The sequence below is a fragment of the Populus nigra genome, chromosome 8, assembly GCF_951802175.1.
Source record: "Populus nigra chromosome 8, ddPopNigr1.1, whole genome shotgun sequence".
NCBI lineage: Eukaryota > Viridiplantae > Streptophyta > Magnoliopsida > Malpighiales > Salicaceae > Populus > Populus nigra.
In genome coordinates this window covers 13,864,771-13,935,537 of record NC_084859.1, presented here as the reverse complement: position 1 = coordinate 13,935,537, position 70,767 = coordinate 13,864,771, and the positions used below count along the sequence as shown (strand labels likewise).

Sequence of the window (70,767 nt, the reverse complement as noted above, 5' to 3'; positions counted from 1 at the left end):
TTTTTTAATATAATTTTATCTTTTAATATTAAGTTAATTGAAAATAAATTTATTTTATTTGTTTTCTATTAGGTTATTATGACCTCATGATCTGAGAATAATGCTTAACAAGTTAACTTGAGTCGGCTCAAGTTGTTTTTTGTGTTTTTATAATTGAATTTTTTTTCATTTTTATCATTCAATATTAGGTTGGTTAGGAATTGAATTTTATAATCTGTTTTGATTTGTTTTTTATGATGTTATCTCGTTTTTATGACCAGAGTCGCAAATTTGATGAATTAAATCAGGTCATTTCTTTACTTTCTTGATCTCATGACGAGTTATGGGTTTGGCGGATTGACTTTGGTTATTTTTATGTTCTTTTTTAATTTATTTTTTTTAATCTTAACCTTCAACATTAAAATGATTAGGAATTAAATTTTATAATTTGTTTTTATTTATTTTCTATAAGGTTATCTGGGTTACCAAGGTCGCGGGCTTGATAAGTTACTCAATTCACTTTTTTAGGTTCTTTTTTTAATTGATTTTTATTTTTAATTTTATTTTTTAATATTTGATTATTTGAAAATTAGATATTATAATTTCATAATTCGGATCATAAATTTAACAAGTTAACTCAGTTCATCTAATTTAATCTAATATTTTATTATTTTTATATTAAAAAAATATCATTTAATTTTTTTTAAAAAATTAAACTATGTTTTTATTAGTATTAATTAATTTGTGCATACGTGAGTTGCGCGGGCTATGAAAATAGAGTTAGGTCCCACATCTTACACAGTCTGTCCTTGCTTTATTTCCCAAGAGACTCCATCGGTCGAAAAAACGGGTTTGGTTGGAATAACTTTATTATATGCCCAATATAATCTTTCTTTTCACATGTGATAATGCAGAAGAAGACAAACAATTCATGCTTCCACCGGTGGACCCTAGACCTCGATGTTTGTTTTATATATATATATATATATATATATATATATATATATATATATAAATGGATCATTTTATTTCAAAATCTTTTTTTATTTATAGTATAGTTTTTAAACTCTATCCTCCATACTGATTTCACATAGAAAATACATCCTCAATATTTTGACATAGAACAAGTTTAAAATTAAATTAAAAAATATGTTGATATGATAAAATTTTATTATCTTAATTGAATTTTTAATAATTTATTTGACCGGATAAAACCTGATTCAAACTTAGTTAAATTAACATTAAAGAATTTCTTTTAAAAAAAAAACAAAACATCATTTTAATAAAATGACTCATTAATGATCCTCTAATGCAATTTAAAAATTCATCCATGTATTGAAACAAAATTATAATCCTTAAATGTATTGGTAAAGTACATAATGATCAATTAAAAAAAAATTCAACATGCACACAAAGGTTATAATCTATATGTAATTCTTCGCAGATCTTACCAAAAATTGTTTGTGTAGATGATCGTTGCATGTGAAGACAGAGGAGAAGATGATGAGAACTTAATAAATCCTGATGTTTGGGATGTTAACGGATCTTGGAAGATGAAGAGATTTTGTTTTTTTAATTGTTTATAGGGTTCGGGTACTTTTCTTACATGGAGTAAGGTGAGGTTTGACAAATAATATATATATTAGATACAAGAAATGAGAAATCTACTTGAGGTGGTCAAATGACTCAAATCTGGAGGAAGAAAGATGAGAAGATGATTGAAGCAAAACGATGACAGGTGGAATGACCAAACGCTAGTAAAGGTGGAGAGGATAGGAAAGATGACAGGGTATTTTGGGAAGTCTGGAAAACAACAGCTCTTTTGTGCGGGCAGTTGTCAGTGGAGAGAAAATCTATGTTTGCAACTCAGAAAAAAACAGTTTGATGTTATTTTTTTTTGTTAATCTTGTGGTTGAAATACAAATTATAATAGTCCAACAAATAAAAAATTTTAGTTTAAAATGTAACCAAGCAACAAGTGTGTATGGTTTGAAGATGTGAGTGGTTTTATTTTAAAAGATATAATATTTTTTAAGTATAAATTACAACTTTAAAAACTAAAAATACATGTTTTTTATCTAAAAAAACACAAGTTACCTCCCATCCAAACACACAGACCGGTATGCTCAAAAGCAGAACCAGCTACAAAAATAAACATGCTCAGTGTTTGGAAGTGTGGTTGTGGTTGTTTTTCAAAGTGTTTTCCACTCGTAAATGCATCAAAATAATGTTTTTATTATTTTTAAAAAATTATTTTTGACATCAACACATTAAAATGATTTAAAAACACCAAAAAAATTAATTTAAAACAAAAAAACAAATTATTTTTATTCAAAAATATTTTTTAAATATAAAAACAAACAATTTCTAGGAAACAAGTCCTCAGGAGGATTTAATTCATCCATGATTTATATTTTATCTTTTGTTTCCTTTTCATTTGTTTCAAGAAATATAACAATCAATTCTGGTTTTTTCTTTATCTATTGATTCCTTTCCAATCAAGATGTACGGCTCCATGACTCTATATGTCTTATATGTCTATATAGATATAGATATAAATCATGTTCATGGATTGATAAAAATGTACAAAAACTCTATTTTCCTATGTCATTTTATAATTATTATTTTTGTCACTCTTTTTAGAACTGATTTGTGATTTGTTGTTAAGATTTAATTAAAAAAATATTTTATATCAAATATCAAAGTTCTAATTTGATCATCACTTATCTTTAATTTATTTTATTTTTCAAAATTCTAATTTCCAACTTTATTTTTACCATTAACATAACTATAGAGAAGAAATGAAGAGTTTTTGTTGTAATTAGTTGTAATAGCCATTAATCAATTTGCTGAAAAGTATTTGTTGTGATGAGCTATAACTTTCCACCTGGCAATTTGTCATTCTTCCATTTATTTGTATGAAAATAGGGACTTGTATTTCCCACTCACAAATTAGATTACAGATTACAGTGAAGTGAAAGGGTTTTGTGTGTCAATCATCAATAGCATTGAAATAAATGTTATCGTTTATCTTTTGACCCAATTAAATTATAGGATAATATAGCATTCAGATAAATACATTTAGATGAATATATTGAATCTGTAAAGAAAAAAAATATATATATATTAAATTGGGTTTTGTCCATGGAAAGTCCTGGAATTTTGTTCATGTGATTTTATTAAATTGGGTATTATATTTGCAACTAATTATAATATGTATAGAAACAAAAAATAAATATTTTGGTCGAGGAAGATGGTAGAATTTTTTAAAAAATATTATTGCTCTCATTTATATAGATAATGCAAATTTGGTTACATTGTCATGCTTTATAAAGAAATGAATAAGAGAATGATATATTCTTATTGTAGTACAAAGTAAGCAAAGGTTACAATTTATACTAATGGCTTAATACAAAGAGCCTACATTATAGCCTACGATCAGACCTAATTATCTATGAATAAGGAAACAAATAAGTAAAGATTCAATTACAGTATTTGCCTAAACTTGATTTCCTATTCTGTGGTTGATTTCCTATGATGTGCTTGGTTTCCTTTAACACTCCCCCTTAAGTTGGAGTGTATGTTAATTACGCCCAACTTGCTAAGTAAAGTCTCAAACTGTGTAGAGCTTAATGGCTTAGTAAACAAGTCAGCCGGTTGGTGTGTAGTTCGAATGTAGGCTGTCTGAATCATTCCTGCTTGAATTTTCTCACGTATCAAATTACAGTCTATTTCTATGTGCTTGGTTCTCTCATGAAAGATGGGATTCGATGCTATGTGCATTGCTGCTTGATTATCGCAGCACAAGGTTACTGGCTGTGTGTGATTTATCTGCAAGTCCTTCAAAATGTTTTTCAACCATGTAATTTCGCAACATGTAGTAGCCATGGAGCGATATTCTGCCTCTGCACTTGAACATGATATTGTTGTCTATTTCTTGGTCCTCCATGAAACTGGTGCTTCTCCAAGCAAAATGCAGTAACCAGTAACTGATCTTCTCGTGTCCTTACAACGAGCCCAATCAGCATCACAAAATGCTCGTAACTGAAGTGCACCTGTGGACGACAACAAGATGCCTTGCCCAGGTGTTTGTTTGATATATTTGAGCACTTTATAAGCTGCATCCAAATGTGGTTGGCGGAGCTTGTCCATGAACTGACTTAGGATGTGCACAACATAAGTCAAGTCTGGTCTAGTTATTGTAAGGTAGAGTAACCTGCCAACTAACCTCTTGTATGTTGATCCATCTTTCAAAAGCTTTCCATCGGATTGTGTTAGGGACACATTTTGCTCCAAAGGAAACCAAGATGGCTTGACACCCAAAAACCCCGCATCATCCAAAATGTCGAGTGCATATTTTCTCTGTGACAAACTAATGCCATGTCGTGATCTGGCAACCTCGATGCCAAGGAAGTATTTAAGTTACCCCAAGTCCTTAAGTTTGAATTGTTTGGACAAGAAGAGTTTGGTGTTCTTTATGTCCTGCAAATTATTCCCAGCTAATATCACATCATCAACATATATCAGTAATGCTAGAAAGTTACCATGATGGCTTCGGACGAACAAGGAATAATCAGATAGGGATTGATGGAATCCAGCAGCCTTGAGTGCACCGAACAGCTTGATAAACCACTGTCTAGAGGCTTGTTTTAAGCCATACAGGGATTTATGAAGTTTGTAAACGCGTGTCTCCCCCTTTCGCCCGAAGCCAGGAGGCAAAGTCATGTATACGTCCTCATCCAAGTCACCATGCAAGAATGCATTGTTGACATCAAGTTGATGTAAATGCCAACCACGCAAAGCTGCCACACTAAGTAAGAGGCGGACAGTGACCATCTTGGCTACGGGAGCAAAGGTTTCCTGATAACCAACGCCTTCAACTTGGCTGTAGCCCTTAGCCATCAGTCGTGCTTTATAGCGTTCCACTATCCCATCGGCCTTCAACTTGATTTTGTATACCTATTTGCAGCCGATCGACCGTTTGTGGGATGGTAAATGTACCAAACTCCAAATCCCAGTGGCCTGTAAAGCAGCTATCTCATGGTGTATGGCCTCACGCCACTAAGGATGTTGAACAGCCTGTGAAAAACTAGTGGGTTCTTTGAGGAGAGTGAGTTGAGCAGTATAAACTTATGGGGAGAAAGGTGAGTATAAGATAAATAGGCAGAGAGGGGATAAACAGTACCTGAAGTGTGAACCATGTTCGTGGATGATGTCGGGTCAGGCCTTGAAGGGAGAGTCATGGCAAGATGAAAATCATGCAAGTAAGAAGGAGTGGTGATAGAACGACTGCCATGACGAAGGGTAGGAATGGGCACAGGTGAGGAGGTGTTCTGTATGGGAGATAAATCAAGTAGTGGACTTTCGGTAGGACTGGCTGGAGATGGGGACTCTGTGAGGGGAGCTAGAGGAGTAGATGAGTTGGTGGAAGGATGGGTGTGGGAATTGGGTGAGCTAGGAAGTGGAGGACAGGGAAGCAGAGGAGGGGGTTCAAAATGTATGTCGAAAGGTAAGGATGGAGTGGGAGTGGGGGTGAGAGGCGAAAATGATAGGGGATTAGTATGTGATGCAGATGTAAGAAAGGAAAATATGGATTCAAAGAAAACGACATCCCTGGAGATTATTATTCGTTATGTAGCTAGATCAAAAACTTTATACCTCTTTTTCCCATAAAGATAGCCAAGAAAAATACACCGAGATGCTCGAGGATCAAATTTGGAGCGACTTTGGGCATGGGTGGAAACAAAACATAAGCAACCAAATACTCGTAAGTGCAAGTAATTGGGAACTATGTTGAAGAGTTTTTCATATGGTGTTTTTCCATGGAGAATGGGGGTTGGTGTTCGATTTATGAGATAAGCGGAAGCAAGAATAGCGTCACCCCAAAATTGGTGAGGAAGACCGACTTGAAGAAGTAAAGCAGGTGTCATATTTAACAAATGCCTATGTTTGCGTTCGGCAACGCCATTTTGTTGTGGAGTATTAATGCAACTGGTTTGATGAATAATACCTTTGTGAGCGTAAAAGCTTTCAAGTTTGAATTCAAGACCATTATCACTACGAATCATTTTGACTTTGGAATCAAATTGGTTTTCAGCCATGTTGATGAAATTGACTAGAAGATCCCTAGTGTCGGATTTGTGTTTCATAAGATAAATCCATGTGCATCTAGTATGATCATCAACGATAGTAAGAAAATATTTGGCACCTGAAATAGAAGGAATTTTATAACCACCCCAAATGTCAACATGGATTAAATCAAATGAAGATGTAGTAGTAATGGAACTTGAAGAAAATGAAAGTCTGGTTTGTTTTGCTAACGGACAAATCAAACACTTGTCGTTAGAGCAACAATTAACTTTAGAAAATAATGGAGAGACTTTGGTTGAGGGATGCCCAAGACGTTGATGCCAAAGGTTCGGGTTAGAAGTTTTGGCATGGTTGCAGGTTCCTTTCTTGGCTTGGTCGAGAAAGTAGAGACCCTCCCGTTCAATTCCCGTCCCAATCATCTTTCCCGAACGTAGGTCCTGAGAGCTCATCATGAGTTGGACAGTTACTAACATGGTTGGCAGAGGATGTTTTAGTTTTTAACATGTTGAGTATCTGTTTGCACTCGTCAGGTGTGAAAGGAAAGTTCATCTCCTTCCTTTTATTCTCATGGGATGCAACTTGATTTCCCTTGGAAATTGCCATATTAAACTCAGCTTCAGTTACTGCTTTCTTCTTGCGACAATATTCAGCCGTATGTCCCTTCCAGCGGCAGAAAGTGCATCTGAGATGTGCGCGACAATCCTTGGTGTTGTGATTTGTTCTGTTGCATCTGGAGCATCTCTGTTCAGTTTCAGTCTCATAGCTTGAATTCTTTACGGCAAAGGCAACAGCCTCTGGTTGAGCAAGACTTTTCCTAGTTGTCACTTCTGATTGTTTTTCATGACGAAGAACCAGTGAATATGCCTTGTTTATTGTTGGTAATGGATCCTGCAACAGAGTGTTGCTACGAACACCCACATACGAATCACTAAGACCCATGAGAAATTTCATGGTTTTCTGTGTGTCCAGGTATGCAGCCACTTCCTTGACTAATCCACAAGTGCATGTTGGAAAGGTGCAGAGTGCATCACGCTCATCCCATAAACCTTTCAGTTTTGTGAAGTAGGATCCCACAGACATGTTGCCTTGCACACAGTTGTGAATTTCATTCTCAATATTAAATAATTGAACCACATTCATATGTGAGAATCTTTCTTGTAAATCAAGGCACATTTGTCTGGCATCCTTGCAGTTGATAACGCTGGCTGCAATATCTTTGGACATAGATCCCAGCAGCCAAGTTTTAACCAAACTATTACACCGATTCCATTGTTGATGCTCATCTGGTTTCTTCTCATCAGGCTCCTTCATTGAGCCATCTATAAATCCAATCTTGTTTTTAACTGTCAGAGCCATAGTCATGGATTGGCTCCATGTGCTATAGTTGTCTTCAACCAAAGGTTGTGGCACAAGAACAACGCCAGGTTGATCTGAATGGTGAAGGTAAAGCTGGTGATTAGGATGATCCCATCTTGCTCCTGAAGACATGCTTCCTTGGTTTTCGTCTCCCATGGAAGTTGGCTAAAGGGTTTGTGTTTTATTTTGATACTTAGATTAATTGCTATGATACCATGAAGAGAATGATATATTCTTATTGTATTACAGAGTAAGCAAATGTTACAATTTATACTAATGGCTTAATACAAAGAGTTTATATTATAGCCTACGATCAGACCTAATTATCTATGAATAAGAAAACAAATAAGTAAAGATTCAATTACAATATTTGCCTAAACTTGATTTTCTATTCTGTGGTTGATTTCCTATGCTGTGCTTGGTTTCCTTTAACATTATAAAGAAATGAATTCTAAAAGAAACGATATAAGTTTATTTTTTTCAATAAACTATACAAGCCTCAAGTAGAGAGGTGAACGGACTGAGTAACCAGCCTGGTAGGCATAACTCATTTCTTACCATTAAAAAATATCGTGCTCCTACTGGACCCATAACTATCATCCTAAGCCCAGACCCATATCCATACGTCCATACATGATACCTAGCCCATGAAGATAAAAATAACTTTTCATAAATGTTCATGAAAGTTTTTTAATTCTTGTATTTGCTATAAAAACATTTTAGTCCACATAAGTGTTAGGATTTATTTTATTTTATAAAAAAAATACAAAGCGTTAATTGGAATTTATAAACACGATACATAATATTGCTGTTTTGTAATATATGAAGGGACCTAGGTACAACAATATTAAATGTTTTAACATGATTTAATTCCTATGTGATTTATATCATTCAAAATTATTCTATAAATAATTTATTTTAAAATTATATTATTTGATAAAATTAAGTAGAAGATAAGCTTCATTTTCAACCTGTGTAAATTTACACCTTTGCTAACAATCAATTAACCAAAATTTAGTATAATTACATTATTCTCTAAGAATAATTTCACTTCCGATTAAAAACTTCAATTATTGATTAAGAAACTAAAAATATTTAATGTAGAAACCCATTCAATTAATTGTTGATGAATGATGATATCACATGATAACCCATAGCACGGATTCAATTCCCTCTAATTCTGCAGCTCAATCACCCACAATTCAAATACTACAAAAACTCCAGCAAATTACGATACTGCAAACACTAGAAGACATCACCAAGCACCATTCATGAAAATGACCAAAGACATATCATCAATAAGATTTGAGGGTGAGCTGTACAATTTTAATGCCAGGAGAAAACAGAGGAAGCATCTGACTATGAGAACAGAGTCGGATGATTGCAGTCAGCTTCGACGACCGGAGAATAGACAACGGCAGGAAACAAACGATGCCAAACCCCAAAAGATACAAGAGGAGCCAGCAGCTGCCTATGTAACACCAAATTTAGCATCATTCTTTAAAATGTCTGCCACGCAAATTTCTTAACAAAATTATTGAAAATTTCTTTAAGAAATATTTTATTAATCGAAAAATATTTTTAGAAAATTATATTCACTGCATTATCAAACATACACAGCATATTAGCCCTATTTTGACCCGTCGTCTACTTTGTCGAGCATTGGTCAAGGATGAAAACGTTGTGAATCGAAGCGCAGTTTTCGTTAAAGGTGTTTTTAGTTTCTGCCATTGTTTATTTCTGTTGCTCACTGTCACTCTTAAAAATTATTTGTTTTTACGGTGATAAATTTTTTTTAAAATAATTGTGTTTTTGGATTTGTTTGTATGGTGATACAGTTTTTTTAAAATAATAATAGTTTTTTTAAAAAATTATGTTTTTAAATTGTTTTAATATATAATGTCAAATATTAATTTTTAAAAATAAAAAATAAAAATTATTTATATATATTTCTAAATAAAGAATGCTTCGAAGAATAATTACTATTAAAATATTAAATACTACTTTAATTATGTTGGAGTGTCTTTTATAAAATAGGATGCAGAACTGCTAGTGAGTATGAGTATGAAGTTTTATTTTTTATGACAAGTTGAAGGTTTTGTAAGCCCATTTAAAATTAATGAGTTGGATCGTGATCATAATAAATAAAGATTGAGAATTTGATCTGTCAATAATAGTGTTAACCCAACTCAAGGTAAGTTAAGAGATTGGATTGGATTTTAAATTAAATCAGATAGGATTTGACTGGTGTAATCCAACTTATTTAATCAATTAAAACTCAGTTTAATTTAAAAAAGATTCACATCATTTTAATTTGTTTTTTGAAAAAACTCTTAAAAGTCTCATCACTTTGTATTGATTTATGTTAACCCACTGCTTGAATTATAATTCAAGTTGGGTTTAATAACTTAGATATTATTATTTTCGTTCGAGAGTAAAGGTATAAAAATTGATGAGGTGCAAGTTAGAGAGGGGAATTAGTGTGACGCTGGTGAACTTCATAAATTTATTTAACCTCTAAGGCGTGTGATTTCTTTTTTATACCGAGTGGAAAACAACGACGTGATGAGTTTTCCCCAGCACTGAAACAGCTGTCTCTGCGGCTAGGTACACATATATATGGTGACTTCTCTCTTCATGTATTTTTCAGTCCGAAAAGAAAAACTGATCCTTATAGGTCTGGTGATAACCATTCTAATTGCTTGCGGCAGGAGGGAGGCATCTTGCCTCTAATATTCAAATAAACAAACCTCTTTGCTTGGTATGCGCTGACAATCTAATATTTAAAAATTATGATAAAAAAGTTAGGTTGGGTTAAAAAATAAAAAGTTATGTTGGGTTCAATCAGATACAAGTTGAATTAAATTTTTTTTAATTATAAATGTTTGGGCTAGTTTACATATATCTTAATTAATTTTTTAAAATTCTGAAATTAATGATTATATAAGTCTTAAATCCTGATATTTATAGCATTTAAATAGTATTTTTTTAAAAAAAATTTAATTTTAAATTAGTAAATAAACCTCGTTAAACCTAATATTCAAATAAACAAACCTCTTTGCTTGGTACGCGCTAACAATCTAATATTTAACAATTATGACATAAAGACCTCGCAAGTAGACTTGGCATTACCTTGGCAGATGGTATAATAGCATTCCGCTGTCATTTACACCTTTTCTTCTTTCTCTTCCAATGATTCTAATCTTTCAAATTCAAAGAAGTCAGGCTTCGTGAATCAATCATTTCTTTATGCAGTGAAGGCAGAGCTTGGTTGCTGCTTGCATCACAAAAGTGAAGGCTAACCATAGACAGTTGCATACTTCAACGTGAGGCAAATCCTTTGGACTATCTCTCATGCCCCATCATCAGCACAGCAGGAGAGAATGGGGGTGCTGTCTTCCTCGGTGAAAACTAATGGTGATAGTGTTTCTGTTTCCCAAACTAGGATTGAAGGAGGTGCCAAAGCATTCCAGCGAGTTCGAGTCATTTATGCTCGAAATTCGGTTTATTTTTGGTTGGATGTGGATTCTCAAGGATTGATCATCCTGAGCTTGTCTGTACCATAATGAGACTAGTGATATCAGGTTCCAAGCAACTGATAGTAGCCATTGAAGCTGCAAATGGACTAAACTATAAGCAGAAAGGATGAGGGTACACACCAAGAGTCTTAATGACACCATCATCCGCTAATCACCAGCCATATGTATCTTCAGAAATATATATATATATATATCGTGCTCGACTTTTGCCACCACATGCCTGTGAAGTACAAAAATAAAAGATTATTTTTCAGTCAAAACAAATAAAGTTGGAAAGAATGAATTTTGCTAGATTTAATTAAGAGAGAGAGATTGTCACAGAACTTGCAGGGTCAAAAGAATCATCAAGGGGAGGAGGCGAGGATGCAGAGATGTTTGAATCCTACTAAATGCACACAGCATGGCTGTTAGACGATTGTAGGGGTATTGTGTCACAAAACACACCGTTTAAATTACCACCTAGACACATCGTTTAAATGTTGGTGTTTCTTTTATTTAGCTGAGAATCTTGCCACGTGTTGGCTATTGCTTGATAATTGGAAGTTGTTCTTTTATCCGCTCTTTCAGTTAGCATTTGTAACAGAATGCCAGCGTGAAAATAGAAGAATGAAAAATGTTGGCTTAACCAATTTATGTCCCTCTTTGAGGACTTTGAGGAGTTTGGTAGGCAACGGCAGAGAGCCACGATATTTTTCTATCCTCGGCTATTAAATAAATAAATAATTTGTCCAGACTGAAGTTTCCAAAGTGCTCTGTACATGCAATGAAGCTTTAGGTCTTACTTCATCATATTGAGAGCATGCTTTGGGCCATCTCCTCCTTTTCTTTTCTTTTCTTTTCTTTTTTTAATTTCGTTGAAATTTTTAAATGAATCATGCCAATGGCTTCTACTTTCTATTTTATTTTTAACACAATTTAGAACATTTTAGTATTTTCTGCATGACTCAATTAAATATTTTGTTCCCAACTCATTGACACTAGTAACTCTCTCTCTCTCTCTCGTACACATGTGTGCTCATATGTGCCCACGCACACCTTACAAGGAACTGAACTGATTAATTAGTGTATTATTCAGAATATTATGTTGGGAAAAATAGTCTTGCTAAGTTACCCAGAGATTAACTTGTGACTGTTTCATTCTTCTCATGTATCCCACATTTAGTGATGATGCTTACTCTCTATCTTTTCAGCTTACGAACATAATATGGGGTGAGGCTGAAGATAGTGATGACCATATCGTGCCATATCCAGAGGCAAGTGAAGATTATTGCAAGAAAAGGGAATCGAGTGAAGAAGCTAGCACCATTAAATCTAGTGAGCAGAAGGCACCTGGGGCTAAAGTTGATACTGATGGCAGAGAGCTGGAGAGCATTTCGAATGTTGACACAAGTGAAGGAACTTCTTCCTTAGGACTTGACATGGACCGATGGCCTAACTTGTCCTCACCTAATGCTGCCAAAACTGAGCAGGATTCCTTGGAAACTTCAATCTCTAACAATCTAACTGAGATTACCAAACTCGATTCATCAGCAGGTGATGAGATTTCAATTACAAGGAAAAAATGTAGATTGGGTGATGAGTTGCATGATGTTTTCATAGCATAGTATCTTCCATGCTACTGTCATTCTAATTCTTTTTTTTTTTAAACGCGGAGACAGATCATCTTGATAAGGACACTGAGATTTTTCAAAATCCTCATGAAGGTAAAGAGCAAGGTGATTTTGTTGATTATGGCTGGGCTAGCATTGGAAGCTTTGATGATCTTGATCAAGTTTTTAGGTAAAGCACAGTTACCATTTCTTACTTTCTGCACCTAAATGAAAGATGGTCAGCAGCACCCTGATATGGAAGCTTGTATATCTCATTATTCTGATAATTTGAACACATTCTTATTACTGAATGTGAAGTGAAAGTTTCGCGAACAAAATAATTATGCTCGCTGTCTATTTTCATTTCAGAAGAAAAAAATCATGTAGTACAAGAGTGTTGTTGTGAAGGAAAAACAACCAGACTCTTTTAATAATTGTAGTTTCTTCTGTTTTGGATCTATATCCTTTTCCAAATAAGTGCTGTCTGCTGAAAGCAACACTAACAAAAAATGACTAGTTGTTTGAAAATTTATGGTTTTTGATCCTTGGCTTCATTTTGTTAATTGGGAAAAGAACCTGAAGGATGCCAGTTTTTAGCAGCACAATATCCTCAATTACAAGTATAAATGGCAGAAAGAATGTAACATAGCAGCACTGGATTTGTAAGGAATTGGTGAGCTTGTTCAATTGTGGAAGGGCTTTCCTGCATTTCTGTTCTTCACTAATGTTCTTATATTTTATCTTGATTTTGTTGGAGAACAGTAATAACCTTCTGACTCAATATCCTCACAAGTGGTGATTTTGCAGCAATGATGACCCAATATTTGGCAATGTAAATCTTGGTAATGCTGATGAGCTATGGTCTTCTTCAAAACATACAACTAACAGCCCGGTAAAGCCCTTTCCAATATCTGTGGCTTCGAGAGAAGAGGACCAGCTGTTTGCCCTTGGCTATGGAAAAATGAACGACCCTGCATCTCATGGTCTGCAGAATACTCAGGCAAGCCTTGATCATGTAGAATATGATGAAGGTAAAAACAAGCCTATACTGAAGGAGCAGGTATAGCGACTCAATTTTCAGTAATGAGTTCACTTATTAATGCCCCATGCTCAAGTGCAAGAGCTGAGAGAAGCTTAGCATTTTATTTTATTTTTTTTTGTGCTTTTGCAGACAGATTTGGCTGTTGTGGGAAAGAACACGGCGGCTAACTCTCAACTGACAGAGGAAAATGGTGCTTTTCCAAATGAATTAGCAAACAAGGTACCTTTTTTTTTTCTTCCTTTTGATATTTTCAAAATCTTGATACTGAACCAGACATGTTACTGATTTTTACCCTTTTCATCCAGGATAACTTTTAGACTCAATAAGCACCAAATACAATCTTTGTTTTTTAGAATCCTGCTATGATCTTTTGATGTTCTAAGTTCTTCTGTCCAGGATTCAAGAAAAGTTATATCAGTGAATTGAAGTTGGAAAATCTTGATATTGTGATCCTTTCACTAATACAGTGTGGTTTCCTCATGTTAGATCTTAAATTAGATTGGAGGGACAGCGAAACCTAATTATAGCTGGGAAGGGTAAAAGTTACCTTACACTTGAACTTATTAAGACTTCCTGAGAACTTCTCTGGAATGGAAAATGGCGACAGAAAAGAGAAATTATATTATTTAAATTCCTCTTCGTCTCTTCGCTATAACAGCTTCTTAGAGAGCTAAATTAAAAAAAAAAAAATCAGGTTTAAAATTACAGGAATTTTTGGAGAGACTCTCATCAACCAACTCCATGTTTACAGGGAACCATCTTTTCTGATTTCTGGTACGCATTCGTCTCCAATCAAAGGACAAAGTGCAATATCGGCAGTATTCACAGGAGCTGCGCTGTTAAGGTCTCCTTGGTCAAATGATAGAGCAATTTCTGTGTTATACAGAAACATGGCCGTTAAGAACCAGCATTGCTTACGTTCAGCTCTTGAATCACTTCCTTCATGGTCGGCCTATGGTCAGGGAGCTCGTCAGTGCAAGCCAGTGCTATTTTTGCCAGCTTAGCTGCCTCAGATTCAGAGAAGTTTCCTTGGAGACTTGTGTCAACGAAGTCATCGTACATGCAACATGCAGCTGCCAATCGCATTGATTTGGAGTACAGGATCTGTTTACCGGACAGGATTTGGAGGATGATGACTCCAAATGCATATATATCACTCTTTTCCGTAAAAAGCCCTGTGGTTACATATTCTGGAGCTAGGTATCCCATGGCAGCACTGATTTTTATAGTTGAGAAGACAACGTCATCTGCTAGAAGCTTGGCGAGGCCAGAGTCTGCGATTAATGGGTTGAACTGCTGGTCAAGGAGGACTTTCTCAACAGATATTCTTCGATGAATCATGACAGGTTTGTTCTCTTCACTGCTGTGCAAATATCTAATACCTGATTGACAATAAAGGACAGAATAAGTGTCTAGAAACTCAAAGTTAGAAGGAATTTTAATCTTATATTCCATGTGGCATTTCATTTGAATCTGCTGAACAAAATTCAAGATTTGATTTAATATTTTAAGGCAAACCTTTAATGGGAAGATGCAGAAACCTAAGTTTTCACAATTGAACAAGGCTACATAAATTAGAAATGGAAACATGAATGTCAATATTTTCCATTGCACTTTTTCATCTACTAAGCATTTCTTCTATCCACCTAAATTTCTGACTTACTGCAGCTTTTGAGGCAGAATACTGTATTAATCAAATTGAATAACGAGTAGCAGCAGAAAATGAGAATAAAACTGACCTTTTGCTATGCCATTGATAATATAAACTCTTGTAGACCAGTCAAGAACTTGATTACTTCCATCTTCTAAATCAAGATATCTTGACAGATCTCCCCTGGGAGCAAAATCATAGATAAGAAAACATTCACCCCTGCCCCTAGAGCAGCAAAAACCTCGCAGCCGAGTGAGGTTATTATGTCTCAAGGATGTCAGCAAGTCTAAACCTTTCACAAACTCAGCTTCTTCAGGTTTACAGCTGGTTAAATTGATTCTCCTAATAGCTACAAGAGAACCATCTTTGAGAATTCCTTTGTAGACAGTTGAGAAGCTGCTCTTTCCCAGTACATTCACCTCAGAAAAGCACTGGGTAGCAGACTCGATCTCCTCCAGGTTGAATCTAAAGTTATTTAGATGCTCTCCAGAGATTTCAATGCCATTTCGACTGTCACCTAATGGGTCCCACCCATTAGAATACTCAAGACTTACAAGTGGAGAGGCACCAGCCCTGTGGAACTCCTTAGCCTGGTGAGTGCTTAGCCGCCCTTCAGAAAAATCGGATGTATTCCCAATCTTTTGTTTCTTCCGGCGATAGAGGAAAATGATCAGAAATCCAGCACCCATCAACGTGACAGTGACTGTAATGACCCCAGCAACAATGGCAGCCTGTGGAAGTTTTGATGAATTTGAACAGTGGGTTAGGTTGCAATGTGCCTGAAGAATTTCAGACTGGGGGATAACTTTTTGAGCAGTATTATTTGCAATAGGTCCCAAGGGGCCAACTTGGTTGATATCAAAAACAGCATTGCAAGCTCTCAATAGAGGAAATCCAGTTCCACATAAACCTGGGTTGTTCTCGAACTGAAATCCTCCATTTAATCTCTTCAAAGCTTCATTTTCAATTATCGAAAAAACAAAATCAGTCTAGCTCAATATGCATAACAAAAGAGTACGAGGAGCGAAAACGCATACAGAATGCCATTGGTTATTACTTGGAAGATGAGACACACGAGAAACAAAAAAATTCCAGAAGTAAAGTTCTGAAAGCATATCTACTCAAAGGTTAGACAAATATGCTTACCAGAAGGGACGATTCCAGAAAGAGAATTGTTTCGGACATCCAGCACTTCCATCTGTGGAATGTTAGCTATTCCTTGAGGAATTGACCCTGACAAGTGATTAAAACTCATATAAAGCATTTTCAACATTCCCAAGGTCCCTAAGCTGGCAGGAATTTGATCAGTTAGTCTATTATACTGCAATGCTAGGACGCTTAGCCTCTTCAAGGACCCCATCTCTGGTGGTATGTTCCCTGCCAGCTGGTTACAACACAGCTCTAAAACTACAAAACATAGAAATACCCAATTAATCAAAACTGAAACAAATGAGATGAGCAGGGCCATCTTAAAACATGAGCAGCAATTAAGATTGTTCTAAGCCATTGATTTTGACTGCTAGGTACACAATATTGACAGCCAAATCTAGTGGTATGCTTGTTTTATGATAAAATGTGAGAAAAAGGAAAGTTAAAGTATGGCTTTTCGATTGATCACTTTGGTGAACTGGAAGACGATCATCTAAGAAATCCCACTCAGTTGTGTCAAATGCAATATCTTAATAATTTCTATTAGCAAGCTTTCAAATTATCTATTCTTAGAACAGTTCTTTTTCCATAAATGTCTAATTGCCACAAGAGTACAAACAGGGTGCGTGTTTAATAAAAGATGAGCCAGGTGAGCTAACTTTTAACTATCTTCCCCATAAAACTATGCTGCCAAAACACAATAATTTCTGCTTAATTGTAGCATTGCTTTTTTCAGTTTCTTTTTTTGACATACCAATCAACCGAAGAAATGAGTGCTTACTTTCTTTCATGGTCAAAGACATGGAGTCACACTAATTCAGATTATGGAGCCCAGAAATTTGCAAGCTAAACTAAATTCTCTCTCTTCTGCATCTCACGTGTGAGATACCATTTACTCGATTTTTATAAGGTAAAGAGTGTGTGTGTGTGTGTAAAAAGCACATTAACACACACACAAAAAAAAAGGACAGAAATATAGAGACCCGCTAATACTTCGACTAATCAAGCTGAAATTTTTTCAACAAATTAAATATTATTCACATTGAAACCAACCTTGTAGAGAAGCCATGTTACCCATCTCAGGAGGAATACTCCCAGAAATATTATTCACATTGAGATAAAGATCTGACAGCTCAGTCAAATCAGCAATCTCCTTTGGTATCTCTCCAGACAATGAATTATAATGCAAGTACAGACCAGACAAGCTTTTCAGTTCTGCCACTGCAGGAGATAATGTACCAGACAGTCCCTTTCCCTGCAATGAAATGTTAGCCACATTACCATGCTCATTGCACGCCACACCCTCAAATAAGCCACTGCATGGATCCCCATCACTAGTCCATGACTTTAAATACTTATTTGTTGGGTCTAAAGCAGACTTTAGCTCCATTAAAGCTTGAAGCTCTGTATTGTTTCCAGAAACTTGTCGTAGAGTTAACAGTGCAAGAGATAGAATGAAAGAAGAGAGAGAACAAAAAGAACCCATCTTTGTTTCTGTCTCAAATCTCTTCATGGCTCTTGTTCTCTCACTGGGAAATTGTAAATAACGGTAAAAAAAATCCCATTTGTACGTATAGACTAGATTAATTCTCTCTAGCTCCTTGGAGGTTTTGCACAAGACTGTATATTTCTCTTTTCTTTTATGCTCTCAAATGACAAATCCTCTCTCTCAAATTTGAGATTGCAAGCTAAAAAGTGAGAGAACTGTACATGTGATTGACTCGAAGTAGTCAGTTCCTCTCTCTCTCTCTTGGATTCTTGGTGATTTCTTGACTTCTTGATCTCTCTCCTGGTATCTCTAGAATTCTTCTATACTTGTCTCGGAGCACCAAGAGAAAGAGAGACACAATTCTCTTTCTTTTGAGTGAGAAAATGCGAGGGGGGGAAGGAACTGTTTGAAATGAAACAAGGAGCGCAATTAATAACGACTTTTCTGAAAGACTTTCACATTTGGAATTAATGTCTGTCAGCTGGCTAAAGAGGGTGAATTGAAGATAGGGTGACAATGGACAATGATAGCTCCGACCACTTGATTATTTTCTACAATGGATTTCAAAGGAACAGTGCGATGTGATCCATCATGGTCAGTTCATACTCATGCATTAAAATTCAATGCGACAAAGATGAGCAAAAGAAATATGCTGATGACGTACAATAAATGATACATCTGGTACACATTCAAATTTCAAGATTCATCCCTAGGGTTCCTGGCCTCTTCTTCTTCTTCTTCTTCTTTATTTTTATGAACTATAGGGTTTCCTTAGGGACAATTTTTGGGTATTTTCAATTGGATAGCTATATAGAAAACCAAAAAATAATAACTACTAAAATAGTTTTTTTTCTATTGATTTTGGGTCTCCAAGAAAATAGCTACATATATGGGATGCTAAAACCCCTTTTGTCAAAATAAAAAAGGCATTCCTATATGTTTTTTTTAAAGAAAACCGTAAAATAAAGAGAAGATTTTAACTACCTTTTATCTTTCAACTTTCCCTCTCTCTTCACTCATTCTATAAAAAAATACAAAATAATTTATTAAATTTGTATGTTTGATAATATGGTGTGAAATACTTTTTTAAAATATTTTTTTTACTTGAAAATATGTTAAAATAATTTTTTGTTTTTTATATCAGTATATCAAAATTATCAAAAAAATATTAAAAAATCAATTTAATAACTTTTTAAGTGAAAGGCACCCAAAAGAAAAAAAAATTAATGTACTTTAAAACACTTACAAAATACCTTCTTAAATTGGAGAACCGATTGAAGAAAAAAGCTGACCACATTATTCAAAATAATAAATTGATAATTTGACTCTTTCAAATGGCTTTTGTCATTGAAAATGCTCATAGAATCTGTTTGTTTATGTGGTTACATTTATCGTTGCAGCAAACCATGAAAACTTGATGTTTGGTAACATGCAAAGCATCTATTAATATGCATGGACCCTACCAATAATAGTGTTTAAAACGCAGGATTGTTAAAAGCAGCTCAATGCTGCTTTTAACTAGGGGAGTAAAGAGTGACTCCAATGTTCCAGTCGGACTCGGTCCGTTCAGAGTTAATGCATTAAACCGGATTTGATTCGGTAAAATAACAAAATTTATTTTTTATTTTTAATTGTATTTCATTCAAAAAATTAGTGTTTAACATTATTCAATGACACTATATAAATTAGATGGAGATCGCTTAATGACGTAGTATTTGCAGAATTTGATCACAATCCCAATTTTATTCATGATAATATTTAACATGATGTTGTTGCATGCTTAAAAAACTCAATTTTATTCCTGATAATATTCAACCTGATGTTGTTGCACGCTTAAAAAACTAAGAAAAATATAGTCCTTGTCGGATGATATTTCATGATGTAATAGCAGTAGTTAAATTTACAATATTTAAGTTAAAAACCATCAATATAAATATATATTTTTTAAAATTATTTTATAATCTCAATTTAAAAGGTATTATTAATCAAACACATCAAACTACTTTTTTTTCAATCATAGTTTTAACCAAATATATATAAATATCAAACCAATCTCAATTAAAAATATATTTTATAAAACAATTTTTTTCAAATCACAACAGCTCCTACAATACTAAAAAAAAAAAAAACTCATAGTTTTTAAAATAGAAAGGGAGAGAGAACAGGGGGGAACATTTAAATGAATTATGAAGTTTACCGCTGAAGATAAGTTGCTGATGATGTAATGGACAAAATCCAATCTGAATGATATATGGATTTGTCATTCAAACACCCTATGAAAAAAAATGATTAAAGGCATCGAGGCTAATGTTGGACTCCTAATATTATATATAAAAAAAGCTTTGCGCTATTATGGACTAAGCAGAGCAATTACTATAGATTGTGACATTTTTTTTTCCTTCCCAAACTTTTTTATTATTTTGCCTTTATTGTACCAATTGATGGCCATGAATTTGTTAAGAAAAGGCAAGATTCAATGCCAAAGACCAAAGTGAAAAAAAGAAGAAGAAGGGAAATGGATGGCAGTTTCTAAAGTGGTGCAGGAAGTTCACTCTGGATTTTCTATTTTCTACTTAATAAAATTTTGGTACCTTCAATCTTTGAAAAAACAATTTAGGTATAAAACTTTTTTTTTATTTTCAGTTTCAGAATAAAAGAAGAAGAGAAAGTCACTAGTTTCTAGTTGAAAAAAAAAAGTCTTAATTAACACCAATTTTAATCATGAAATATATTGATTTTTGATCAATAAATTTCATTCGATAAGAAAAGTTTTGATAGGATATTCTTTGACCTTTTTATCACTTGAGATTTAAGCTCGACAAGTTTTTTTTTAATTTAGGTTGTTTTTGAACTAATTTAAAAGTTATTTAAGACTGTAAACAAGTTTATCATGGTTTTTAGTATGTTTTAGGTCAAAACATTGGTTGAAAAGGAAGTTTTTATGTATAAAATACTTGTCCTAATTTTTTGGCGACTCTTCTATTGTCGGATTATGAGATTCCAGACTATGTTATTGTTTTTCATGGTTTAGTTTAATGCATTTGGTAAATAAAGTTGGAGAAGATACCACTTTGGATTCCATTGTAGAGTTAAACTTCTGATAGAAAAAAAGTTACTGTTTGACTGGTTTCATACTAATTAAGCTTTTACGTTGTTGAAGAATCTCTTTAGGACAAATTCTAATTGATAAAAAAAACAGCTCTTAATAAAACAAAAGCCAATAATAGAGACCATTACACTTTGAAACTCTGGTTAGATTTGAGAGCTAGGTGGGGCAAGGCTATTGAACATAAAGAAGATCTGCATTAAAAAGAAAGTTCTCGGATTAGATCCTTAATTGCAGTAAAAACAACTTGGTTGCTAACTTTATAATTTTATTTTTTTATTGAAAATTAAGTTTTGTAATTTATTTTCTATTGAATTATTATTATTTTATGATGTGGCATGCGGATTAACTGGTTAATCTGAGTTAACATTAATCGATTTAATATTTTATTATTTTAATATTTATAAAAAAATATCATCTTAAATATTTATTTTAAGTTAAACTATATTTTTATTGATTGTCAAAATTATCTTTTGACATTTCAAGTCAACTATGACTGCCTAAGTAATTTAATTTGTAATAATAAAATTATTAATAATAACTAGATATTTTTTTATATTATTTGTTTTATATTACATGCAATACAACTCAGACTACACAGACTAACGATCTAGTGATTGTCTATGGTGATAAAGAAAAGGATGCCACTGAAATGATAGATGATGCTTTTTCAAAAAATATATATCTCTACCATTCTCCACTAGAGTGTGTTGGCAAGAAAAGGGATAAGTGTGATAAGAAAATCAGCTCAAATTTTCAAATGTGGTGAAGCAATATATATATATTAATGGCTAATGGGACAATATGTACACGTACGTGAAAAGGTTGGTGGTCGTTCTTGATTGAATTAATTCACGAGGAAATCACTTGAATATGGTTCTCTGGATTTCAATTTATTTCTGCAAATATTGATTTGTTATTCAACTTTACATCTATCTCCCACTCTTGTTTTGAAATTGATCGTTTTGTTTGACCTATTGAACTATAAAATATTGCATGCACATTCTTTGGTTTTGATCTCTTGTTTTTCCTCTATTTTGGCTTGGATTTTTACCTTTATCTCTCACATTTTTAGATATGAGTGAAAGGTCTCATCCTCTTTCAAAAAGGAAGCAACTTTTCTAGTTGAGATCTCCTCCTAGTAAGGTATATGATGATGAAAAGTGATGCATGGCCTTCAAATTTGGCTTTTGCTATGCCGAATAGGAGGTGGAGGTGGGAGTCTTGGTTTGCTTTTACTAAAGGGTAGTCAAAGCCGTCTTGCAGGTTAATACATGGTGTTATTGTTGACAGTAAAGTGTTAGAATCTTCATAGAAAAATCCTCAAGAAAGCATCACAAGGTCAGTGCTGTCATGGAGAGTGCAAGAATCCACTAGCAAGGTCTCTGCCATGGGCTCTCACATGGAAGCTAATCACTTAGCATTTGAGGCTGCTTAGCACACGCAAGCAAGCTGAGCCCAAGACAGATCCAGGTTGTTTTTTGGTTATCTACTATTTCTTTCTTGCTAGGACTCTTGCGTTGTGGGCTCATTCTGAACCATCCTGCACCCTTTGATCATTTGCTTGAAAATAAATTTGCCTAGCCACACATAACAAGCCGCGTTGTCCTTCTTTCACCGTGCTAAATTTGTGAATGCCAAATCATGGGGGGAGTTTTTCCTTTCTTTTGTTTGTAAAGTAAGGGATCAGAGCCCAAAAGAAAAGCCCAGAGGGCTTCAACTAAGCTAGTTACAAAGCCTAACTCCTCCTGTGGCACAAAAATCTTATGAGTCTATGACAAGTTGGGATGGTCTCTATTGCTTACGGGTCCGGTTTTTTACTCTCCAGACCCAACAAGGTATGGATTTTTAATACTCGATCCATAACTCGAATCCAACTCAGCCAAATCCGAATGCTATAATTTTACAATTATTTAGTGCTGTGTTTAGTCAACAGTCAAATATTTTTTCAATTGAAAAAAATAAATACACAAACTTTTCCAATATATTTTTTTGATATAAAAATTTCACAGTCACAAAAATAAATTTTTATATATATATATATAAATAAATTGATATTTGATAAAGAAATAATCAAAATTAAAATATTTAATCTTGAAATATGAGTCATATACTCAATAATGTCTAGCAATTCTGATAATTTTTAGTTCAATCAAAAAATTATTTATGCTAATAAAAAAAAGTCATCAATGAAATAAAATTAAATAAAACTACAAAGCTTAACTATTAAATAACTCAATATTAAATAATAAAATAAAAATAAAATTATATAGCTGGATCGAAATTAAACTTGCCTACCAAATTTTGAAAAATTACAAATTATATTCTTAGTAAACATAAATTTTTAAATATTACAAAATAATCAAATTACCTTAATATATATTAAATTAAAAAATCAAACAACACACCTATATTCTCTATCTACAAGTGATGATTTCTTTCTCTTCCACGCACATCATTTACCGGGGTTTGAAAATCAAAGGCATGCTGTGAATAGAAAAAAAAAACCCACCAAATCAATTTTCTTCATTTGCATCTGCAAAATCAATTAGAATACTTAGCAATTTTGGACTTAGAAAAACCCAGTCCTGTTTGTTGAAGCCTACGAAGAACCCTAGCATCCAAAAACATCGAACCCAGAATGATTATCACAATTCTCGTTAATTCCTGTAGAGGATGAGATGGTATTCTCTTTCATAACGTGTTGTGACAACAATCTTGTTTCCTTGCATGCATTACATGGTATAAAGGCTAGGATTAGTTAGTTTTAAGAGGAAAAATAGGAAAAACCACTGTGGATCATCTTCCATGCATTATAGATTTACCTATAATAGGCTATGAAATATAACCACTGGTAATTTTAAGATTCCTGGATATGCATATATAGCATGTTCATCGATTTAGGAAGAATAGACACCCAAATTTAGATACTAAAACTATAAATATAAATATAAATAATAAAAACTAAGATAATTTGGATGTTTAATATTTTTTTTATTCTTGAAAAACAACTCTAAAAAACAATTCTCAACTATTAAAAAAACTATCATCCTCAATCTATAAACTATTAAATATAAAAATAAAATGAGTATATAATATACAAGTTGGATTGAGTTGACTAAGTTTTAAATATTTTAACTTGCCACTTGATTTATGTTATTTATTTCTTTAAATAAATATTTCTCTTTAAATATGTCATGAAAAAATAATTTTAGGCCCGTAATATTTATATTGATTTGGTTAAATTTTGATTTTCTAGAGTCATTATACACTCTTTCTTTTTAGTATTTGAAATGAATTTATTAGGGTTTTTAATAATGTTTTTAAGTAAAAATAAGTTAAAAATTAACTTTTTAGAATTTCAGAACTTGAATATCAACTTTCTAACTATTAAAGGTGGGTAGAAAGTTAACTAAAAATAATATGTCATGTTATTTAAGTAATATCAAATTGGATAGATACTGTATTATATATCTATATGTAAAAAAACAACTTGACACTTGGGCTGAAATATTAAACCCATGCATAACTGAGCTTTTTTTAGATATCCCTTTAGTTTTTCTTTTCTGTTTTTAAACTCTTAACAAAAAATATATTTAAATTCATTGATTAAAATAACATTTAAGCAATTATTTAATTATAGCATTGCTACTAAGAAGATTATGGTTTTTATGGTGATATTATTGATTATTTTATGAATAATTATGAGTTAGTCTAATATGTATATTTATTAAAAATAATTTTTTATTAGCATTTAATAAGAATAAAATATATATTTTTAAAATTTCTTATTAATTTTTAACAATTTTATCATTCTTAGAATTTTCTCACACACACACACATATATATATATATATATATAAAGTAATCAATTCATGATTTTTTAATTAAAATTTAGAAAAAAATACTTATTATAATTGTTTTTTATAAAACATAAATAATTAAAAAGATTAGTTTTTTTTTTTATAAAAAAAATATACGTTTTCCCTTTTATTGTGGACCCCCACCATTCCAATGTCCAACACAGACAACACGATTATTTTAAATGCAGTCCCACGTCTGACCCCACACTCTAATTTCTTTCTCCAAAACGCTGTCGCTGATAACCCAACTTTAAACACTATTCTCGAAACGACATCGTCTAGCACTAAAAAAAACGCATTCCCTCATTTTATTACAAGATAATAAAAAACAGCAACCCCCCCAGTAACGTTTAAGACTTTTAAGAGGGCGTGAGACAGCATTTCATCCAAAGAGAAAAACAAAACGACCCGACCCGAATCAGAAAAACATGGGCAAGGATTTGAGCGACGATCAGGTGTCATCAATGAAAGAAGCGTTCACGCTCTTCGACACAGACGGTGACGGAAAGATAGCCCCATCGGAATTGGGGATCCTTATGAGATCTCTCGGTGGAAACCCGACCCAAGCTCAATTAAAATCCATAATCGCCGAGGAGAACTTGACGGCACCGTTTGATTTCCCTAGATTCCTTGATTTAATGGCAAAGCACATGAAAGCTGAGCCGTTTGATCGGCAGTTACGTGATGCATTCAAAGTGCTTGATAAGGATAACACAGGGTTTGTTTCTGTTGCGGATCTGCGTCATATTTTGACCAGTATTGGAGAGAAATTGGAGGTGGCGGAGTTCGATGAGTGGATCCGAGAAGTTGATGTCGGGTCCGATGGGAGGATCCGTTACGATGATTTTATTGCTAGAATGGTTGCTAAGTGAAAGTGAATGATTTGGATTTTAAAGATTTGTAAGTGTTTGTGAGTTTGTTTTGGAAGCAAATTGTCGTTAGTTTTTTTTTTTTTTTGGGGGGGGGGGGGGGGGGCAGTAGTGTTTGCTTTGGGTTTTGTTTGTAATGGATGGTGTTGGTGTTTTTATTTATTTTAATAATTGAATTGTTGAATTAATTTTAATTTTCTTTTTGTAGTTAGCGTGTGGATGCTATTGTTGAATCTGTGATTTTTTACAGATTTTTGGGTGAAATATATTGTACGGAACTATTTTTTAGCTACTCTTCCGTCCGCATTTAAGGAACGTTTTGTGAATCTGGGGTTCTGGAAGATTTTTGAAGAAGAAGAGTCTGTCAAGCATTTGAGAGGGATTTTACAGGTCCATGAATTCCCTGGTCTTGAGAGCTTTTAGGTGCACGGTACCGGAAAATTGTAAAGAGCAAAAAAGAGATTGAAATCTACCATTATTTAGTTTGCCTGGTTTACAGCTCTGTGCTTAAAGATGGGCATGGTCATGGGATTGGGTATGTGGACCTGTTGAGGTTGATAAAATAGGTTTGGATTAGCAGAAATCATCGGTATTTCTGCCAAAAACTTGTGATAAATAATGTCAGGTTGATGAAACCAGATTTCATGCTATAGAAGAATGAAAGCTCCTGCTTGTTGACAGTTGTTGTATGTGTTTGTTTTCTATGTTTTACTCTGTGCTTGATATTTTTTGGCAAAGTCGAGTGTGTTCGCGAGTTACAGGTTTAATTTAGGTTATAAAGGTTTGAGTTTTGGAATTGTATCCTTGGTAACACAAGGTGGCAGGGGGGAGGTCGATGAATGCTTTCATTAGACTCTGCTGAGCTTTGAGTTATGAATGGGCTTTGAACATAGCGTACTTATTTTGAGAATTGGGCAGAGTAAGTTATTGAGTATGTGCTTCTTGTCCGGCAATTGATTTCAACTGGGACAACCTTTGTTCTTCCCTAGTTCCAGCATGCTTCATGTTTGGGTTTTAGGTGGCCAGACTCCAAGTGGTTCCTTTTGTCATGATTTGGTGCTGTTTAGAGTCTTCTCCTCAAAAAGCCAGCTCGAATGGATGATCGTGTTTATTTCTTTCTATACCGGCCGGGCCTGTTAAAGAGGAGCTGGCCCGGGCCTTAGCAAAGTTTTCAATCGTGCTATGAAGTTGCACACAACTTGAAGCTTACGCACGGAAGGGAATCGTGGTTTTGGAAGAACATCCGTTCCCTCATAGGAGGAGGTTTAGCTTGCCGACCCAGTTGAATGGACGACCAACTTGCAATATGAGAATTACAATAAACAAATAATTCACTCGATTAATTTGAAGCACCAAACAAAGGCTTCGCAATGACTTACAAAACATTTAGCAAGAAAATGTCCTCAGCCTAAACAAAGAACCTCAAGTAATGTTACAGCTTGCAGCAATTTCGTGTTATTTTACACAACCATGTGCAAATGTCTATTTCACCCCATTCGTCTGCGTTTTTGCCCAAAATATGAAGTGATGTACATCAACTTCCCTCGAGAGGGAAGCGGGTCGTAAAAAAATTTCCAGAGTATATTGCAAAAAGATTTCAATAGCTATGACGTGTTGTTTTCTCAAAAAACAGAGATGAATTGTGTCTCCCGGAGCAATGAGGCAAAGCTGTGCATTACTTAGAAGCTGGTCGTGTGAGGTATGTGATTCTGAGCTTTCCGGAGCTGGACACAACTGGTTTTCCTTGGATTGTCCTTCAGAGCTTCCTCCATCATCTTTGGGCTCATCATCTGGATCTTCTTTACCATCTTTCTCTTCATCATGGCTCCCACCAGCGCCATCCTTTGGGATGCCCCTGACCATGTCTGGCTGGGCTTCTAACCCAACTCGTCGCAGGTGTAGCTGCATGATTGGAGATGGCCAATCAAAACATACTGTTTATGAGGCAATAATATTAAACAATGCATATCTATTGGCGAATATAGAAATCGGCTAACCTGAAGATGCAAGTTAACTTCATCTGGGCGTGAAAGAAATGGAAAGTCACCTCCACTCTTCAAGTGAGCACACCGTGCTTCAGGATATCTATCACTCAGCTGATCTTTGAGTTGTTGAGGAGTTGCACAGTAATCATTAGTCTTCGAGAAATGTGGCAACCGTGTCAAAAGAACATATTGAGTAGTTAGCAATTTTTTCTTCTTAACTTAGGCTATCTATCCAAGATCAGTGAAAACTTATGACAGAGATCATAAAAGTAAATTAAAAAAGAAAACAAATCATCAAAGATTCAAGTATTCAAAGAGTCAAAAGTAAGTGTAGTAAAAAAAACTTAAAGAGACATTAAAGGTATGATACTGGCATGCAACATGGTTTCTAAATGTCTGAACGTCAGATCATAAAATATGCAACTAAGTTGAAAAAGGCATAACCAAGAGACTATTATTTGTCTCAGAATCAAATCTCGAATATGAGCATTAATATCCCCGTCTGAAATGGAAGAGCATATTGTTTGCTTGGTAAAAACATTACAAAAAATATAGGCTGCAATTAATTTTTTTTTCCATGACATTATTTCCCAGACAATTAAATCTCCATATTGTCAATATATCACACTTATTTTTACAAAATATTTTTTCAATCCACACATACAGAGACAAGTTTGAAATAACTTACATCCATTATAGTGATACATGAATCTGAAAGTAGAAGAGATCCAACTGAAGCAGCATCAACATTCAGAGTCAACCTGGAGGCCAAGTCATCTCTCGAAAGCGTTTCAACCTGTTACAAATCAATGAGTCAACCAGGTTCTCTAATGTAGCGAATGGTTTGCCCAAAAAACAGAGATGCAGAATAAATTGCTCCATGGAAGATAAATGATCACATCGTTGTTAATGGACTATAAATGATGAGACTGCATGGTAGATTTATTATTTGTTCTTTCTTTAAATGATCTCATTCTTGTTGATGGTCTATAAGAAACAATGAGACTGCACAGTAAATTTATTTGTTTATTTATTATTATTATTATTATTATTATTGAAAAAGAAAGGTAGAACAATGATTACCACCAATTCAGCCTTTCAAAAAGGAGAAAACAGGGGGTAGAAAGCCAATTCAACCAGAAACAGGATGCACTACACAATACTAGGGTTACAAAATAAGATAAAAGTAGAAGCTACTAAGATAAATGGAACACAATTGAACGCACAAATCAAGTCAACTACAAACTATTTATCCACGTTATGGACAAGAAACCTTGGTCTTAAAAGCTTAAGTCAACCCTACAGCAACTGCCAACTAAAAAGGTACAAGCAGATTGGTTGAGAGATTATAATTAAAGCTGTGAGAGAAATTATAATCAAAGTTTCCACCCCTCCTCCTGCACGTACATGCAAAAGAAAGTGGTTGTTGAAGCTACTCAACATAGGAACCATCTTATCGGATGAAATTATATAAAATTCTAGAGTTACTTCTAGAACTAATAAAACTTCAATTAATCTAAAGAGATTGTTTCATGGCATCATAGATGCACCAGGATAAGTGAGATCAGAGATGGGTTTCGTAGACTCTACCTGAGAAACAACAAAATCCACTGAATCTGCAATAAATGGTTCATGAGGACCATCGCGAATTCCAGTTAAGACATACCTTTTCAGAAGAAAAGATGGGGTCCAACTTACACTGCAGAAACAATACAAAAATTAAGACTATTTTGGAGAGCGCAAAATTAACACATGATTGCAAAGAGCGTATGAGGTAAAAGTACTGATACAACTCTGAAAAATTTAATGCAGTTAAAAAAAAGAGAGTAAAAAAGGAAACATGATGACCACATACACAGGAGCCCATGGCATGGCAGATGCAAAACTGTGAGTCTCCAAAAAGGTGTTTGAAAGTATCAATGATCTCACTCGCCTTGGACGATGCTGTGCAAAAAGCTGTGCTAAGAAGCCCCCTAAAGATGTTCCATAAAGATGTATCTGTAAGAAAAGACTAATCAGTAACAAGAGCAAAAGGCCGAGTAAAACTACAAAGATATGCACTGAAATAAGAAATTCAAACACTTCCAGTTTAAGACATAAGCTATTATAACAGTTAGCACATTGCTTTATGAATCCTACTGAGGTGTTCTCCTTATGTGGTAGGCTCAACTGAACCGCACACCTGCAACCAGTTATTCTTCAACCTACAAGTAATGTTTGTAACAACTTGACTGGGTAGTGGACAAGAAAAAAAGATCAAACCCTACTCCTCTACTACTAATTGAGTTGAACAGGATCTAAATTCATGCTCAACATTTTCAGCCACAAAGATCATCGTTTTTTGTTCCCCGCATGTAAAATCTGAAAAATCTGCAGCTGGAACAAGTAAATCTTGCAGAAAAACTGTACAGCTGAATTCAGTAACATTAAATTATCTACAGATATCATATGCAAATAAATGAAGACTCGCTGGTTACTATGACCAGGGAAAAGGTGAAACTCGTGTGTTTTGAAGTGATACCAACTTAAAGTTATTACTTCCTGACTTTGCACTGTACAACCAACATATATAACCACTCAGCCAACTGAAAAAGGATCGCTTCTGTTGTTGTTTGCTGAACCTAACAAGCTTCATATGGTCTTCAATAAAGGCCCTGATTCCTTAACACCAAAGTTCTCTTTGGTAAATTAAAAATGAAGAATATGAAGCCATAATGAACGGCTTCAAAACAGATTCTTAACCTGGTATCTGTCAACAAATCTTTACCACCAAGGCAAAGCGGCAATGCTATTCTTTACTAAAATTAAAAGGAAAAACACATAATCTTGCTGGCTGTTCAAAGGGTATTCCTTCCAATATTTGAAGCGCCAAGGGAATTAAAGCCTCATGAAATGCAAAGACAGGTTCTATAGCAAAAGTACCACTTTGGAATTCAATAAAAGGTGCACCAAACAAGCAGTAATTTGGTTTCCTGCAACATTATTTTATACAATTATAAGCCACAAGCAAATGAAGGTTCTTACATGATGAACATCGATGACATCCAAAAACTTTTCAAATGCTTGGATCCACTCATGATGATTCCACACACGTGGAATATCAACAGAAATAACTCGGTACCCCTGAAAATTCACAGAAGTCATGCTACACGACCTCAATATGATAACTGGCAACAACAGAAAGGAGAAAGAACAAAACTAAACAAGTAATATTTATGGCAACAGACCAAGAAGTTTAATTTCCACAAGAAAGGACAGCAGCCAAAGCAGTCAAATGTACTTCAATTAATGAACCCATTCAACTTTTAAAATATAAAGTTCCAAATCATATAAAGATTGGGGAAATGAAAAAAATATGACATTCAAAACAGCCTAACAACAAATAGCAACCTCAGTTTCTCCAATTCAGGGTTTGACAAATTTCTATAGTTAGGAATTTAGGTTCTACTGAAGTATGGATTGCTCCGACTATCTATCAAATAAAATCAACCAGGATTTAAATCTGACTTGGTGAATCAGACTGGATGAAAGGAGGAAACGATTGAAGGAGACAAATGCATCATAACAGTTGAAGCTCGGAGATCATGCTCAACACAGAGTGCCAAGTGAGTTGACATTAATATAATTTTTTAAACAGCTAAAACTCAATATTTAGAGAAAAGTTTTGAATTTTTGCATCTGTTTGCAGCTACAAAAAAGCAGACTTATTCATATACTGTTAAAATTTAGCCATGTCCCCAATAAAGCTTGTTTTACGAGCCCCACACCAGCAATAGGGAAAAGTAAACTTTGCTCCAAAGCAATGAGCTTTAAGGATCCCAGTTAAGGAAAACACAAGAATGACAAACCCAGCACCTCCTTCTATTCAAATGTTAGAACAACAAACTTCCTAGTAAATCCATTCTAGGTTACTGTAAATAGTAAACCCTTGTAAACAGAAGTTTAACATTATTTTTACCCTTTTTCTTCTATTCTCTTTAAGACATAAAAGCCCTGAAACTGAAAGAATATAACTTATCTAGCATTAGGTCCACCATCATAAATCTATCCTTCAGGATATGAACATGAAAAACTGGGGAGTCCTAGACCAAGCCTGTAGATCCCTTCAGTGCAATGTGAAAATGAAAAACTGACCTCAACAGATTCAATTGAAAGTGCAAGAAACAAAGAGAAAAGTTTGAACCCCTTGTATCTAAGAAACTATGATATCCATCAAATTACCTTCATGGACAATGACATGATCTGCTTGTAGTAAACATCTGCTGTCCCTGCTATTCCAGGAAGACAAATAAGTGGAGGAACCGCTTTGGGACCAAAATCATAGTATCTCCACTGCTTTGTCCCGATCTAAAAAGAAATTCAAATGAAGGAGACAGCAAATGAAAAGAATAATATCAGAGAGGGAAACCATCCAGCCACTTCTTTGTGCTTCAAGAGAAAAGAAAAACAAAAATAAAAGAACAACAATCGTGATCTCGTCGATTAAATCGACGCTCCATGGTTTGAAGCTTCGTACAAAAAAAACAAAAAAAGACCAACTCTTCTGTTAAAACCTAGCAGAAAAATAGTACGGGGAAGCTAAGAGATGAAATTAAATATCAGTAGGGCCAAGACTTGCGTGATTCAAGCACTACAGAAATTGAAGATACAGAGTATAAACCTCGATCAATTACAGTTTGAAACTTACGTACAATTTTTTTAAAAAAAAAAATTTATTCAACCTATTTTAGATTGAGAATTCAAAACGATCCAAGATAATAGAATAAAATTCAAACGAAAGCCTGGGCAATGACTCAAGACAAGAGCTTGTAAGTAAAGCAGGAGCACAAACAAGTAACCAGAGTAAGTGCTAACGAGTAAAACTCCAAATCAAGAAAACCCAGATCAAGAGAGAACATGAAACGGAGACAACATCCGATGATTAACTCTCAGACAGGGGAGACCAAATCATACTTGAAAATAAAACAAATACAAAGGGTAAAAGTAAAACATAAAACCTATGATTCAATTCATAATGAAAAGGGAGAAAGAGAGAAACCTACGGGAATCTTGTGGAGAGGGACTTGCGACTTGAAATGAATATAATCACCGGGCGCCGAGAAGACGCCTTTCATTGTATATAGAATAGATAGGGTGGGATAATTCAGATCAGTCAAGGCCACCTTTTGATTTTCCAGTTGCAGGCCAGAGCTTTTGTTTTCGTTTCCCAACTTAATTAAAAATTGGACACAGGGGGTCAATTATTTCATCAGATGACTGCATAATTATAACCTGGCATGGTCTTTTCAAGGATTTTCAAGGATTTTAAAAAAGATTTAAACTTGAAAATGATGAATTTCTGTACTACAACACCAACATGATAAAAAAAATCATTCGTGAGAGTAAAATGCAGTCGCACACACAATGTAAATTTGTCATAAATATGTAGCCATACAATTAGCAATATAATACTCTTTCTTGGAGATTTTTTTTTAAAAAAACAAATAACGGGGCTGATTTTCGTTTTTAATTTATGTTATTATTATTATTTATTTTTTGTCTTTCTCCCTCTTTCTATATCTTAGTTAAATAGTGTTTTTGATATTGTTATTTATAAAATTAAATATTTTTAATTATATTTTTTAAAAAAGTAAATTTAAAAATATATGTTGATTAAAAAAATAATTTAAAAATTATTAAATATATATATATATATATAATAAATAAATAAACAAGTATTCATGAATAAAAATAATTTCTATAAAACTAAAGTTTAAAATATGTTTATTTCAATGTAAAACATATAAATTATTTAATTAATCAAATTGTTTTTTTATTGAGTGAAAAAAAAAAAGAGAGGCTAAATAGTGAATTTGAAAACTTTGTTTTGGTATATATATATTAATTTTTAACAAATTGGTTTTGACCAAGTTCAGATCCAAATCACTATACTACAAACTCATTAGTGTTTGCCTTGTTTGGCATTGTGTGTTTTTTTTTAAAATAAATTCTTTTAACTTTATATTTTTTTTATTTTTTATTTTAATATTTTTATGTAAAAAATAAATTTTAAAATATAAAAAATTATATTATTTTAATATATTTTTATACCAAAAAAAATTTAAAAAATAATTTTTACTATATTCTTAAATAAGTTCTAATTTTTTTTTATGTGTGTTTGAAGAAAATATGGGGAGAAATTATTAGTTTGTTTAGATATAATCTTTTTAAAAACCAAATCATGTATCACTAAAAAGTAAAAATACATATTTTTTTTTTATTTTTTAATAAATCTTACCAAAATAATCCAATCACGCATCACTGCACCTGAATCTAAGGCACCGTGCTTTTAGTTTTGGCTCAAGAGTTTTCCAGAATTTTCATTTTTTTTTCTTCAGCGATTTCAAAATTTCACAATATCTTTCTAAATAATATTCTTATAAAATAAAAGTTTATGGGCTGAACATGGGCTTGTAATACCAACCCATTTATATCCTGTTGGACTCAATAACGTAAAGCCTAAACAGAACCCTAATATATTTCTCATCATCAACGTCTCCGCTCCACTTTCACTGAAAAACCCTAGCTAGGAAGGCGCCTCTGCAGATCCCTCGCTGGTTTTGATTACGGTAATCAACCTATTCTTCCTTCTTCTTTTTTATTTCCGATTTTTATCTCCACTCGTTCCGATCTGTCTCGTTAATATATCGAATGCCTGTATCTTCTTTTTTATTTGTTTCTCATTCTCATTCTAGCTCTAAAGACCCGTTCTTTTTTTTTTCTTTGTAAGATTGTAAACGTTTCTTGGCTTCAAAGTTTTTGGGCTTTAGCTCAGTAATTTAAATTCTGTTTGGTTACCGGGAATGAAAGAAAAACATGGAGAAGAAAAGGAAATATTAAGAGAAGGGGTTCCAGAGATTGATTTGGTTGTTTCTCGTATAGCTATTTAATGGGCTTTAATTTTTTTTTATTTCTGTAAGGGGTTAACTATGACTCTGTTCGCTGGGTGGCCAAAGATCAGTTTGTTATTTAAATCGATTTTATTGTTTTATAGTTCACTAGCTGTTTGTTGGCATATAAACGCATATATCATGAAAACCTAGAATGGAATGGTGTAACATTGTTCAATATCCGCCCTTTATTGAACAACATTATCCGAAGGCTGAATAGCCATTTTCGTTTGAATGTTTATTTGTTATTGTGCACCATATTTTTGTGCATCCAAGACATCTGCTGCTAACAATATCTGCAATGTATGTGTGTTGCAGCAACAATGGTGCGAGTTAGTGTTTTGAACGACGCTCTGAAGAGCATGTACAATGCTGAGAAACGTGGGAAGCGTCAGGTCATGATCAGGCCCTCCTCAAAGGTGATCATCAAATTTCTGTTGGTGATGCAAAAGCATGGTAGGATGCCATTTTAACCTGCTTTGTACTTTTAGTTGTCTGATGTCTTCAAATCATAACTCATATTTTTTTTGCCTTTTGCCCTGCAGGATACATTGGTGAATTTGAGTTTGTGGATGATCACAGGGCTGGTAAAATTGTGGTTGAATTGAATGGAAGATTGAACAAATGTGGAGTAATTAGTCCTCGTTTTGATGTGGGTGTCAAGGAGATTGAAACTTGGACTGCAAGGTTGCTCCCTTCAAGACAGGTCAGTGCCAAAAAGAAAATTTCAATTTCATTTCACGCTTTGAAATTCTGCTTCTATTGTGAATAATAAGCTATTATAAACCCGTGAATGGGATGTATGGTATATTTAGAGTGTCCTGTCCACCGCCAAGCAACCTCCTTGCAGCTTTGATTAAGTTTTACCAATGTCTATTTTGTCTCAGGGTGTTGTGGTTTTATTCATTTCCCTAAAATCGTTGCTCTTAGAAATACTTTTCCATATCCATTACTGTAGTTTCTTTTGATGGAATAGCTTATGGCGTTTTGCATGACCTCTGCAATATTGGCTGATTCTTGCAGTTTGGATATATTGTCTTGACAACTTCTGCGGGCATTATGGACCATGAGGAGGCCAGAAGAAAGAATGTTGGTGGCAAAGTGCTTGGTTTCTTTTACTAGGCTGGGTTTAGCTGGATTGCCAAGGAGTGGGTTGTTCTTATAATGGGAAGGTTTTTGCTGTACCCTGGAACTTTTTTTTACAGTAGGATTATTTCTATGCTTTGTTTGATCTATGATCTCTTTTTGTTAGCGTTGGTGGTGGCTCTTTATCCACATTATTTGAAGACATGGATGTTTTTGTGGTTCCCATTTATCTGAAAGCAACTTGATTTTGGGCATCTAATGCTACGTTTCTTTCCAGGTTGAAATTACATTACTGAAATCAAGTTACCATTCATTATTGAAGTATATTCATTAACTAAAAACAGTCTCGGTATGTGATTAAGGCATTATAATTTGATTGTTGCAACCAAAACAACCAGATTGTGAAATTAGATGTATTTCCTAATTAGCTTATATATTATAATTATAATTTAAAAAAAAACTTAAATGGCAGCGGTGCTTTACTCTGCCTCCAGAAACAAAAGCGCAATGGTGCTTTGCTTTACTCTGCCCCCAGAAACAAAAGCCCTAGCTCCTCGTGTTAATGCTCGCCCTTATTTAAAATCTCAGGCAGTCAGGCTAGAGGTCCATGGAGAACCAAGTCCAAGGGCACTCTACTAAACGCCTCGTGGACTAGGGGTTTCACTCTTGTACAATGGAGCATACAAGTACATTGATTGTAAGCCACATAAACGCTGCGAAACTGATTAGCAGATTGGTGCCCCGTGGATATTGAAAGTCATAGGGTAGCATTTGGTTATTAGGAAAAAAACAAGATTTTGACTGTTGAAATTAATAATATTGTTATGATTCTAATTATAAAATTAAAATTGATTTAGTGGGTTAATTTGAAATTGGGTTAACTCGAGACCTGGATTAATACGAGTTTAAGAAAAGATTGAGGAAAGATTGACTCGACCTGAACTAGCTAAAAATCCAGGTTGACTCAGGATAAAATAAGGGTAAAAAATATGTTGAATTTTTTTGAAAATTTCTTTGGTCAAAGGTTGTTTAAATTATTTTTTTAAAAAAATTATCAATCACGTTGATTTTTTTCAACCTTTGACTTGAACATTGTATTTGGTCAATTCTCGAGCTAGATTTTAAAATTATAAGAGAAATTATTTTTATTTAGATGTTAAAAAATTATGTATAAAATAGAAATCAGGGCAAGGTAAAAAATTTCATTTATATATATTTTTTATTTTAAAAAAAGATTAACTTCTCACTCTAGTGCTTAATTATTATTTATAATTTATTTATTTATTGATTATTATATATTTCAACTTAATTGTATTCACATATATAAATCTTTCTTTATGCCTATGATGATTTATAATATTTATAAATGTTTGGTTCAAGTGATATGATAATAATAATTTTTCTAGCAAAATGGAACATAAAAGTTGAATTGAACACAAGATGGTGTGTGCTTGCAATTTTTAAATTTAAAAAGGTTTTTATTTGAAAAGATTTGTTAAAAATGACATAAATAATATCTTGAAACATCATCCAATAATTTAATTTTATTAGTTGAGATAATTTTTTTTTATATGTAAGCATAAATCTATATCTATTGGGATGAATCTTTAACATAAACGAAGCTAAATAGACGACAACAACAACAATGAATGATAAGAGATTTAACTAGTGAAAAGTATTATAAATATGAATTTTAAATTTATAGTTTTAATTTTTAAAAATAATGTTATGAAAATCTATTTTTTAAAAGGTTTACAATAATTTTAATTAGACCATAATACTTTTACTAGAAAACAACTAAGAATTTAAAAACATAATCTAAGATAAAATAATAAATCCAAAAACACCTAGAAAAATAACAAAATTATCTTAAACAATGACTTCTGAGCATAAGTTTCAAAGAACTAGTGGTACAACAAGAACATACTCATTTCTATATTAAAATTGCTTATAGAATCATTTAGAAAAGTTTAAGTTAAAACCAACAATTGTATATATTAATATATTCGTTTTAAGTAGCTAACAATTGTATATATTAATATATTCGTTTTAAGTTGCTAATTTAATCTTCCACCATCAGAATTTTTTTTTGAATGTAAATCTATGCCACTAATCTATAAAAGTACATTTTAGTTCATTTATATAGTTTTTCTGGATTAGATTCTAATCTAGTTATTATAGATGCTTAATCAGTTATAATAATTCCTCGTTTAAATGCTTAATTTTAATCTTTAAAGATTTTTTTTTATTTTGTTAATTAGTTGATCAATACTTCAACATTTCTTCATCATTTCCAAATTAATTTACTTAATCTTTTAGTAATAAAAAAAATATATTTTTTATTTCATTCACTGCCAACCAAACAAGATAAAAATATATTCACTCTATTTTCTAAATCACTATCAAATATAATCACGTCTCTCCTGTATAGTGTTTCCATTGTATCAACTTTCTCTGTTTCCTTTTTGCCTTTTCGAGTTCTTGTTGATCGAAGAATTGAAGAAAGAGGTGAACGGATTTTGACCAGTTGGAGAAAAAAAAACAAAAAGAGGATTCGAGAAAGGTGAAATTAGTCGTTTTTGAATTATAGCTGTTGTTGTAATATTGCAAGAGCCCAAATTTTCAGGTCAGTCCACCATATACATATACAAGCCCAATTCTACAAAGAGTAACAAGATGCCATTTTTTAGTCACGGCAGCCGATTCATGGTCTTCTGCAAAGTCGAGTGCTCATGACCTGCAAAAACTTCTTGAAGCTTTGCAAGCAACCGAAGAAATGTCTATAATCCCAACAACATAAGCTAGCCCTGTACTCTCTCTCTCTCTCTCTCTCTCTCTCTCCATATATGAAAAAGTTCCAGTTTTTAAGACTCGGTTGCTTTGCATCAACAAACACCTCTGCATATGCTCATGTTTCTCAAATTTCGAAACTTTTCCCATTCAATAAAATCTACACGGCTAAAAAACCAAAACCCGTGTTTTGAATTGTTTAGATTCTGCCATTTTGATTCAAAACTGGGTTTGGGTTCTTCAAGCCTAACGCCGACTTTATCACCTCAGAAACCCCAAAACAATGTTGCAATTTTCTGGGATTTGGACAACAAACCCCCCAAAACTGTCTCTCCATTTGAGGCTGCTATTAAGCTTAAAACTGCTGTGTGCTCATTTGGGTTTGTTAAATACATGGTGGCTTACGCTAATAGGCATGCATTTAGTTACGTGCCTCAAGTTGTGAGAGAGGAAAGAAAGCAGAGAAAGTCGTTGAATCAGTTAGAAAATAAGGGTGTGATTAAGCCTGTAGAATCTTATTTATGCAGAGTTTGTGGAAGGAATTTTTATAATAATGAGAAGTTTATTAATCATTTTAAGCAAATTCATGAGCGTGAGCAACAAAAGAGGTTGAATCAGATAGAATCAGCAAGAGGGAAGAGGAGAGTTATGTTAGTGGGTAAGTATGCAATGAAGATGCAGAAGTATAAGAATGCTGCTAGGGATATTTTGACTCCAAAAGTAGGTTATGGTTTGGCTGATGAGTTGAAAAGGGCTGGTTTTTGGGTTAGGACTGTTTTGGATAAGCCACAGGCAGCAGATGTGGCATTGAAAGATCATATGGTAGATATGATGGATAAGAGGAGAGCTGAGTGTTTCGTGCTTGTATCAGATGATTCGGATTTTGTTCATGTTTTGAAGGAGGCTAAATCTAGATGTTTAAAGACGGTTGTGGTAGGGGATGTTAATGATGGGGCATTGAAGAGGGTTGCCGATGCAGGATTTTCTTGGCAGGAAATTTTGATGGGGAAGGCTAAGAAGGATGCAGAAACGGTTGTGGGACGGTGGAAGGACCGTGATGTCTTGAAGAGATTGGAGTGGACATATGATCCAGAGGTAGAGAAAAACTTGCATGGCATGGTTTATGATTTTGATAATCATGAGAGCAAGGATGAATGTGATGGCAATGATAGTGAGGATGGAGATATTGATAATATTCTTGATGGTGATGATGTTGGTTGTTTGCAAAAGGAAGATGCCAGAGGTTGGTGGGAGCTGGACTCTAATCCTGAGGTCACTTCTTCACAATCATGCTGATGGTAATTGGTAGTTAGGTGTACAATCAGTTTTATGGCTTGGTGGAGTTCACAATTGTCCTGGATAGCATTTAGAAATTGTATAAGCAGAACCACCACAAAGCACACATGATCAAACACGTATTGTAAGCAAATGGAGCTATATAGATCTGTTAATCTCTAGTATGTGTTTTCTGGAGTTATTTTCCGCCTTATATCTTGAATAGTACTTGCAGCATAAATGAATTGCTTCTTGTCATTTCCCCTTTTTTCTCTGCCTGATTAGTGTTTGTTTTTTCCATTTCCGTTCTGTAATGTTGAAATCTGTCATTTGTCATTGCTTCATTAAGTAAATGGTGAAATTCTTTCTTGCCGTACTTATTTTCTGGCTTTTCTAATTGTCACTTTCTGGACCAGAGAAAGGAGGTTGTTAGGCAACTTGCAGCCTCACGGTGAAAAAAAAAGCACATTTATTTTAATGTTTGGATCTTGATCAATTGGGATGAAATTCTTAAAACAGAAAGAAGAATTTGTATGCTGTTGGAAATAAGGGACCTTTTAAGCTCAGTAGCATATAGTCGCTCTAGTACTGATGGTAATTCCCAAGGAAAAATTTTCTGCTTGTCTTGGTATGCATCTTAACTTGCTTAGGCTGTTAGGCTGATGGTATGGACAATAAAACCTTGGATTTTCGATATTAATGTGTGATTCTTCATGAATTGTGAGAAATCTTGAGTGGAATAATGCTAGATGTCAAGATGGAAAAGCAAGACTGTCAGTGGTTGCAGAGACCATCCTAGTCAAACCAAAAGAAATTCTGAAAGCCTAACTGTTCTTGGGCCAGGCAATTCTCTGCAGCTTGACATTTTCTTGGAAAAGTAATGCAGAATAGTTAAGAAGAAAAAATGCAACTATGTTGCATAGATAGGCGCTGCAAAAAGCAAGTCGATCTCATGCTTGAGTAGGAGTGGTAAGTTCAGTTTCTTTTTCAGTCAATTTTCTCTCATTTTGTTTTCAGGTAAAGAAATTGCTGATAATTGCTTGATGTGCAGGAGCTTTGTACAAGGACATTGATTGTTACTATGTTCCGGTTGATTTAAAGAATTTCTCTGGAACAAAATGCAATGTTCGTATTTCTTTACTTGTTTACTTGTAGTTGAAAATTACATGACAAGGTGTTTGTTTAAGTTCCAGTTTGAGAATTGTAGATAGCGTTGAGCAAAATTACTGGACAAACTGTCTGTGTTACAAGTGCTTCAAGGAATATTTTTTATGTTTAGTTTTTCCTTCGCTGTGAATTGAATATTGAGCAACTTGGAGAGGCTCTATACCCCATCGCCACCAATCAGTTCGCAACTTGCCGTGCTTGAATTGATTCGTATGGAGAGGTTCCGCGTCTGGATAATGTCATGGTTGAGAATGAGGCATGATGAGGACAGAAGAAGAATCTCAAGACGTGATTTCCAGGATGTAGGCCATCAGTAAGCGTGAGGAAGCGAACTATCAATAATGGAATTAATCAGACGTAGTTAAGTTATTAGATGTAATTGTATATAATTAGATGATATTATATGATCAATACACCCATTTACCAAAGAGAAACGTTTATCATAAAGTATATTTAGAGTTATGCATGTAGTTAGCCACTCTTATATTTCATAAATATATTAAGATAATATTTTTTATTTTTTAAAATTTATTTTTAATATTATTGTATCAAAATGATAAAAAAAAATTTTAAACAATTTTTTATTTTTATTTTCAAGAAACACCATTCCCAAACAATCACCAATGATCTCTGTAGAAACAACGCTTGTGGAAGTGGAACAAGTAAAACATTGTATGCTTCTGGATTTTCAACTCAAGACTCTAGTCTAATCCTGCATAACTTTCATAAAGAAGCCCGATCCTGAAACTGTTTACAAATTCTTCTCGCTAATGGTATAATCTAACTCAAACCCCTCCATTTTTTTCTCAATATAGGGACAGTTGAATAAAAAAAACCTAGAAGTGCACGTCGGGCAGATAGCACACCAGACCTGACCGTTTATCTACGCAGTCCAACCATGCTCTTCTAGGATTTTATTTTAAATTATTTTTTTATATTTTTTAAATTATTTTGATATACTAATAAAAAAAAAAAATTAAAAAAATATATATTTTCTAATACATTAAAAAAAATATTTTAAAAAATAACTATTATCGCAAAACCAACCACTATCTAACAATCTAACAAGTGTGGTAATAAGTACTTTTTAAAGGGTAGAAATAATATTTAAAGTGTAGAAATAATATTGATTTAGAAGCAATCACTGCGAGGTGAATTTCGGATTTACTACCTGTTAAAATTAGCTTGCAAATGAACAATCCACAAGCTTTCAAATAATTCTGCAATCTTAATACCGCTGATAAATCTTGCATAACGGAGCTGATTTCTTAATGTTTCATGGATGCTCCAACATGCCATAGATTATAATTTATACCAAGACTTCCCTTGCCAATTGCCACAGGTCATACCCAGATGCTACTGGGTTCCAGGGCTTTACATCACACCTAGGTTGCATTCCGATAGTCCAAAGACGTCTTTCAATATATTGGATGACAAAAGGACAGCAGGTATTACTTTTCAGCAAAATTCCCCAGTTCTCTCATGTTCTCATCTCTCTCCGTGTTGAAAGTATAAGGATATAAAAAATATATATATATATAAATCTCTCCGATCTAGCCATATGGTTCTTAAAGGAACGAGCATAAGCATTAAGCAGTCGTTTATTCACAAATCAAGAGTGATTCAAATAGTGAAACAACGCAAATTGGCTTTCTTCCCAATCTGATCAACGAAATACAAGTCTTATATGCACTCAGGTTCGGGGTGATTAAAGATGACAACAGCGGGAATACAAGACACTCTGTTTTTTGAGAGAGAAGAAGAACAGAAAAGAATGTTAAATCTCGAGAGCCAACCAAAAACTAACAAGAACGATTAGTTTGCGCACAAATTACTATTCAGCAATAGAATCAAGAAGGGTCCTGGACGAAAGCGTCCACTGACAACAGCTCAAAACTTGCGAGAATAAAATCGGAGAGTGAGGTAAAAACAACAAAAAAGATTGCATGCCAAACAACGTACACGTACTTGCCTAACTTGAATTAAAATGGTCATAAGGAACACAAATCTCATACGACCTGCATAGTTGAATGCCTGACTCGATTAGCTGCTTTTTCAATGATAAAAGAAGGCAATGTCCATAACATGAAGAAAGGCTGCTCAAAGGGCACCAATCCAAAATCAAGAGCAGAATAATTTAACATCAGAACTCATCTTGAAATTATTTTCCAACAATAATTTCATTTTCTAAGACTATAAACCTAAAACAAATAAAGTAACCTGTGGAAAAAAAAACAATGAATAAAACACTTCTACTGAGACGATCAGATATCTCCTGCAAAGAATATGCTTCCACCTAGCATATCAAATGCATTGCAAGACAAATAGTCCTCCTTATATCATAAGCAATGACAAGTTGGCAAAGTATATTTCAACATGATAAAATTCAAATTCAAAGCAAGTCATGTATAATTCACCAGGATTTCTTCTTCTTTGACCCTGAAAAATAACCAGCATACCATCTCACAAACTTCTTGAGCCCCGTCTCCAAATCTGTTGTTGGCATATATCCAAGCTCCCTCTGGGCAGAACTAATATTGGCATGCGTAAACTCCACATCCCCATTTCTAGGTAAAGGTAACACCTTCTTCTTAGCCTTTACCTTCAATAGTTTCTCCAATATGCTCACAAGCTTACTCACAGGCACCGGCGATGTATTCCCCAAATTGAACACCCTCAATTGCGCTGGTCCCCTTTTCTTCCCTCCGCTCCCAGTACTATTTTTTGCTGTATCCAACGCTGCTAGACACCCCTTCACAATGTCATCAATGTAAGTAAAATCCCTAGCCACGCTCTTTCCATCAGCAGTCTCATATACACCAATCTCCTTCCCCTTCAAAATATTCTTAGTAAAAAAGAAATACGCCATATCAGGCCTTCCCCAAGGCCCGTAAACTGTAAAAAACCGCAACCCAGTAATCGAAAGACCATAAATATGATTATAACTATGCGCAAGCGCTTCACCTGCCTTCTTAGTCGCTGCATATAAACTCGCAGGCTGATCAGTCCTATCCTTCTCCGAAAAGGGTACTCTTTTATTAAGCCCATAGACAGAACTCGATGACGCCCACACAATGGCAGGCTGTGGATCAGCTGATTTACAAACCTCGAGCAAGTTAACAAACCCAGCAATATTACTATTCACATAAGACTTAGGATTCTGCATCGCATAACGCACCCCCGCTTGAGCAGCTAAATGCATAACATGAGTAAAATAAACAACATCAAAAAGTTTCTGCAACAACTTAACATCATTAATATCTCCTTCAACAACGAAAACCCCTGATCGTTCAAGTACCTTTTGTCGGTCTCGTTTTAAATTAACATCGTAGTAATGATTGAAATTGTCAAGTCCAAGAACACCATCGCCGCGCCGCTTCAGAGCAACAGAGACATGGGTGCCTACAAAACCGGCGGCACCGGTGACAAAGACGGTGAAGCCGGCGCGTAATTTGGGACGCGCCGATTTGAGGACTTTTTTCTCCCACTGAGAGCCTCCAGGGAGGGAGTTGGTGATTTTGCTGCGGTTGGAGGGAGAGGAAGGAGAGGAAAGGAGGGAAAAGAAGAGGAATATAATGAGAAAGAAGAAAGATGAGAGAGCGAATTTGGAGAGTGAAGAGTAGAGGCGGAGGGAACGTTGGTGGTGGGTTTGGAGGTAAAGTAATGATTTTTCTTGTTTTAATTTGCCTGGTGTGGAAGGTCGGGTTGTGTCAAGGAGTGACATGCTTTAGAGATTCTAGCCTTTTGTAGAAATACGTTATAGTTGTGGTGGCGGCGGTGTGCTACTGCTGCGGCTGCTGGCTGTGGATGAGGCCGATGGTTTTTTGGAGGTTGGGATTTGGGTTCTTTTGGGAAAAAAAGTAGAGGTGTTTATAAGGCGAGGTGTGGTGGGAAAAGGAAAGTTAGAAATTTTGTTCGAAAGAGAGACAGAGATAGCCGGGCAGTGTTCGGAACGGGGTTAAAATCGGTTTATAAAAAAAAATGATTTTTATTTTTTTTTAAATTGTTTTTTAATTATATCGATGTGATAAATAGTTTTTTTAAATAAAAATATTATATATATATATATATATTAAAAAATATACTTAAAAAAAATCTTTATCATCCTCACAAACATTCTCTTATTTGTATTTTTAAGGTGGAGGTTTTTCTTTAATTTATTATTACATGAAGTACTAAATTTTATAATTAGTGATTTGCTAATTTTCCTTTTATTTTATTAGCAAAAGTGGGAAAACACGGTCATTTACAAAAGAACAAAGCATTTAATTGGCTGAATCCAGCTGGGATTTCTGATTAAATTGAAACGGAAAAATGGAAAATGATTTTGTTTTGAATGTTTTTGATGATTGGACGGCAGGGATGTCGCGACTTCCATGTATATATGTGTGTGTGTGTGTATATTCTGCACAAAAGAATTGACATCATGGTCAAGAAAATCCTAATTCAATGAAATCAATAAAATATCTCATTTAACGACAAAAAGAAAATTAAATTTCGTATTTAAGATTCTTTGCTTGAATGCTTTGTTTCCTATAAAAAACAATTATTTGGAGTTTGGACACATTGCTAGTTTGCCCCTTGACTGGCATAGAACGCATCATCACACGTTTTTCTAATACTGATTGGCTCAAAACAAAACAGAAAATGAGTTTTTTTCACGTTAAATAATAAATACCGAAATGGTATTTGATGAAAGAAAATTGGGTCTTCAAAAAAAAGCTCTTAAACCTACAAATTATTTGAAGGATTGGGACATGAGGATTTTAATTCAAACAAATTATTTAATGGATTGTGGAGTCTAGTGTGACTGGAATCTAGAAATAAATTATTTTGTTATGTCAGTGAGAATTAAAACTTATTCATAATCGTTTAACTTATTAGATTGACTTGAAAACAATTATAAGCTAGTAATTTTCCAACCAATGTATAATTCATACATATACTTTACCTTATAAGATAAGTTTAATATCATGGTAATTAGATAAACTAATGTCACTAACTCATTACCTGATACTAGCTCTATTATCGAGTGACTAGTTTCACCGTCCATTACCAGACACCAGTCCCTTTATCAGGTAACTAGTTTTACATTTAATAATATGAAAATAAAAACATACCACATTTAAAGTATTTGCCACTACTTGGTATAATGAATTTGTTGAATAAGATATTAAGATATTAAAGTGTCAAGCACCTTTTCCACAACAACCTGTTGACTAACTCACACGTTAGTTTTTTTAGAGTTCTCTCTCTCTCTCTCTTACACACACACAACTTCAATATTACTTTACTTTCTATTTTGGCAATCTAACAAGAATTACACGTGATTTCCACTGTTTTAATCAATAATAGATCATACATCAAATCTCGTCAATATGGTTGATAATAATTCTTGTATGGCAGTTCCACCATTGTGGTCAAAAGTAATACATACAAGTTTTTTCCATCGTTACGGTAAATCACATCTCATAATATACTGCATATTATTACTGCCTATACGATTTAACTCCAATTTACACATCAATTTCTACCTTAAAGACATATGCCTTCCATTAACAATAACAACAATAATACATTATGCAATTTAATTCTAATGGTTATAAAATCATGTATAAATATTTAAAAAGACTGTCGCACCCGACATCACGATGACCTTAAAAAATTCAAAGAAAAGAACATAACAGATTTCAGACATCTTGTTCTTTGAGGTGGAAAGTCTGGTTTAAGGAGTCGCTACCTAGTATTATGGTCACTAGAAACCCTAACTGGTCAACAACGATCCATGGTACGAGACTAGTTGTGGTTAGGGAAGGTATTAACACTCCTAACGCACACCGCCTGAGCTAAGCTGCATTGCTAGTTTTGTCTTAAATTCCTAAGAGTTTGTTGATTTATGCTATGATAGTTTGCTTGTAATGTTCATGACTCTGGCGTCAGTGAATATTCAACTACAAATACTCCCAACTCTGGCGTTGGTAAATATTACGTAGTAAAAAAACGTATGGTGTTCCTGACTCTGGTGTCAATAAATAAACCAGTAAAATGATTGTAAAATCAATGCATGCATATTTTTATTTTTTATTTTTAAAAAATATCGTACACTAAATTTGTATTTCACAATAAAAATCCACATATTAGGTATACAGTGAACTACCTAAAATAAAAAAATACGAGAGACCTACAAATAAATTCAAAAGGGTTCACAATTTTTTTTGAAATTTTCTGATATTAAAAGGGGACTTATTTGGTCAAATATCAAAATAAAAAAAAACTAAAATAAAGGGGATTGGGCATGTAGGGCCTGAGGCCCAGTATATATATATATATTTGGCTGGGTTTAGCTCAGCCCATACAGGCTGGGCTAGGCCCAACAAGCCTGGCTTGGTCACTGTGCGTGCATGCATGAATTACTCACGCATGCTTTGCACAGTGACATGGTAATTATTTTGCGAGCGGGGAAGAACAAAAGAAGCTTACCTGGTGTAGCTGGAGGCGAAGCTGGCACTCGGGGACGAAGACGATGGTGAAGCTAACGGGACGAAGACGTGTTTTCTGTGTTTGTATCTCTATTCGTGTTCTCCATGTCCAATCCTTCCTCTGTTCATTTGTTCTCTTCCCCAGTTCGTCCTTGTATTTCTATCTTATAGTGGCTACTGAAGATGGAGCTCTAGAGCTGCTACTGAAGACGAAGTATAATGGTCTCACCCTTTGTTTCCGTCTTTTGTTTTTTTTAGTTCTTCTCCCGTTTCTCTTCCTCCTCTGTTCTCTATTTCTTTTTTCCTCTTCGTTCCTCCCTCCCTGGTTCGTGGCCTTTCTCTGGCTTTTATAAGGCCAGAGAATGCCATGCGATGGTAACGACATGTTTGGTAATGACATGCATCATGAGAGCGAGGGATAGTAGCCGTGAGACGTGTCCCATGATTGAAAGAGTTTTAGTGTGGCTCCACTGCCTTTAGTGCTGAAACGGCTTTACTGCCTTTACGCAATGAATAGTCTTTCTGAAACGACATTGTTTTCCAATTCTCTTTCTGAAACGATACCATTTTCCAATTCAAATGGATATTTTCGATTTAGTCTTTGGGGTTTTCATAATTTTGTAATCAAGCCCCTGGATAAATTGTAATTGGACCCTTGGATTTTAGCACAATTTGCAGCACAATCCTTGTTTTTTTCTAAATTATTTAATCCATTCCTCAATTGCTCTAAATTTTGATATCTTTTTTTCACTGCTATTATTTTTAGTTTTCTTCTAAATATTTTTTTTTAATTTTTTGTGTGAAAACCCAAAAATTTGTAACAATAAAGGTAATGGAGAGTCAATCCCTTACCTTTACTCTTGTTATCCAAGCTCATGTGAAGTCGAGTTTCTTTTCGAATACTTTTCCTGTAACTCTCAACCAAATAACCATTATTACTCACACTATAAATTACATTCAATCAATAACATATCCATATTATGTATCTTAAACCCCACCCCCCGGTCAAGTTTTAGCACCATTTACAGCACACTCCTTGTTTTTTCTGAATTATTCAATCCATTCCTCAATTGCTCTAAATTTTAGCATCCTCTTTTCACTACTATTATTTTTAGTTTTCTTCTATATTTTTTTTGTAGAGACCCAAAACTTGGTAACAACAAAGGCAATTGAGAGTCAATCCCTTACCTTTACTCTTGTTATCCAAATTCATGTGAAGTCAAGTTTCTTTTCAAATACTTTTCCTACAACTCTCAACCAAATAACCATTATTACTCACACCATAAATTACATTCAATCAATAGCATATCCATATTATGTATCTCAACCCCCTGGATCGAGTTTCTTTCGAATACTTTTCCTGCAATCAAATAACCATTATCACTCAAACCATAAATTACATTCAATTAATAGCATATACATATCATGTATCTCAACCCCCCGGTGGAGTTTCTTTTCGAATGCTTTTCCTGCAATTCTCAACCAAATAACCATTATTACTCACACCACACCATAAATTACATTCAATCAATAGCATATCCATATTATGTAACCCCCCTTCTACACACACACACACAATATATATATATATATATATATATATATATATATAATAGTTGATTGAATTATCGATCAGTTTCTTCAATTTTTTGTTAATTCCCCCTACCGGTAGATCAACCAATAGACCGGTTCCATTGACCAATTAAGATAGTAGTGATTTTAACTCTTCATTTTACCAAATGATCACCCGGTTCAGGAGAATCATATAATTTTTGTTATTTATCCTTTGATTTTTACCAAACCATCATTAACTTCCATTGTGCTATATTTTTACAAATAATTTAAAATCTTCCTTGCTAATGTTAATCAACAACCAAATTCTTATACCAACCATTTAACAATTTTTCAATAACCACTTCTCATTAGCATCACTGTTAAATAACCTTTTTCCATTCTAATATTCTATGGTGATGATTATGTTATTTTCATCCCTAATCTCATCTTACTTATTTCATTTCAAATACATAGTCATATCAAAATATATAAATTATATATATTTATAAGCACAAACTTCACTTAACTTAAACCTCTTATTTATAGTAAAATCACAACATATCAAGAAATCTATTACAGTTAACACATGACTTCGTTATATCATCCCCATCATCATCCTCACCCTATTACATCAATTTTTTTTTTCCAGTAGGATCAGTTTTGACCTTGTTTCTTGCATGTTGTTGTCTTTTGCAGGGGTTCCTCTAACCATTTGAGCATTCACTTAGCCATCTTTGCAAGCTCTATTGTTCGCTTTTTCTGTCATTCGGTGCGCCCTTTGATTTAGTTTTTTCAGCTTGGCCTTTCTCTAAGGTACTTTGCTTTGTCTCTTTTGCATTCTTATTGATCAATTGTTGTCCATGAAGATTGACTTTGGCTCATCTTGATCTTCCTTTCTATGTTTTTTATGTTTCGGGTCACCTCATGGCTGGCAGGCAAGTTGGACTACAAAAATCAACCTTTTCTTCTGGCAATTCTTCCATGAAGGGATTACCTACCCCGACTCTTGGTGGTGGAGGTGGCTTACCTGCCCAGTACAAGCATCTAGATGGTATCAATTCATCAATTCCAAACTATGGATTGAGTGGGTTTTCCATAAATCCAACATTGGCTTCGATGATTGCTCAGCAGCTTGGCACAGGTAATCTGCCTCCATTATTTGGAAATGTTGCTGCAGCATCTGCCATGGCCATCCCTGGGATGGACTCATGAGTGCTTGGAGGTGGCTTGCGTTCTTGAGCAAATCTAAGAGCTGCTTCATTGGAATCTTGGGAGATGGGGGAGTCCAATAGCAGGAAGCGCTCTTCAGGCACCTTTTGTTGATCCTATGTATCTCCATTACTTGAGGGCTCCTGACTATGGTGCTACCAGCTTGTTGCTATTAATGATCCCTCAATAGATATGAACTACTAAGGTAATTCATACTTGATTTAGCTTGAAATTTAAAAGGCTTATAGTCTTCTATCATCTTTGAATCACAGTGTGGTGTCCTATTAGGTGGGAAATCTGTCGTTTCTGATCATTATGGTTATTTTGGGAATCCTGCCTTCAGTGTTGGTATGCCATTTCCTGGAAGTACCCTGGCAAGTCCTGTCATTCCAAACTTCCTAGTTGAACCTGGCAGTCCCATAAGACACAATGAACTGAATATGCATTTTCCTCTGGATAGCGTAGCTGGTGGCATCATGGGACACTGGCCCTTGGATGCAGGATGTAACATGGAAGAAGCTTTTAGTCATCCCTGTTGGAAGAGTTTAAGAGCAATAAACTAGGTTTCTTGAGCTTTCAGAAATTGCCAGCCATGTTGTTGAGTTCAGGTATCTATTGAACAAAAACATCTTATTTTCATTCATTATCTTATCATTTTTATCTAATTCAATGATCCGAAATTCCTTACAGCAGTGCGGATCAGTACGGGAGCCAATTTATTCAACAAAAACTTCAGACTACCACAACGGATGAGAAAAATGTGGTTTACGAGGAAATCATGCCCCAAGCTCTGGCTATGATGACTGATGTGTTTGGTAATTATGTAAATCAGAAGGTACCATATATCTATGCTTTCTTACTTGTCATGGTTTGAATATGTACATACATACATACATACATATATTTGTGTGTGTGTAAATAAAAAAAAGAGCTATGTTGGAGTGGTTACTAGGATTTTTTTTTGATGAAACAAATGGTCTGCATATGTAAAGAAGGTTGAGAGATGTTTTATCACTTTAAAATAAAATTATTGACTAATTGTGACAACAAATTCATTGTTTTGAAGAAGCATGTAATAATTGTATATTTTTAGAAGTGAAAGATTTTAAGAGATATATAAGTGCTTAAAAAAGTTAAAAGAGATGATGAAAAAAAAAACTCATATCAAAGTTGAAGCATAAGTTTTTGTGTTATGACTTTCAACCGGACCTAATAAGCCCATATAAGTCAAAGTCAATAAATTAAATTAACTTTATTTTAACTCAATTTTTTAATTAATTTCTCATTCAGATATAAAATTAATTCTAATTAAATGTATATATTTTTTTTAAAATAATTTAATATTCAAATTCAAAACCACATGAAAGAAAAATAACACTAATATCCGTACGTAAAGTTGTAGCTTATTTTCATTTAAATACTTTTTTAAGATGAGGATGCATTATTATTATGTCATTAAATGCTCTTATATATGCCATTATTATGCCATTAATCATCTAGTAAATAATACATACATCTAGTAAATGGCATTATTATGCCATTATTATACATTTTTAATGGCATTATTATTATGCCATTAAATGCTCTTATATATGCTATTAATATGTCATTAATCATCTAGTAAATAATTCAGTAATAAAAATTTGAGATTAAAATATTTGTTTTTTTTATTATTTCAAGTTCGAGTCATGTGATTGCTAATATAATAGCCACTGAAAACTTATATGGTTATTAATTTTAGAACCCGTGGGATTAGTCATAGTACACACAAGTCAGTCGGAACAACCATATTAAAAAAAAAAAAAAGTTTCACCGCGTAAGAGAAGCACTCCAAGGGAATAATACAAAAACCATCACGTATGATCGAGGCAATATAAAAATCACAATCACAACAGACCTCAGAAATTATTCAATCGGAAATCCCTGGAGTTCTGAGAGGTAAAAGCATGTATAATCAAGCACAATAAGCCAATAGTGGATTTATTTTATAGTCCTCACTCGGTGAGTTAATATATTATCACGGTCACTATACCATTTATGCGTAGAGGTTCAGGTTGGACAATCTGGGCGTTGGAATGGCGATCAGAGGAGTTGATTTCTCCAGAACAACCCCAAACTTCTCTGAAGTATCAGCCCTTTCACCGTTTGGTAATTCCCACTTGAACATATGCAAGAAGGTGGCCAAACAATACATGAGCATCCTTTCGCCCAGAGGCAGACCTGCACAGATCCTTCTACCGGACCCAAATGGAAGATATTGCATATTATTTCCGAGATAATCCAGTCTACTAACGTTGCTCAGGAACCTTTCCGGTTGAAATTCTGACGGATTGTCCCAGAATTTAGGATCTCTATGTATAGCCCAAACGTTTAGAAAAACTTTCGCATTCCTTGGTATTGTGTATCCCCCAACACAGCAAGTGTTTGATGGGGAACGGGGTAGTAACAGTGGCGCTACCGGATGCAATCTCAAGGTCTCCTTCACAACCGCGTGCAAGAACTGTAACTTGTCAATGTGGCGTTCTTCAACAATTTCGTCGGTGCCCACCGCATCTGTCAGTTCTTTCTGGGCATTTTTCATCACCTGTGGGTGCAGCATCATTTCTGCCATTGCCCATTCGACCGTAGTTGAGGTTGTGTCGGTGCCACCGACAACGATGTCCTGTCGTTGTCACCATCATCATAAAAGAAAAGAAAAGAAAGCATTATTGGAGATACTTGGAAAAGAAAGGAAGAAAAATAAACGTCCCTCTTTGGGAGTACTGTAAAAGAAGAGTGTGTTTGGGTATTTTTTTTTTTTTGTTATTATGGTTATAATTTTAAAAAAAATATTTTATAAAAAATATTTTTAGTTAATATTGATTTAAAAAAATATATGTTTGGTTAAAATTATGGTTGAAATTGAGGTTGAGCAAAAAATAGTTTAATGTGTTTGGTTAATAATACTTTTAAAATTAAGGTTATAAAATAATTTTAAAAAATAGATATTAATATTGATGGTTTTTAATTTAAATATTATAGATTTAACTATGGTTATTATATCATGAAATAAATAATACTTTATATAAAATATTTTTTATATTTTTATTAAACTATCTACAATTCCATCATATATAAAATACATCCGATAAGGACTACAGTTCTTAAACATGCAACAACATCAGGTAAAATATAATTAAGAACAAAATTGGGATTGCGATCAAATTCTGCAAATGCTATGTCATCAAACGATCTCTGTCTAATTTATGTAGTGTTATTGAATAATGTTAAACACTAATTTTTCAAATAAAACATAATTAAAAAATAAAAAATATTTTTTTTTATTTTACTGGGTTGGATCTGATTCAATGCATTTTAAACTTTAAACCGAAACTGGTCCGACTGGAACAGTGAAACTAACTACACTGTTTAATAAACAGTATCGCATGCTACACAGTTCATATTTATTAATTAGTATGAGCACTGCGTAAGAAGTCCAATATATATGATAATTAAATATGATATTTTTTATAATATATGCATATATTGGTTTTTTTAACTAACTTCCGGTAAAAAAAAAAACCTTTTTAACTAATATATATATATCAGAATTAAAATAAAAAATTAGGTGGTTACCGATTGTGCCCACGATGAATATGCTCTAGTCTAATTTTTTTTTTTTCCAGAAAAAAATTTATGATACTTAAATGGTAATTAAATAAATATTATAAGTTACAGCTTGATCCGAATAAAATTAATACACCGACAATCTCTCCTTACGTAAACTCTTTCAATCCATTATTTTTCAAAAAAAAAAAAAAAACCAAATTGAAAAAAAAATACGAACTTCCTTTATATCCATAATTGAACTTCGAATCTCACGCTATTTGATTGTGCTTGATTAAGAAATTTAAAAACCTAATAAAAAAAATCAAAGTATTTTAATTTATTTAATGATGGATAATTTGTTTTAGTGAGACTAAACTGTAACTTATAGGATTTGATTTAATTACAAATGAGTATTATAAAATTTCTCATATGTTACGGGACGATTATCAGAACCTATTTTTATTTTATTTTATGCATGCCAGTGAAAATAAATACTCACAAGAATTCTAATTATTTCAATTCTAGAGTACTAAAAATTGCATTTCTTCAATCAAAATTATTTTTTTCTTGTATATGCATTTCTTTTTTATCTCGGTGAAATCATGACTTTTTCCGTTAACAATATGCTTATTTGAATAAAATGCTGAAAGCAATTACAATAAAAATTCAAAAAATCTAAATTTAAATGAAAAAAATGCATTTCCTTAACTTTGACTCCCTTTTAGTTATTCAGTCATTTCTTTTCTAACTTGATGCAAAAACATGTCTTTTTGATGAGATGCATGGTTTTTCAAATAACTTACCATGATTTGTAAAGTAATTTTCAACTAAGAAATTATTTTTTGATTATTTTTAAATATATGATTGAATTTATATGTATAAAAAACTGTTCATATAGTTTCATACATAATGATTATATCTACTAAAAAGTCAAGGATTGATGTTATGCAAATATATATATATATATATATATATATTATTTTTTGAATTATTTTCTATCTCTGGTTGCTTCCTTTTTGAGTTTTATATCTAAAACAAGATTTTTATTAAGCAATTATTCCAATTGAAAAGGTGATTTCATGAGTTTTTTAATCCATTTATAATAGTTTAATTGCTCATATGTTCATTTTCAGTCATGGAATTGCGGTGATCCAATTTTATAATTTTTTTTATCAAAAATAAAAAAATAATAATTAGTGTTTGCACATAAGTCATTTTATTTAATTTATATAGAAAGCTCATCCGATATATGGATGTCAACTATTTTCATAACAATGAAAAATCAAGGTTTGAGTTCTTGCTAATCCAAAACCTAAATTTAAACATGATTTCAAATCCACAAAGAAAGAAAAGTAATAAAAATAAAGATCAAATGAGCAGAAGAAGAGGAGTAGTGAGAGAAGGCGACTCATCAAACAAACGTCGACAACTGGGTATCCCATCAAAAGCCAGAAAAGATTCCAGAAAGAATATATACGTACTGCCTAAGTGTAACGCTAATTAACGATTTATATGATTGTTACTGTCCATTTCGTTTGCATGATTCATAATAGTAAAGAGGAGGTAGTGGAAACGTTACCATAAGCAGAGCCTTAATTTGTTCTCGGGAAATTGATCTCCCGCTGTCTTGTTCTTTGAACCCGAAAAGGAAGTGCATGAAGTCCTTTCTTTGATCATTTTTAGCCTCTGATTCAACTCTTGCACTGCCTTTTTCAATCCATTCATCCATGACAAAATCATAGATTTTCTCGATCCTTTGTGTTGCCTTCTTCATTTTCCTCTCAATTCCTTGTATATCAAATCTAGCAAGGACTGGAAAGAAGTCTGAAACATTTGGTTTTCCCAGTATCTCAATGAGTTCCGAGGCTGCCGCTCTAAACTTGGAGCCAATATCAATCTCTGTGTCCACTTCTAAAGTACCGCCCCAAAACATGCCTGATATCATATTGATCACCGTTGAAAATGCCAATTCCCCGATATTTACAGGTTTGCCAATTTTTCTGTACGTTTCATTAACACTCTCCTTCACCTTATTTCTCCTCAGAGAATAAAACGCATCAAGATTTGCATTGCTTTGCATCTCCCGCACGAATATTTTACGCAGCATGCGCCACTCGGGACCATATGATTGAAATGCAATATCCTTTCCACCGTATGAGAAAGTTTTTGCTGCAATAGTTGGATTTCTATTGGCAAATGTTATGTCTTGGTCACGTACAACCTCTTTCACCAGTGCTGGAGAGCTTATTATGACACATAACTTCCGTCCGATTGATAGCTTATAGATTGGACCGTAAGTTAGTGCCAATTCCATGAACAATTGGTGAAGATTGGGGCCTAAAAAGGGGAGGTAGCCCACTATGGGAAGGCCACGGGGTCCTGGTGGCAGCTTATCAGCAGTTTCTCTTTGCTTCTTGAATCCCCATTGGAATAAACAGGTACCCAGTATAGTAACAGAAACAGCCAGCAATATTATCGGCAAAAGTATGTCTTCATTATCTTGATCACCTTTACAAAACCAAGACCACGGGCCACAAATGGTGCTCGACGACATATTATCTGTATTCGCAGCCATTAGGAAAGGATGTTGACGGGAGGATAAGACGGAGATGAACTCGGCTTGAACTGTATCAGGACCAGCCTCTCGCCCTTTAGAAAACTAAGGCGATCATTTGTTTTTTTGTTATCTTAGCAAATAAAGGAATTCATTTGAGAACTCGATAAGTCGATAAGGCTATATATCGTATGGTCTCTTTTAGACTGACTTTTATAGAAAACCATGTGATGATGTTATAAAAAAATCCAAGTATTAATTTCTTGATTTTAATAATTTGATTTATTTTTCCTAGCTATTATGGCAAGAGACAGGTGTCTAATACCTACAAAAGATTTTCTTTAGTAAATTTAGAGACTCTCTGATAATTAAGTCGATGATTTTTTAAGAGAAAATACAATAATATTACAAAGAGATACTCTAAAAATAAATATGCAATAAAAAATAAAATTTCAAATCTTTTGTTTAAAGAACTCGTGGTCTATTTATAACTCATGTGTGTTTTTATATAGAGAACAAGATAAAGTGTAATTTTGCCCTGATAATACTTAAGAGTATATTAATATTTATGAGAAATATCCCTGACATATGTATTAATATGGATGGAAATATGATGGGTTGTGAAATGACTTTCACATACTATCTTTTACATAACATTAATATCAATGAAAATATGATGGATCTTTAGAAGATTTTTATACACCTAATACGTGTAAAGAGAGTAGAATCTAAAATGCAGTTGTGCCCAAATGAGGTGGGTTCTTCCATTGGCTGAGCCCAAAGGAAGTGGAACCTTCCTTTGACTAAGCTTAAGGAAGGTTGGGTTTTTTGGGCTTTTAAATTTAAGTTTATCAGTAGTCCCTCAAGTCTTTGTGATATTTACACGCAAATACTTGTAAAAGTACCTAATACAACGAGTTTACCAATTTGTTTTTTTTTTCAAGTGGGGTGAAACCTTGGTTAATATACCAAAAAGTCTGTATGTAGGGGTATGTCTCATGTTTGAAAAAAAAAACATATCTAAATATGTAGAGGTGAACTATGGAGGAACCTATACTTAGAGAATTTTTCAGGAGGGTGAGGTGAAACTATAGAAGAATCCATACTAAGAAAATTTTTCTAGTAAATGGAGAAACCCAACGAGGATAACTTTATATTGAGAAGATTTTCTAAAAAGCCAAGAGGAACCTATGGAGGGTGGAGCCTGTGCTTAGAAAATTCTCAAGTGGCTAAAGGGAACATAACGAGGGTGAGCCTATATTTAAAAAAATCTCTAAGAGGCTAAGAGAAACGAATCTCTATCAATGCTTATACTTGGAAAATTCTTAATGGGAAGAGGGGATGGATCCATATTGACGTCCATATTTATAAAATTTTATAAGAGGCAAGGGGAACCTAAGAAGAGTGGTGCTATTGCACTATAGAAACCAAGTCAATCTCTTTTCTGAAGAGTTATTGTATTTTTTAAGAGTTGAAAGCATGTGACCTCCATGGCGATGACATAAAGCGTGAGAACCCTCCACCAGAGAGAGAGACCAAACTTGAGAGTGAGATATTTAAGATTATTCTTGGAGATAACATAATATCTAAGAGCCTATCTAGATAGTTATATTAGTTCTCTGGATTCTAGTTAGCTTTGGTGGTATATAGTTTATCATAAGACGAGAGTTCTAATTAATCTTGGTGGTATATATTTGGTAATGACATTTTACGACCCGTGAAATGAAAATGTTGTATATATCCGATTTTCTATACCGTATTATTTTTTAAAATATTTTTTGTACTATATTATTTTATTAATTTTCTTTTTGTCATGCTAGAGTCAAAAAAACAGTCGGTAGAAAAAAAGATCACTTGATGTGTTTTAGAATTGCAATCATGCTGATGGTTTATAGAAAAATCAGATTAAAAGACGGAAAAAAGAGAGAGCTTCTAGTTTTGTTTTCAATTTTTTTTTTTTGAGAAAATAACACTCTTTAATTTTTTTTGTTAGTGAAATAATATATTTTTATATGGCCACATCTCAGATTCACAGTATATAATAAATATTTTTTTTTTAGTCGTGATAAAATAATTTTTATAATTGTCGATAAATAAACATGTTGGGTTTTAGAAGCACAATAATTTAGAATAAATAAATAAAATAAAAAATAATCATAACTTGTGTATCTCTTGTAGAAACAAAATAATGGTTGGTAACTTGGTGGTACAACCTGAAAAAAGAGAACGAAGAGACCGTAGCAGACAGCTTACAAAAACCCCATATAACAACTACATATATTTTTCATGCCAATTCTTTCTTTCCAAATCTAGACTCTTGAATGCATGCATGCCCCATTTAGATTTTGTGTTTGATTCGTTATATACAACAGAGCAATCATTTTCTTAGGTTCTTATCCCATTAATTTTTACGTTGTAAAGTATTTTTAAAAAAAATTAATTTTTTTTTATTTTTTTATCTTAAATTAAAATTTTTAATATTTTTAAATTATTTTAATGGGTTAATATTAAAAATAAAATAAAAAAATATTATTTCAATAAATTTTTAAATAAAAAATATTTTAAAAAAATATCAATACTATAATACCAACAAGTTACAGATAAGTCTGTCCGACAAATTAGTCGGTGTACAGTTTACATAGTTTAAAAACTTGATATTTAGGCAAGTTGTCCTTGGCAAGGAAACCAGCTCCTTTATGGCCAACCAGACCTTGAAACGATAGAGCACGTGCAGATGTTGACAAATATCAACTGTGTTTCTCGAGTCCTATATATTATCTTATTAAATTATATTATTTTTTTCAAATATTTTTTTTACTGTACTACTTTACCTTCTTTTTTTTCACTGTGATACAAACAAAAATCGCGTAGAAAAGAGATCACATGACGTGTATTTTAGAAGTGCAATTTGCTTATGGTTTTATAGAAAAGTCAGAATTGCAATTATGACTTTACCTTCTAGACTCCTTTTGTTTGGTCAGGCACGCGACCCAATAGTTTTCATATAGGTTATATTTTTTTTTATTATGATATATCAATTACTTTTGAAATATTAAATATGAATATAATATGTAAAACTTGTATAAAAAAATATGCTCTTGAATATTAATTGAAAATAAAATATCTATTTCATTATTATTTTTACCATAATTGTTTTATATGATTTGTTTAGATTAGTTATTTTTTATTTTTTTTCTTTTATCGCATACAAATTATTGGGTCATGATTTTTTATGTATTTGTTTTTATTAAACCTTGTTTTTCATATCTTGATAAGTTTTTGTTTAAAAATTAATGGTCATGTAAAACAATTATTTACAATTTTATTTTAAAAAATTAATTTGTTTTTTATTTTGTGATGTTTGTGAACTAGAAAAAAACCGTCATACTTTGGATCCATTAAGTTTGAATAAATGCCCACATCCATTTATGATTACACATTCTAATGTATAAGGTTTATCTAAAGTTCTTGTTTCAAGTGCTATCACGGTGGTTTGTTACTTTTGTTAATTATTATAATAGGATGATCTAAATATGCTTGATGTAATCCAAATTCCAAAGATAAAGCGAGTTTGTTATTTTAAATGTAGGTTATTTAAATCAAGTTTATATCATAAAAATATCATAGCTTTAAATTTTAGTAATATTTGAAAACACATAAAATTATTTATCAAACTACTTATTTAAATATGTCCTAGCAGAACAAGGTTGTTGAGCAAAAAAATCAACATTTATTGGAGATTGTTAGTGCTTTAGTGATGATAGAAAATCATCAACATGCTCCTCGTAGCATGCCCTGCAAGCATTATAAAAATATATTAAAAAAACTTATATATATAATATTTTATAAATCACAGTGGAGCGCGAACCACGAAGCTAGTATATTATTAACACACAAAAAAGTAGAGTAATATACTATGAATGTTGTGAATGGGAAACGTCTTTTAGATCACATTTTTATAAGAGTAAAAGAATGAAGATGCACTGATTATATCTAATAAATCATTGTAGGCATAGTTATCATAATCGTGCATTCAATCGATCAGAGAACTTGTGAACCAGAGCTAGAAACAACTTTATTAAACCACAAATTGGAAACTTAATTTCTCCCATTATAATATTAGAAGGACAATAATTTCATGATTCTACACGTGTCATATAATCTCTTTTCTATTGTCTTATGATTGCAATTCTAAAATACAATTGTACGTGTTTTAGAATTGCAATCATGCCTATTGTTTTATTGAAAAAGAGAGGTATTTTTTTCCAGTGTTTTATTGAAAAAAATATAATAAAATAACACAATATAAAAAATAATAAATAACATTTATATTGCAATTCAAAGGTTGCAAATATTGTTCGTTAACTCTTTCAAATTATAAATATAACAAACACAATATTTTTTTTTTAGTTTAATGTGGGTGTCCGGGTCAGTTTGCGCGTACCTCGACTAATTCCACTGGCTCTGAAGTTAACAACCATATAAGCCTCCAGTGACCATTATATGAGCAACTACATGGCTCGAACCTGAGACTACAGAGAGAGCAAACCTTTTGGTCCCAAGTTCTTACCACTGGGCACCATTTATGGTTAATAAATATAATATTTAATAAAGAAAAATGATATATATATATATATATAGAGAGAGAGAGAGAGAGAGAGAGATAAGATAAGATAAGGAAAAAAACTCAAAAGTTATACTAAAATTCTGATGATTACACATTAGAAAGATCTTAATAATATAAATTTAATAACATAAAAAAAATCATCAACGTAAAAATAGTGGTTCACACAAGCCGGGAGAAAACATCAATCACATGACGTGTATTTTGGAATTCCAACCATGCTAATGCATGGTTTTATAGAAAAGTCATATTAAAAGACAAGAGAAAGAGAGAGCTTCGAGGGGATAATATATTCTTATATTATCACACTTAAATCATGATTTTTAATTAGTACAACAAATTATTTGGTATACAGTTTACGTACATAGTTTACAAAATTGATATTTAGACAACTTTATAGTCGGTAATCTAATAATAAAAGTTTAGAATCAAAATATTTATTTTCTATGTGATTTTAAGTTCAAACCCTATAGTTGCTCATATGATGACGACTGAAATTTTATATGATCGTTAACTTCAGGGTCTATGAAATTAGTCGAGGTATACATGGAACAAGCCGATCCGAATATCCATATTAAATTAAAAAAAAAAATTATTATTTAAGCAAGTTGTCCTTGACTCCTTCATGGCCCAACAACACCTTAAAAAGGATAGAGCATGTCGCAGATGTCAACAAATATCAACTGTGTTTCTCGAGTCCTATGTACTATCAGCCACTTATTAAATTATATTATTTTTTTCAAATATTATTTTTACGTTACCAATTTTTTTTCATTGTGATACAAACAAAAAAAACTCTTAGAAAAGAGATCACATGCATGACGTGTATTTTAGAATTGCAATTTGCTGATGGTTTTATAGAAAAGACAGTGGAAAAGAGATCACGCGACGTGTAGAATTATCGGCGACCTATTTTTATATGATCAAATTGTTATGGTTGTGAAACGTTTCTTATAATCGAGGAAAAGAGTTTTAACAACTTTCAAGCACAGTTTTCCTCCATTTATTTATATAAAAATAGGATGATTAACAAAATCTAAATCTTCTCTGAAAATAATTTTCATAGTTTTGTTATTTATTTTTAAAAAAATAACACTGATTGTTAGAGGTATTGAAATTTTTTCACAATACCTATTAGTCAATAACAAATTAATCAATGATAAATAAGTTACTTTCCATTTTAATTTTGCAATGAAATAATTAAAATATCCTTGGAATTAAAAAAATTTTAAAACTAGAGTCAAGGTGCAATTTTGTATTTTCATAATGATTTTTATGTAATTAAGTAAGCCCACATATATGCTTATGATTATACATTAATTCTAATGAACAAGGTTCATCTAAAGTTCCCCACTTCAGGTGGATCATATTGATTTATTACTTTTTATTAATAATTGTATTAAGATGACTATAGAACGAGATATTTATCTAGTTATTTTCTAAAGTTCAGCTTATTATCACAAGAAGAACAGATATCTTCACTTAGAACCTTGAACCAAGGGAGTTCCTCTCACAATTTAACCTACTACTAGCAAAAGACAACCATGTCATTTTAATTGAGGCATTGAATTTTTTGTGTCCTCATATTCCTTATCCCTTTGTGTCTGTCATGCTGAATAATATTAATTGGACTGGCTGGACATGACAAATAACTATTTTCCCATGTTTGTGTTTAATATATATGTATTGAATTGGATTGAATAATTTGTTTTATTTTATATTTGATATATACTAGAATTATACTCCCATCTCAGGTGGGACTCATGTTTATGTAAGAGGGATCGAGGATTACAGCTCCAATATTATACGTACCTGCTAGTTTCTCAACATTTCATCTTCTTAGCATTAATTAATTTCCCATGTATATATATGTAACATTAATTCTACTTCCTAAGACCCTCTTTTGTTTCGAAGGCCAAAGAAATTATTGTTCCATCATGTCTAGCAACCAATCGAATGACGCCAAGAAAGATATAATAATTCGCTCTTTTGGATTCATATTTTATCAGGTATCTATCTATCTGTATTCGAAGATGATAGCTGCAGAAGAAGAACATCAATCGGCTTGTTTTACAAACTATTTATTCTATCAAAGAGATGTGAAATTTTGTCCTCTGATGGATGCATCTTACACTAATCCTTCTGATAGTTTCTGGTTCTTCTTTGCCTGTGTTTCTGTCACGACGCATTCTCATCTAAACTAAATCCCAATCAATCCACGAACCAGACCAAGTTAATAACAATACTATTTCGTTATCGACTACATAGAGAGTAGAAATGTTTACACATATATTAACGTTTTTTTTTGCCCCCCTGGTAAACGTTGCCTCGATCTGCAGAGGAGCTTAATAGCAATAGCAAGTGAAGGACAGGATAGGGCCTTCCCTGTGCTAGCTCATAGCAAGTGTCCTGGCGGGGGGGGGGGGTAATATATGTGTAAGCATTTCTACTTCATGGTGTTTGAATCTCCGTACAGTGCATAAATATAGGTTATTTAAAGTGATAATGGAGGAGAGTATCATGTACTTGAATTTCAGTAGCATTTGAAAACACATGAAGCTATTTACCAAACTACTTGTTCAAATATGTCCTAGTAGAGCAGATAAAATAATAAGGTTTTGTTGGTAATTTCTGACAGAATAGATAAAATAATAAAAATTATGTCAAAAACTCGATAAGTTAGTATTTTCTAACGGAATTACAAACTAACATTTCATCAAAAACCTTTAATGAATTAAAGTCTGATAGTTCTCCCTTCCCCTATTTCTTCCTCTTTTTTCTATATATAAAAGATAGCAGCCTGTTCTTTTATTTTCTTGCAAATCTCTGATCACCATCCTCACAAATCCAGTTACCGCAAACTGTCAACATCAACTTCCATCTATTAATAGTATCAACAATCTTCTCTTGTTTTAATTTCATGTAAAGTTTCACTGCACTACACTAAATAAGCAAGCAGATCTATCTATTTTTTTTTAATATATTTATATTTTAGGTTAATTTATTAAAAATATTTTGTAGTATTTATAGTTTACTTTATGTATGATTTGTACATCAAGGTTTATTTGAGATTTGAGGAAAATAAATTTTATTTATTATTTGATAAAATCAAGTTTAATTTTATAAATTAGATGTGTTATAATTGAATAAATGATGAATTATTTAATGAGTACCAATTACATTTCATTAATTTTATTTTCAAGTTATAAATTTAAAGAAATTTGAGTGAAATTGATAATAATGATGGAAATATTGATGATGGTAATGGTTACAAGATAAGTGATAGTGGTAGGGATATAATAATAAAAACGATGATTATGATAGTTATGATAATGGTAGTGTTTTTTTTTTTTTTTTTGCACAATAATACATTGAAGGATATATATATATATCCAGAGATAGAAAACTATTTTTCTTGTATATAAAAAAATCTATTTTAATTTACAAAATTATTCATAAAAAATAAATCTAATAATCCAACAACACTTGTTTTCTACTTAAGAACCACAACGGAATAAAAAATAGCACTTTGATTTTAAGTTTTGTATTTGGTTAGTAAGCTTATTTTAAATATCACCAATCTTCACTTGGAAGTTGAAATCTAAGAAGAGATTCTTCACTTTCTGTCCATAAACTTTGCTTAAGCGCGGATGATACATATCCAGTCAAAGCCAGAATTGCTACCACGATATATATATATCCAATACAAGTTTTTTTCTCTCACTACACTACCACAATGCCAACACATGCTAAGAATAACTTCAAATCAAGAAAATATGCTTATCGCTATAACCAAATGAAAGGATTTCGACTTTTATACAATTACAGTCCATTTGTTGTCAAACTTCGGTCTTCGGCTCACGGCACCAATGAGTATATGAAACAAAAACCAATGACTATATGACATTGTTTCTTGAATTCATTTACCCAAAGAGGATTCCTCATCCACCGAATGCCCACTCAAGGAGGAAGCTAATTTGACCATTGGTTAGACAGGGTACAACCCAGTCATCAATAAGAAAAGCTAAACGAATTCAACAAGTAAGAAAAATATAATCAGTGAACCATTGCATCAAGCGGCACTGACCTATTATAGTATCTTCACAACAATCAATTTGAACCCCTCTAAATTGAAGAGAAATTAATTTTTGCAGCACTCTCCACCAACACGTCAAAAAAATCATTAACCATGAGGTCCAACCCAATGACTCACCGCTGAAGAAGCTGCATTAGAATGTGACAGTTCTACATACACCACATAATCCATCCCATTTTCAGTATGTAACTGATTGAAAACAGAAACAATTGTCAGTTGGAACACTCATTCAAATACAAGGATCATCGTCAGTGTTGAAATTAAACTATTTGCATAATGCCCAATTGACATGCACCACAACAGTATTCAACTTTCACTGACAGGTTCCAAAAGAAATTTTAACACTGTACGTGCTTGCCATGAGAATTGCAACATTGTCTAGAGACAGAAGCAATCAGTGTAACAAAATCCTAAATGCACTATGACAGCACAGCTTACATTCTGAATATGGCAATTAGTGTTTGGTTTATTTGGACCACAAATATGTAATTGTCTCATCTATCAAAACCCACATTTAGGTTGGAATCATGTATAACACTTGAAAATTTTTCTTCCAAGAAAGTCTACTTATCTGCTGAATTCTGTTGCTGCTTAGCTCTGCGAACACATTCATAATAACTCTTAGTGAGGGGGGCACATTTCAGAATATCATCAGCATGCTCCTTGTAGCACGCCCTGCAAGCATTATAATCAACCAAACATGGCATAGGCTTCTGGTTTGGAAGCTTGAATTCCTTATCACGGAGATTCTTGGCTCTTTCAGTTACTTGCTCCACCATGTTATCCTCCTGCTTCTGGAACTTTTCCAGAACCCTCTCGCTCTCTTGAATGACTGATCGGATTGCATCCAACTCGGCATTTGCAGGATGTACAGGTTGGGTTATTGGCAAGTACAGTGGAGGTTGAACTGGCCATCCTGGAGAAGCAATCCGTTTGTGTGTTTCAGAATCATCACGCTGCTGTTTCTCATTCACCTTAGCTTTGAGCAGGGGAGTTTCTCGTCGGGTCTTAGGTATAGTCTTCTTTGCTTTCTTCTTTAATTTTTCCCCGTCATTAGCGAACCGATTAACAAGTTCAGGAGTAATTTGAACTGAAAAATCACCCATAACAGCAACCCCCCTCCCCTAAAAAGAAAATACCTGAAACATCAATAGGAGTTTGAGCGACATTAGAATCAAATAATCCAAAGCACCAGCCTACTTGTTGTACACATGTAGAAAAAACTTTCTCCATGCCATTGATGTTAGTAATAGGCTTGTTCTTACTGCTTACAAGGAACTGCACTGCTTAAGAAATATTAATAATCCAGTATATATATATATATATAAAGATGATGGAATAACAGAAGAACGCGTATCTAATCTGAGTCTCATTACAGAAACCAACGGTAGATAAGGAGCAGAGTAGACATTAAGGGAATCCCATCAAATTGATCCCCTTCCATTGCTAACAACACCTACACCCCTTCCTACGAATTACAATGGAGATGCGGAAAACACACTTCATTATTATATAACTCAAGGAATCAGTATTGAAGCAGGAGACAAGTAGGCAATTGGATAATCATGGTTAATTCTAGGGTTTTGAGATTGTGCAATACTAAGGTAAAATTATGATATTAAGAAAATTAAAAAAAGAAAAGAAAGAGTCAGAAAGAAAAACACCTGTGAGAGACAAAATTAATGTGGAGAAACGCCACTCGATTCGATCACGATCCACCTCGCTTTCCGCCTCCTTCTTCTTCACTGGAATGAAACAGTCTCTTCGTTTAATATGAAAGCGATGTCGTGTCCTTCAATTTTCAGGGGTTCTGAAACCTCCAGCACTCTCCTGAACGACTCGTCCTTCATGTCTTTGGTCATTTTGAGAGTAAGTGATAATGGAGTCCTTTTAGTTTAACAAATTTTTATTAATTAATCCTTATACTTTTAAACAAATTATATTTGTTTCATCTATTTGTTTATAATTTTGTCTATCTCAATTTCATATTTTTTTCAATTTTTTTTTCTTGAGGTAGAATAAAGAAAAATAGAAGCAGGAAAGATAGAGAATTTGATTGAAAAAAAAATACTCAATTGAGGCTGATCGATATTTAATAATTATCATACTATAAGGATTAATTTTTGTAAACTGCACAAAGTGAATGATAATGAACTATAATTTCATTAGATAAGAGCACCTTTTTCCTAACCAAGTATATGATTTAAATTATTTTTTAAAAATTAAAATAAAAAATAGAATTAAAATTTTAATGTATAATAACCTTGTATTAAATCATCAAGCAATCGAATAAAAAATTATATCAACTTATAACGAGTTCTTATTAATCATAAAAGAAAATAACTTTTACGAGTTTGCTTGGAATCGGTTTAAAAAATCTAACAACATTATATTAACAAAGACTCAAATTTATGTATAAATCGTAGTTATCAGATGAAGTTTCAGACTCGACGGGACTGAAGTTCTTAGTGTCGGAAGATCAATCCATGAGTTAGTAAGTTAATAACCACACATGTTTGTTTGTGCTAGTATGGATTTGAAAAGAAATGGCATGGCAGCTTTAAAAATTCAGATCTTGATTGAATCAATGACGTGGATAATCCAATTAAATATCTTAAGCCCAGGTTCCAAATTCTGGGACAGATCGAAACGGGCTTGGGAACTATGGTATAAAATATTATAAGAAGCTGTTTATTGGAAAACAATGTAGATGCAGATTAAAAAAAATACTATTTATTGGAATGCTATAATAACGATTTTATCATTCACATCACAAAAATTAAAATGCTCAAATCAAAGTGCAATTTGATATTTCCAAAATGGTTTTTTCATTATCAACATCTCAGGGGTAATTTTATATTTGATCAAATATAAAAAACCAAAAAATTTAAAGATATAGTAAAATAACCATAATATTCTTATAAATCAAAAATTTAAAACTAGTTTCAAGGGAGTTTTTAATCTTTTCACAAAAATTTATTCATTATTACCATGTCAATTCAGTGATAATTTAATATTTAACTAAATATATATATAAAAAATCAAGCATATGTACGATACTCACAAGTGTTTGGGAAGTGCTAACGCATTTTGGGTGGTGCATGTAAAATTTTCTGGTATCCAAAGATACCCTTTTATTGTGTCATTAGGAGCTCTTTTGTATACTCTCCCTGTTCGGGCAGCGCTTATAGGCGTTGGGTGGTTGGTTTGTTGTCGGTAAGACTTTCTTTTATCTTTTCTCCCCCTAAAATAATAGTTTGTTCCTCTTTGTTCTTAGTATTTCAAATTCAGTTTTTATTCTTTTGATTTTAAATTTTTGTTTATTGGCTCTTTTTCTAAAAGTTTTATTTGTTTTTAATTTTGTCTATCAATTCCAATTTGACATATATTATTATTTTTTAATTTGGTCTTTATTCTTTTGATTTCTATTTTTTTTCATTTGCCCTTTTGTAAAAGTTTTATTGGTTTTCATTTTCATCCTTCAATCCAAATTTATGGTGTTATGTTTTCCAATTTGATCCTTGTTGTTTTCATTTCTATTTTTTTCTTGACTTTTTTTAAAAGTTCGATTTATTTGCAGTTTTTTCATTCAATCCAAATTTATGATGTTATACTTTTCAATTTGGTCCTCATTGTTTTAATTTCTATTTTTTTTCTTGACCCTTTTTTAAAAGTTTTATTTTTTTGTAGTTTCATCGTTAAATCAAAATTTTTAGTATATTATTTTTATTAATTCCATCCTCATTCCTTTGGTTTTTTTGGTTCTTTTACTAAATTGATTTTTCTTTTCAATTTCACCCTTCAATCAAATATAAGATTTATTTTTATTTCAATTTTGATTCTTATTCTTTTAATTGCTATATTTTTATAATCTTCTTGTATAGTTGAAATTCTTTCTTCAATTTTATCCTTCAATATTTGATTGATTGAGAATTAGACTTCATGATTTTTCTAGATATGGTGCTTCAAGTCTAATGACCCGAGTCACGGGTTTGAAAAGTTAACACAAGTTGATTTTTTTTTAAAATAAGCTTTGTAATTATTTTAATTTTTTTATCGGGTCATTCCTATCTTATGATCTAGACTGTGAGTTTGGTAGAATATCCTGGATTATCTCAATCCTAATTACCCAAATAACAAGTTTATTATATTAACTTAAGTTGACAAAGAATTTTTTTTATATATCTTCTTTTATCCCATTTGTTCTTTTATATTTAATGGGCTATTAAGAGATATATTGTTTGTTTGTTTTTGAAAAAATATTTTCCTCCATGTTATCACTTTTCTTTTAATATTTGATTCATCTATAATTATTTTATTTATTTAATTAAAATAAAACTAATTTATTCAATTTAGTTGAGTTTATAACCCCAGTCATATATTTTTTTTAAAATTATATTGTTTTTTAAAAGCATGTCAAGACCCGCACATGATTATAGCTCATGATTCAACATTCCACTTTGCAATCACTCGTTTTTTATCCGAAAAAAATAATGACCCAGCAGCGAAGCGCAGAAACAGGAGCTTGTCTCTGTGTGTGTGTGTGTTTGTAAAAATGGTCTCCCTACATGCGGAATTCACAACTCAAGCATATAATAGCGTTACATCATTTGGTTTTTTATGAACTTCACTCATTTGTCAATTTAAAATAAGTAGTGAAAATTTATTACCAAAATTTACCCAGGAGCCCCCTTTTTCTGGCAGCCCCAAGATTTTTTTTTTTTAATTAAAAGCTCGTGCTAGAGACCCACAGGTCCTGAGTCCTGATTCTAGATTCTAGCTGTTTACAGCAGAAGGTCATTTTCCTTAACTATTATTACTATTTAGTCCAAAATGACCACTGATCTTGCAAAAAGCATTACCCTAGCTCATTAATCGCAGCAGTAATATATGAATACCTCAGCATATCCATTTCTTTAAGGTAGTATTGTCATGGGTGTCTGTAATGCTATATCATGCTCTTTATGAGATGTTATTGGTCCTGATAATATACATAAACTTGTCCATTTCTTCAACACATCAACATGCTTTTTGAACACAACTTATCTTTCTTTAATGGCTCCTTTTCAGTTTTCTGCAATGTGCACTAACCATGCATACTACTTTTTTTTACAAAAAGCTTTAAACTCTTCACAGATTGTACTGGAGCTCCATAACTTTACATTTAGATGGTACACACACATCAACAGAGATAGGGAATGGACACCTTTCTCTAGTTATAATTGGAGTCTTGTTTTCATTTTTTATTTTTTTTCTTAAAATAAAAAACACTTGAAAGCTGCAGCTAGCATCAGCTAAATTGTGTTGTTTTTTAAAAGCATGTCAAGACCCACACATGATTCTACCTCATGATTCAACATTCCACTCGCAATCACTCGTTTTTTCAAGGCCGTGCCAGTCACAGCACTGTTCGATGGAGCTTGAGAACCTTACGTGCAGTGTCTTCACATCCTCCACGCCCTTTTTTAAGCACTCACCTGATTGTTTTCCTTGAAAATCTTCTTATTTCTGCTGAGATCCTACTCCCTTGCTCCAATTCCGTAAAATTAAAAAAAAAAAAAAGGTTCTTGTCATGAGGTTTTTATTCTCATGTACCATGATTTTCTAACAAGGACCAATGTTTTTTTTCCCTTGTCTTGTCCTTTCCAAGTTTAAGGTGTGTTATTAGGGCTAACGTTAGTTTAATTATGGGGCTTCATAGATAATCTT

General features: G+C 33.1%; 8 protein-coding genes and 1 long non-coding RNA gene across 12 annotated transcripts; 4 read left to right on the top strand and 5 right to left on the bottom strand.

The window, feature by feature from the left end:
• Positions 1-14,193: 14,193 nt before the first annotated feature.
• Positions 14,194-18,602, bottom strand: LOC133701206 (leucine-rich repeat receptor-like serine/threonine-protein kinase At1g17230). Its single transcript, XM_062125042.1, has 4 exons — positions 17,449-18,602; positions 16,393-16,653; positions 15,335-16,201; positions 14,194-14,977 (listed from the first exon to the last, which is right to left on the bottom strand). The coding sequence occupies exons 1-4, from the start codon at positions 17,906-17,908 to the stop codon at positions 14,493-14,495; spliced, it is 2,073 nt and encodes a 690-aa protein (XP_061981026.1). The 5' UTR covers positions 17,909-18,602; the 3' UTR covers positions 14,194-14,492.
• Positions 18,603-25,182: 6,580 nt separating this feature from the next.
• LOC133701782 (probable calcium-binding protein CML13) lies at positions 25,183-26,402 on the top strand. The gene has a single exon (XM_062125869.1). The coding sequence runs from the start codon at positions 25,282-25,284 to the stop codon at positions 25,723-25,725; it is 444 nt and encodes a 147-aa protein (XP_061981853.1). The 5' UTR covers positions 25,183-25,281; the 3' UTR covers positions 25,726-26,402.
• A 633-nt stretch (positions 26,403-27,035) lies between these two features.
• Positions 27,036-33,103, bottom strand: LOC133701780 (uncharacterized). Of its 2 annotated transcripts, none has more exons than XM_062125868.1 (8): positions 32,746-33,103; positions 31,929-32,054; positions 30,732-30,830; positions 29,563-29,705; positions 29,298-29,406; positions 28,396-28,503; positions 27,720-27,860; positions 27,036-27,624 (listed from the first exon to the last, which is right to left on the bottom strand). In XM_062125868.1, exons 2-8 carry the CDS (start codon positions 31,944-31,946, stop codon positions 27,205-27,207), a joined length of 1,038 nt encoding a protein of 345 aa, XP_061981852.1. In that variant the 5' UTR covers positions 31,947-32,054; positions 32,746-33,103; the 3' UTR covers positions 27,036-27,204. The 2 variants fall into 2 exon arrangements, with proteins under 2 accessions (XP_061981852.1, XP_061981851.1); XM_062125867.1 differs by having other exon boundaries at positions 32,750-33,103.
• Positions 33,104-34,184: 1,081 nt separating this feature from the next.
• On the top strand, positions 34,185-35,981 carry LOC133700881 (small ribosomal subunit protein uS8z/uS8w). 2 transcript variants are annotated; one of them, XM_062124595.1, is made up of 4 exons: positions 34,185-34,315; positions 34,955-35,092; positions 35,182-35,342; positions 35,660-35,981. In XM_062124595.1, exons 2-4 carry the CDS (start codon positions 34,960-34,962, stop codon positions 35,756-35,758), a joined length of 393 nt encoding a protein of 130 aa, XP_061980579.1. In that variant the 5' UTR covers positions 34,185-34,315; positions 34,955-34,959; the 3' UTR covers positions 35,759-35,981. The 2 variants fall into 2 exon arrangements, with proteins under 2 accessions (XP_061980579.1, XP_061980578.1); XM_062124594.1 differs by lacking the exon at positions 34,185-34,315 and having other exon boundaries at positions 34,927-35,092.
• A 2,205-nt stretch (positions 35,982-38,186) lies between these two features.
• Positions 38,187-40,045, top strand: LOC133701158 (uncharacterized). Its single transcript, XM_062124987.1, has one exon. The coding sequence runs from the start codon at positions 38,627-38,629 to the stop codon at positions 39,806-39,808; it is 1,182 nt and encodes a 393-aa protein (XP_061980971.1). The 5' UTR covers positions 38,187-38,626; the 3' UTR covers positions 39,809-40,045.
• A 2,932-nt stretch (positions 40,046-42,977) lies between these two features.
• Positions 42,978-44,896, bottom strand: LOC133702247 (UDP-glucuronate 4-epimerase 5-like). Its single transcript, XM_062126546.1, has one exon. The coding sequence runs from the start codon at positions 44,676-44,678 to the stop codon at positions 43,368-43,370; it is 1,311 nt and encodes a 436-aa protein (XP_061982530.1). The 5' UTR covers positions 44,679-44,896; the 3' UTR covers positions 42,978-43,367.
• A 4,684-nt stretch (positions 44,897-49,580) lies between these two features.
• On the top strand, positions 49,581-51,225 carry LOC133700577 (uncharacterized). Of its 2 annotated transcripts, XR_009843439.1 has the most exons (5): positions 49,581-49,800; positions 49,923-50,038; positions 50,165-50,401; positions 50,485-50,804; positions 50,887-51,225. It is a non-coding gene; the product is annotated as an uncharacterized LOC133700577 (long non-coding RNA). The 2 variants fall into 2 exon arrangements; XR_009843438.1 differs by having other exon boundaries at positions 49,923-50,401.
• A 771-nt stretch (positions 51,226-51,996) lies between these two features.
• Positions 51,997-56,338, bottom strand: LOC133701953 (flavonoid 3'-monooxygenase CYP75B137-like). The gene is made up of 2 exons (XM_062126149.1): positions 55,364-56,338; positions 51,997-52,867 (listed from the first exon to the last, which is right to left on the bottom strand). The coding sequence occupies exons 1-2, from the start codon at positions 56,336-56,338 to the stop codon at positions 52,232-52,234; spliced, it is 1,611 nt and encodes a 536-aa protein (XP_061982133.1). The 3' UTR covers positions 51,997-52,231.
• Positions 56,339-65,348: 9,010 nt separating this feature from the next.
• LOC133700909 (uncharacterized) lies at positions 65,349-66,920 on the bottom strand. Its single transcript, XM_062124637.1, has 2 exons — positions 66,723-66,920; positions 65,349-66,197 (listed from the first exon to the last, which is right to left on the bottom strand). The coding sequence occupies exon 2, from the start codon at positions 66,162-66,164 to the stop codon at positions 65,622-65,624; it is 543 nt and encodes a 180-aa protein (XP_061980621.1). The 5' UTR covers positions 66,165-66,197; positions 66,723-66,920; the 3' UTR covers positions 65,349-65,621.
• Between the last annotated feature and the right edge of the window lie 3,847 nt (positions 66,921-70,767).

Bases quoted from the DNA above. Each gene is read 5' to 3' on its own strand.
- LOC133701780 (XM_062125867.1), bottom strand. From the start codon at position 32,821: ATGAAAGGCGTCTTCTCGGCGCCCGGTGATTATATTCATTTCAAGTCG. The intron at 30,831-31,928 runs GTAATTTGATGG...GTGAATTTTCAG, and splicing joins TCATGTCATTGTCCATGAAG to GGGTACCGAGTTATTTCTGT. The intron at 28,504-29,297 runs GTAGAGTCTACG...GATTTGTAACAG, and splicing joins TGGATTTTGTTGTTTCTCAG to GTTGAAACGCTTTCGAGAGA.
- LOC133701158 (XM_062124987.1), top strand. From the start codon at position 38,627: ATGCTCATGTTTCTCAAATTTCGAAACTTTTCCCATTCAATAAAATCT.
- LOC133701953 (XM_062126149.1), bottom strand. From the start codon at position 56,338: ATGTCGTCGAGCACCATTTGTGGCCCGTGGTCTTGGTTTTGTAAAGGT. The intron at 52,868-55,363 runs GTAACGTTTCCA...TGATGATGGTGA, and splicing joins AAATTAAGGCTCTGCTTATG to CAACGACAGGACATCGTTGT.
- LOC133701782 (XM_062125869.1), top strand. From the start codon at position 25,282: ATGGGCAAGGATTTGAGCGACGATCAGGTGTCATCAATGAAAGAAGCG.
- LOC133702247 (XM_062126546.1), bottom strand. From the start codon at position 44,678: ATGTCACTCCTTGACACAACCCGACCTTCCACACCAGGCAAATTAAAA.
- LOC133700909 (XM_062124637.1), bottom strand. From the start codon at position 66,164: ATGGGTGATTTTTCAGTTCAAATTACTCCTGAACTTGTTAATCGGTTC.
- LOC133700881 (XM_062124594.1), top strand. From the start codon at position 34,942: ATGTGTGTTGCAGCAACAATGGTGCGAGTTAGTGTTTTGAACGACGCT. The intron at 35,093-35,181 runs GTAGGATGCCAT...TTTGCCCTGCAG, and splicing joins GTTGGTGATGCAAAAGCATG to GATACATTGGTGAATTTGAG. The intron at 35,343-35,659 runs GTCAGTGCCAAA...TGATTCTTGCAG, and splicing joins GGTTGCTCCCTTCAAGACAG to TTTGGATATATTGTCTTGAC.
- LOC133701206 (XM_062125042.1), bottom strand. From the start codon at position 17,908: ATGAAGAGATTTGAGACAGAAACAAAGATGGGTTCTTTTTGTTCTCTC. The intron at 16,202-16,392 runs GTAAGCATATTT...TTGAAAATGAAG, and splicing joins TTCTGGAATCGTCCCTTCTG to CTTTGAAGAGATTAAATGGA. The intron at 14,978-15,334 runs GTCAGTTTTATT...ATTGTCAATCAG, and splicing joins TATCAATGGCATAGCAAAAG to GTATTAGATATTTGCACAGC.